General features: G+C 38.3%; 2 protein-coding genes, 2 long non-coding RNA genes and 4 pseudogenes across 9 annotated transcripts; 5 read left to right on the forward strand and 3 right to left on the reverse strand.

Annotated features, from left to right (window-relative positions):
• Positions 1 to 3171: 3171 nt before the first annotated feature.
• Positions 3172 to 3669, reverse strand: LOC108959937. Its single transcript, XR_005547596.1, has 2 exons — positions 3463 to 3669; positions 3172 to 3340 (listed from the first exon to the last, which is right to left on the reverse strand). It is a non-coding gene; the product is annotated as an uncharacterized LOC108959937 (long non-coding RNA).
• A 3412-nt stretch (positions 3670 to 7081) lies between these two features.
• Positions 7082 to 10761, forward strand: LOC104428386 (receptor homology region, transmembrane domain- and RING domain-containing protein 2-like). Its single transcript, XM_039305252.1, has 2 exons — positions 7082 to 7573; positions 10196 to 10761. The coding sequence occupies exons 1-2, from the start codon at positions 7495 to 7497 to the stop codon at positions 10759 to 10761; spliced, it is 645 nt and encodes a 214-aa protein (XP_039161186.1). The 5' UTR covers positions 7082 to 7494.
• A 1194-nt stretch (positions 10762 to 11955) lies between these two features.
• On the reverse strand, positions 11956 to 25689 carry LOC104425724 (tRNA nucleotidyltransferase cca2). Of its 4 annotated transcripts, XM_039304864.1 has the most exons (21): positions 25457 to 25689; positions 24593 to 24681; positions 24443 to 24513; positions 24138 to 24266; positions 23559 to 23614; positions 22016 to 22100; positions 21703 to 21920; positions 20285 to 20415; positions 18985 to 19105; positions 18214 to 18266; positions 17451 to 17500; positions 17248 to 17346; positions 16493 to 16602; positions 16179 to 16306; positions 15110 to 15176; positions 14082 to 14165; positions 13831 to 13893; positions 13588 to 13732; positions 12680 to 12847; positions 12328 to 12425; positions 11956 to 12257 (listed from the first exon to the last, which is right to left on the reverse strand). In XM_039304864.1, exons 7-21 carry the CDS (start codon positions 21898 to 21900, stop codon positions 12153 to 12155), a joined length of 1620 nt encoding a protein of 539 aa, XP_039160798.1. In that variant the 5' UTR covers positions 21901 to 21920; positions 22016 to 22100; positions 23559 to 23614; positions 24138 to 24266; positions 24443 to 24513; positions 24593 to 24681; positions 25457 to 25689; the 3' UTR covers positions 11956 to 12152. The 4 variants fall into 4 exon arrangements, with proteins under 4 accessions (XP_039160798.1, XP_039160797.1, XP_039160795.1 ...); XM_039304863.1 differs by having other exon boundaries at positions 21703 to 22100; positions 24149 to 24266; XM_039304861.1 differs by having other exon boundaries at positions 21703 to 22100.
• Positions 25690 to 27196: 1507 nt separating this feature from the next.
• Positions 27197 to 30301, forward strand: LOC104431386 (annotated as a pseudogene).
• A 1447-nt stretch (positions 30302 to 31748) lies between these two features.
• On the forward strand, positions 31749 to 35848 carry LOC120289636 (annotated as a pseudogene).
• A 94-nt stretch (positions 35849 to 35942) lies between these two features.
• Positions 35943 to 37491, forward strand: LOC120289633 (annotated as a pseudogene).
• A 13727-nt stretch (positions 37492 to 51218) lies between these two features.
• Positions 51219 to 54437, forward strand: LOC120289870 (annotated as a pseudogene).
• Positions 54438 to 54488: 51 nt separating this feature from the next.
• On the reverse strand, positions 54489 to 60364 carry LOC120289637. Of its 3 annotated transcripts, XR_005547742.1 has the most exons (4): positions 59749 to 60364; positions 56582 to 56691; positions 55171 to 55237; positions 54489 to 54774 (listed from the first exon to the last, which is right to left on the reverse strand). It is a non-coding gene; the product is annotated as an uncharacterized LOC120289637 (long non-coding RNA). The 3 variants fall into 3 exon arrangements; XR_005547743.1 differs by lacking the exon at positions 54489 to 54774 and having other exon boundaries at positions 55038 to 55237; positions 59825 to 60364; XR_005547741.1 differs by lacking the exon at positions 54489 to 54774 and having other exon boundaries at positions 55038 to 55237.
• Between the last annotated feature and the right edge of the window lie 3670 nt (positions 60365 to 64034).

Here is a 64034-nt window from a genome sequence, read left to right on the forward strand (position 1 = left end):
TCTTTTAACTATTGCCTTCCACGTGTTTGATAAAATGATAGCTTCCTTGGCCATTAAACACGTTTTTTTTTTTTTTTTTTGCCTTTCTGGAATTTTTGAATCATCAATCGACATTACCGAGGTTGTTTTGCTCGTGAGTGTTGGTGGCCATTGTACTTAATGTTTGTTCTTGGTGGCGTCGGTTCGGAGAAGATCAGAAGGTGATTAGGTTAGGAGGAGTAATTAGGTTTGATTAGTGTGGGCTTAAGTCGGTTTAGTGTGTTTAGGCTTATCTCCCATTTTCGTGGGCTTAGACGAGTGTAGTAGTTTTGAGCTCAAGTAAGATTTAGAAGTTTGGGCTTGTTTCTATTCATCACTTGAATGGTAATTTTTGGGCTTGGTTCGGCTCTGATGGAGGTGTTTTGGTTAGTCATAGCTTCAGAACACTTGGGCCTAAATTGCTTTGCAGTGGGCTTAGTGCATTTAATTTCAACAAAATGGGCTTGATTGGATTTCTTTTGAAATAGGCTAGTTTTAAAGAAGCCCAATGGTGTCCTTGGTGCCCAAGCTTGAGAGTCCAAGTTCAGCCCATGTTCAGACAGGACCCCAGGGCCCGGCCCGAGTCGCCGTTTTCTGAAATAATTTTTATTAAAAAATTCGCAACTATTAAAAAAATTCTAAAATTTGGAACAAGTTCATGATTTAGTTTTTGACTAGTTTCATTAGATTTTTAGTGTTAATTCTAGTTTAGAACTAATTTAGCATTAAAAAATGTGAAATTCTTTTGACAAAAAATTGAATCCAAAATTGAAGTCTTTAGGGCTTTACAATATGGCTTTTAAATGCTTTCTTTTTTATAAAGACAATGCCAGGTCGCTATTTGTACACTTTCATTTCGATTTTACTAGATTGCATTTTTTTCAGTACATTGATTGTCAATTTTCATGTTTAGCATGATTAGATTGAATCATTAGTACCATAATAAACAATCATCGCTTGGACACTTAATGGACAAGAATCTTAAGCCTCATAATTTGTACAAAAGCATACCCGGTCATTATAGTCAACAAACAATCAAGTTTAGGTACCGAAGAGCATTAATTAGACAATTAGTATAATTAAGTCCCTGACCCTTAAACCTCATTTTTCGTAAGAAGTGAGATATACTTCTATGGTTCACTTAATTTGTAGCCAACTCAAATAGATTAGTGGTGACTCCTCATTTGAAAACCCTCGTAGTGTCAATTGATGTTAAAATCAAATATCTTAACATCGTGTGAGATATGGGTTTAGGAAAGCCCGCACCTAATTGAAGGCTCGTCTCTTAAGCAATACTCCTAAACTTACTGTATTTTCTCCTTTGAACAAAGAAAGTAGGTCGCAACAAATTGCCATAGCTCGAACATAATTTATTGATGCTTTAAATTGTGTAAATTATTTATTCAAATTTTAATTTCGACAATTGTATTTATTTTGTTAAATGAGGAATTTTTTTTTTCACAACTACAAGTGTGAAAAATGTTGTATAATGCAGAAGTAGTTAATAGATTTCCTTCATTTGTTTGTATAGTAATAAAGATATTTAAATTGTCAATGTAAAAGATATTTTACATTAATAATAAGTAACTATCTTTTCTAACTTCTTTTTTCTTTCATTTGATTTATGTTATTTTAATTTAAGGGGTCCTACCTGGTGGTCCCCCAAGTGGGATTCCAGGAAACTGGATGATTTCCCAACAAAAGAGTAACGGTGCTGTTATTCTATCATTTTACTATCTGAGTCACTTGTCTCATATACATTTTTTTCACAACAAGAGTCAATAGGTAACTCACTTGGAAATTCTTACTACAACGTAGTTGACAGTCTGAAGTAAAAAAGCAATTAAATTGCATTCCATTAGAAGAAACTGTTCATGGTTGGACCACCATACATTCACCTCAGAATATTTCCTTAAAACTTCACAAAAGGAAAAATTAAATGAATGTACAACAAAATCCTTAGTGACGGTGCCAAAGCGAAATTACCAATCACAATTCAAAGACGTCAGTCAGAGAAAGCTGAATCAAAGTCTGCTTTACTTGTTGAGCCATCAATATTCCAACAATACCGCCACTTTTAGAAAGAAGGAATAACAAAACAATGCTAATAACATAAATCGAAACCTGCATACAAAAACTTATTCGAGAAGAGTTAACATATTTAAAAGTCGAAAATATATTCAGTGGTTTGTTAGTTCCATGTCACTAGCTAACATGGCGTGCATTAATATGAGTTGGTACAATTAAAAAATGACATGCATCTTGATTTGAAAAAGAATGAAAATACAGATATTCTCTCTCCTCATTTCCACCACAGCCACCGTCTCTTTGGCCACTTAAGAGTCCATCGCCCAATTTTGGCCATGCCCACCGCTCAAGGTGCTGAAACCTCCATCTTCAACGTCCAACTCCCCACCATGGCTGCCGCAGCAAGTCCTTTCCTCCACCTTGAACGGTCATGGAGTCTCTCTTTGGTGTGCCCTTCCATCGTCCTCCCTTCGAGTTCCTCCAGCGAGCTCCCTTCCGCAAATTGCAGCCGCGACAGACGTGGAGCCATGTTTACTTGAGCTATACCCTGGCCACGAGCTTGAAGGTCAAGAAGCCATGGACGCATCTAGATTGGAGCCTTGGTCGCGACAGATTTGGAGCAATGACGACGATAGAACTTCTAGATTTGGCAAAGACCCTTAACGGAGGTGAGCATGAAGACTGCGAACTTCCAAATGGGAGCTAGTCCATGGCCGTGAGCCTTGAAGGAGAAGTCCATGGCGACTTTGCCGTTAGCGACGGTGAAAGGAGCCAGATCTGGACGAGCAATATTAGAGTTGACCGCGAGCAGTGACAGAGGTGAAGCTTGAGCCAACCGCAAGCTACGCCGAAAGTGGTGGAGATGGTGGTTGGAAGGGTGGTGCTCTGTGATGGAAGAGGATGGACTGCAAGCAACGCCGGAAAGGATGGAGATTAGGGGTGAGCGGTTCCCAGTTCCGGTTCGGTTCCGTCTGAAACCTGGAACCTACCCTCGGGTACAGGTTCCTCAATTTTTGGAACCTGGAACCTACCCGTCAAAACCAAGAACCTGGAACCTACCCCCGTCACAGTTCCGGGGTTGGTTCCGGGTTCCAACAGGTTTTTTTTTTTTTTTTCAAGGCATCAAAATCAATAATCCATACTTGCAATTCAGAACTTCTCCAAAGCTGGAACAGCCCAGGTTGCTTAATACAACTATACATCCACCATCAAGCCTCTCACGAATACGAGAAACATCCACTTTCTTTACTTCACCCGTTGCCCCAAAATCAACACCTTCAATAACTCCTCTTCGCTACAAATAAAATAATCAACATTACTATAGCTGCCAAAGCAGAACGATGACAGGAGAAATGTGAATTGTTCGTTAAACTAATTCAAGATATTGACCAAGAGAGTAAGCATGTAAACCGTTACCTTGGCTGCAAGAAAGTTACCACTTGCGACACTTAAACCAACTTCATGCAAACGGCTACTATGCCCATGACAGCGCATACTGGATATTGGGGGTCCAGGAGATAGTTTAGCCTCTATCATTAAACAAGTACCTCCAGCTGCTTCCATAGCTGCTTCCAGAGCTTTAGTGTCTGTTATTCTGTATCTTCCAACATAGTTAGGCTCATGTCCTACGAAGACATGCTTAGTATCAGCAATTAAAGGTCTATTGTTGAAAATTGATTTTATAGAAACAAAAGCAGGCCACGCAAACAAGACCTAGCCACTTCTAAAATTGAGATCCAATCCATGCAACAGACATAAAAACAAATGCTCAGTTGCACCTCATGCAAACATTAGCAGAACATATACTTTCTTTGCCCATTGTTTGGATAAATAAAAGTAAGTCAGCTACAAGGCATGAAGAACACGAATTTAATCACTTGGAGCATTCCACAACAGAATGGGTCCGCGCTTTTGTTCTTCCTGAATCCTCACAGCATTAACATGCAGCCAAACCACAAATCAGAAACGAAACAGAAGAAGCGAGGAAAAACCGACGCGTGCCTTGAGAACCGGATCCAAGTGCCGACTAGCGACGATTTCGCCGAAGACGACGACGACGAAAGTGCCGCCCCTGTGAGCTCTGAAATATGGCCACGCCTCGTGAAACCAGCGCACAAACTGCTCGTTCTTCTCCGAGCCGCCGCCGCCGCCGCCGCTCCCCTCGTCGCCCCCGCTGTCCTCTGGATCGCCAAAGGCGTGGCTCCTGAACCCGAGCCCCCCCGCCGCCTTAACCCCGAGCGCTCTGTCCTCCGCCGCCGCCAGAGGCGAGGGGCTCGAGAGCCGTGCCCTCGCTCACGGCGGCAAGGGGCGGCACGATAGCTCCTCGGGCTCAACGGTGAGACGGCTCGTTGGACGAGCGGTGGGTGGTGCTGGTTCAGTGGCCATGAGATGGTGGTGAGTAGGGCGTGGGGCGGCAGTGTGGTGGTGGGTGAAGCGGCGAGGGGTTGCGAAGAAGAAGAAGAAGAAGAGAAGAAGGGGTGGGGTTTCGGCCGAGAGAAGGGGAAAGAAGAGAGAGAAGAAAAGAAAAAGGTTGGGGGCAGGAAGTGACGTGTGAGGGGGAAAAATGGGAGAAAAGAAAGAGCGAGAAAAAGGAAGGGAAAGGCGGGAAGAAACGTAGAGGAAATCACGTGGGGGAAGCGACTAGGGTTTTTTTTTTTTTTAATTTTGACAGGTTCCGGTTCCGATTCCTACGGGAACCGGAACCGGAACCGGAACCGGGAACGCCGGTTCCTAGGAAAATGGAACCGAGAACCGGAACCGGTCTCTTAAGAACCGGGAACCGTGCTCACCCCTAATGGAGATGGTGTCCGAAGAGGTAGTGCTCAAGGATTGAGGAAGAAGAAAATAAAAATGATTTTTTTTATTACAACTCAGCAAACACGTGTCAACTTATTACTGGACATGAGTGAAAAATGCGCAATACATCAACAATTGACGTGGTGCTTTGCAACCACTAAATATTTCCTCTTGGAAGTCACGGGAACATGATATAAGTAGTTTTCGGTTCCAAATATTTTTAGGGACTTGCCATGGAATATGTAGAGTCAGCAAAATTCAATGCTCCAAAATTGAATAGAAATCCATTTATAAATGTTTACCAATGGACTTGCGTCAACTGAAGGACCTGACCAAGATGAAAAGACTCCTTGAATAACTCGTTAACAGAATTTTTGAGCAATTCGCAAAACTCTTGTTCCAGTATTGGAGGCCTAGGTTCCCTTGAGGTAACCTACTCATGTTCTTGTTGCTGCTTTGTTTTCTCTCCAAGATAGGGAAGCATAAATATTACTCTGCCAAAAAGGGATCCAAGCTCTCTTCACAGATCAATCACTCGAATCTTTATCACATGCACGTCATAGAACCGTTTCGCCGGAATTGGAGCAAGTCAATTCAAATGAAAAGTATCAAAAAGCCATAAACATATTGCATTAGTATTAATTTAATCATAAATATTTCAATGGACCAATTTAGTCCTAAATCTTTTTACATTAGCACCAATTGAGTCCATCCGATCAATTTGGATTGAAAAGTGTAAACATGGACACTGACCATCTTATATGGGACAACTAGCGTTGACGTGGACATTTAAAAAAAATAATTTTCCGAATTTGTTATTAATTTTTTTCTTTTCTTTTTATCCTTTTTCTTTTCCATTGTGGCTGGCAAGGCTTGCCAGAGCCTTGTTGACCATTGGGTGAGGCGCAAGGCCTTGCTAGTCGTGGGCGAAGGCGGCCATGGCCTTGCCCGCAACCACTTGTGCCTCGCCCACATTTGGGCGAGGCCGAACAAGGGCTTTGCAGCCCTTGCCTAGTGCCGGGCCGCTTGCCTATAAAGATAAGAAGGAAAAGAGAAAAAAAAAATAAAAATTCATAAAAAAATCAAAAAAATAGTTAAAGAATGATAAAAGTTGTCCATGTCAGCGCCACTTATATCATGTAGGACGCGCGGTATCCACATCAGCAATTTCCAACCTAAATTGATCGAGTGGACTCAATTGGTACCAATGTGAAAATATTTAGAACTAAGTTAGTCCAATTAAAAGATTTAAGACTAAATTGATATCAATACAATAGTAATATGCAACTTTTCACGAATATATTTAAATGTAGCTTTCTCTAGGGGATTGGTGAAAATATCTGCTAATTGATTCTTTGAATGAACAAACTGAATATTAATTCATCATTTTGTAGGAGTTCCTTAATCAAGAATGTGGGCAAATACGTTGTTACTAGTCAGTCCTAAGTCCTCAAAGTCTAATTATTCTGGTGTGTCCACGCTTGTAAATCATCGTTTGTAAATCTAGCAAACTATGGGAGACTAAGTCTGTCGGAATTATAGAATAGAGACCAAAATTGAATCGGTATAATGGCACCGTCAATGAATTTCAAGTGAAATTACAAAAGTTGTTCCTTAGTCAAGAATGCGGTCAATTCATTATTATCGAGCGGTGTACAAGATAGCTATCAAGTACCAATTTCCTATTCCTCGACTTGATCTTCTCGACCAACTCGGCATACTATCTTTTCTAAGATTAGTCTTGGAAGTGGATATCATCAAATTGGAATGATGGCTGGAGATGAATGGAAAAGCACCTTCAAAACTAGAGACGGCCTCTATGAATGGATGGTCATGCCTTTCGACCTCTCTAATGCTCCTTTATATTGGCCAGGCAAGTGTCGATAGAAGAGGGAGAAGCCAAAGCTCGTGAGTTGAATGTGATGTTCATTGAAACTAGTGCAAAAGCTGGGTTCAATATAAAGGTAATCACCAAACGAGTTGAACCTACTTGTTCCTGGCATTAAACAGCAAGCATGCTTTTTCTCTTTATTGTTGTGCCAAAGGAGTATTTATGAGTGTTTGACAATCAATGAATCTATATTTACCTATTGCTTGCTGCGTCAGTTAGGATTCCCAAAAAGTAGAAGCTCAAAGTAGGTGGCCCTTTGTAATGACAAAAATAATTCAATATTAATAAGAAATAAGATAATAATTAAGAGCTTTTTTTTGTTTGTGTTTATGTGCTATTTTAGCGAAAGTATTCCTTGAAGCTGTTAATCGAGTCTCTCCTTGAATCAAATTCTAGCTTTTCAGGTTCGCTAGTCGTCTTCGAGGTCTTCTCGACCTTGATAGAAGAATCATCCGTTACTTTATCTCCTCTAAAGTTTTCGGAGGCCTTACCCGAAACAGGAGATGAACTAATCGGGTAGCCATTTGTCAGTGGATCTTGTGATTTTTGTGTAGGAGTTTCAATTTCCAAACCTGGTCTCTGTTTAGAATCAAATTCATCTTTTATCTTTTCGAGAGCAGCAAATAGCTTTTCAAACTTTTCGTGGTCCTTCCTCCAAATCATCCAATTTGCTGCTTCAGGCCCCACCCCTTCTTCCCATAATTGGCCTTTCCTCCGATCTAACTGCGGTTCCATTGGGTAGTGAGTTATCCTCATCGAAGATGATGAATTTGACTTGGTCGACCCAGAGCGGGCTCTGCTTCTTTCCCAGAAGCGATTTGGGACATCCCCTAAGGAAAGGTTGGTATGTCCTCTGCATTGCATTATCAAGCGCATTTCAATTGTTCGTCCATTGATTTCTATGTCATGCTAGGAAATGAGGTCCAGATTGTAGTGATCTTATAATGGCAATAGAAGAACATGATAAACGTAGGGCCGGGATAGAGAATAAGATAGCCTTTCCACTAGGCTAATGTGGTAAGTGATTTACCGGGAGTTGTCCACGCAAGTATGGTTTAGGAGTAACAGAAATTCCTTTTACTGAAGTAGAGACAACTCCTGGCCCAAAAAAACTTAAGATGACTTTATCTTAATCTAAGGGTTCCTGCTAGTTGATGTGGCTAGTCACATGCTTGGAGAGAAGTTGTCTTACGCTGATTTGTAGGCAGTGTTGGTGCTTAAGGCTTGTAGTTTAGTTGGAAACTAATTGGACAAAAGAGATTGGCTGAGGTGTTGTTGAGTTCTGTTTATTATACTTTCGGTACGGCTGATTTGGGATATTTAGTTTTCCAAAGCAAACTGGAATGATGCCAGACATTTAAAGCAACTTGAGTAGGGTTGAAATCGTGTGGAATTGGTTCTGGACTTGCTTAGAACGAGTGCAATAAGATTGATCCTAGCCAAAGGTTCCATAAGGACTAAGTCTAAACCCAACAGGGTCCTGGGATTAAAAAAAAAAAAGAACTGTTGAAAATTGAGAAGAGGAAGTAGGATTTCATGCCCCTTCATTTTGTCTTCACTTGTAGAGCCATGGGTCAGCTTGATTGAGAGGGATGGATAACTAGTGATAATGGTATAATAATCATGTAAGTGAGAAATATACCTGATCACAATCTTCGGAATTTGCCCAAATAGAGTTTGTTTGGTTTAGCTCGATATTCATAGATTTATATTACTCCTTCAGGAAACTGATAATTGTAGATATCACAATTTTCTACCATTAAAAAACTTAAGTTGAGACATCACTCAAGATGCGACTTTTTAACTTCCTGTTACTTGCTAATGTTGGTGCATCGTATACTTGGAGGAAAGCCGTCTCGCACATTTTTTCTTTTTTTCTTTTTGGGTTCTTTGACGGGTGCTAGGGGATGTTATTAGAGTAAGAAATATGAGTACATCAGATATGCACAAGGAAAGAAAGAAGGAAAGAAAAGGCAAAAAATAAAGGAAAACATCGAAAGATTATGAGAAGTCAAAGCAAGATGTCCAAAGCCGTATAAAAGAGTACATGAGAGATGCAACCAAAGATTAACCCTCAAGCAACTCTTTTAGGTTTTTAGGTTGTGTTGGTGAATATGGCGTGTTGTTTCTATGCTAGGGCACCTAGCAATGTTCACCTATCCTGGTTGGAAAATATTTGGATAAAAATGATTGGTTGATGTGTTGGGTTATTCGGTTTGTTATCCTTTCAATAGAGCTGATTTGGGGGATTTAGTACTTCCATGAGAACCATGCCTAGCATCAACAGCAACCTCAGTCGAGGTCTGAAGTCATGTGGATAATTTATTTGGATAATAAAAATGTTGTTAAGTCATGACAATTAATTTCATGCTGTTTGCACCTTTGCCAGAGTGATTCTTGTTTGTGTTGTATGCCTTGTGCTCTGTTTTCTCCAAAGTTTGTTGTGATGTCATCAAATATTCACGTTCCTTTGTTTTTTCTAGTGTTGAATATGATTCACTATTGAGGTACGTTCTAATGTAGGGTGGCCTGCTACATGCAGTGGCTGGAAATTCAGCTGGGATAAAAATCTATGCTGTGTTTGTTTCTAAAGTTTCGGGGGAATTACTTCAAAACTATGCTGGTTCAACTAATGTGGAGCTGTGGATAATTCCAAGCTTTGAAGGCTCAGCTTGGTTGATCATGGCTATTTCTTTTATTTCCCTGCTTGCCATGTCAGCAGTTCTTGCCACATGCTTCTTTGTCCGTAGGCATCGCATAAGACGAGAAAGGCCTCGAGCTCCTCGTCTTAGGGAGTTCCATGGAATGAGCAGTCGTTTGGTTAAAGCAATGCCAAGTCTCATATTTACTGCTGTTTTAGAGGATAACTCCACATCAAGGACATGTGCCATATGCCTCGAAGACTACAATGTTGGGGAAAACTTTCAATTTCAAGCTCGACATAGTAAATCTTTGGGCATCAGTCGCATGATTTTTACCAGAAATATTTTCGCCGTGTAATGCTTAGTCATCAGTAATGGATGTGCAGAAAAAGACATAGCCTGTCTCTTCCTCCAATGTGCTAGTCATGGCAAAGGACCCTAAAAGGTGGTCAACTTGGTTAATCATTTAGCAAAGAGAGAATGTGGATGAGGTGTCTTTTCATTGGGCTACGGTGTAGGCTCCATTTCTAGTGTGCTTGGGAGTCCGATTGCGTATGTTTCAACAGCAATTTGTTTAAATCACACGAGTGGCACGCGAAACTTTTCTTTGTACGATTCTCATTCTCAGTTTCCCGTCTCCACACGGTACTCATAGAACTTAGGGAATCTCTATTTGGTAGTATTCTTATTGTCTGCAGATGCTGCATTGCTGCTCAATAACTTTATATCAATTTAAGCTGTCTTTTTCTGGCCTATCTTTGTTTAGATTGAGCTGCTATTCACTCACACAATCTTATATGGTATCTTCAACTGTGGACAGAGTTTCATGCATTATGTGTCGACTCATGGCTTACATCGTGGAGAACTTTCTGCTCAGTTTGCAAGCGTGATGCAAGAACTTGCACAGGTGAACCCCCAGCATCTGAGAGTACACCATTGCTTTCATCGAGCCCTGTGTCTGTGGCTTCCTCCTCTGCTTTGTCTTCTGCTAGATCATCGGTGGCATCATCATCAGCCATCCAAATAGCCAGAGCGTCACATCCTCCATCCGCATCTCGTACTCCATCTTTCTCGAGCACTTATATGCAGCAGTCTTTTAGGTCCTATAGACAATCTCCTCCTCTGAGCATTAGCCGTAGATCAGCTGACCTCCGGAATGCATTGTCTGACCGGTCTCAAGGATTGTACTCGGTTTCTCCCCACTCGATGGGTTATCCCTCTATATCACCTGTCAATTCAAGATACATCTCACGTTACATTCCAAGCCCGAGCAACGCCTCCGTGAGTTTTATCAGTTCTAGTCACCAGCATCACCCGTTACACCACAGTGAATCAGCTGCAAGTCTCTCACCTTTTGTGTCCGCTCAGTACCTTCAAGGGTGTTGATTGATACTTGGTTCATGACAGATTGCCTTTGCTGCTTGCAATCCAATCCAGTCTCCAAGTCTCAAGCAATAATGCAACGGTATTGCTAAATTATACTGGATTCAGTTCATACATCAGTACATGTCTTGATTAGGTTTGAACCTGAATGTCACCAGCTTCCCTCCCATTGTAAATTGTACCATGAGTTTTGAGTTTTTGTTATCTGTTGGAAGTGACCGACATGGTCCATGCACATTGAGGCTCGTTGAATTTTGATACAAAGTGAGCGCGCTCGTGATGGCTGTGCAGATTTAGTTTTCTAGTCTGTTTCTGTATAGAATAACTGCCAATTTCACAGATCTTATAACCTACTCGAGTCTTCTACTCAGAAAGATGCACTTAATATTTAATCAGCACTGAGCTCTCCCCATCTCCTCCACCCCCCCCGGGGGGGATAACCTGTTTTGCTTTGTTCATGAATCTCACTCCCTGTTTTGTTGTTTTTCTTTTTCTCTGTCTTCTGTTGATGTTTCTTTTCCCCTGATTTTGTCTTGTGAAGCAATACTCACAAATCTAGGAAATTACCCATCTGGTGCTTCTCTGCTTCTTCTTTCTTCTTCTATATTTTTTGGTGGCAATACCCGCACTGTGAAAGTCAGGAGAGTGATGTTTGGTACCGTTCAAGGCGTGCTCAGCCCCAAAAAACACCGACTTCTTGATACTATAGAAGCAAGTTTAGTACGTCTGGCAGATTTGAGTATGATAGCAAATGTTTCATAGCAAGTTAAAAACGTTCGCAATACGGTAGCTGTACTACTTCCTGTACAACATACGACAATTACCTTTCCTGTACTACATACGACAATTACCTATGAAAACCAACGATGGTAAATGTCTAGTATATTTTGTAAATTATCGAATGTGCAGTAAATTCAGTATATTGTTAAATGCATCAATTGTTAGCGGCGAACATTTTCTACGACAGTTCGTTTGAGGACACAAAGCTATAATTGGTAAATGTTAACGCGGATTGGTTGCCGCTTGTTTCCCGGCAATGATAAATCCTCTTTCCGGTCAATTGGGTTGACTTTGGTCAATAGATCACAACAAATCCAGTGGCCAAACCCAAACCACCCCGCCTTAAAAAGTGCCCAAAACCAGCTGCAAGTGTCCACACGAGTAATGGTGGCAATTTCTCGTACTGACACAAAAACATAATTCAAACACGTACAAAAAGTTAATCAATTAACCAGTTAGTGTTAATTACACATCGCGTTTGGGACAACCCACGAGATACGAAATTAATTTTATATAATCAATTTACCAGTTAGTGTTGTCATGACCTATACGTGGTCAGATTAAACACGATTAATCATGTTTGAACTACAAAAAAATGCCACCTTTCCCTCAATTCACTCCATTTTTATTCGCTTCAAATGAGTTTGCCTCATCCATTTGAGGCACTCATCTGCAGTTCCGGTTGGGTTTGCCAGCTGCCATGCAAGTAGCTTTTGTTGCTGAAAAAGAAATAAAAAGTCAGCTTCAATTTCATAGTTCCGTAGATTGGTGTGGAAAAGTATCGCTTACCCATTCTTTAACCGATGGACCTCCACATTTGAGCTGGAGAATATTCATAATGTCCTTTCCAGTGACTAAAGGCTTCACTTCCCATATTTTTTCTAGGCCTACATATCATGCAAATGGAGTATATCAGAATGATGCTAAAACAAAATCCCAAGACTACACTTCCAAGAGATTCCACAGAAACTCTTTAAAGTTGAATTCATGCAGAAAGTACACATGCAAACTCAAATTCTCTGTGTGTCTTTTCTCATAAATACCAATGGTACAGGGAGGGGTCAGAGCATAAATCCTTGAGCAATCCAAAACACATGGATGAACTTTTGTAAGAAAGGAAGCAAAGGACCACTAGACATACCTAATTTGAGAATAGCATTCTCAACTGCCTGGAACACCTCTTTTCTCTTGTCTAATTCGTTGTGCTTTGACATGGCATCTTCAGAGCAGCCAATAGGAAAGGGATAAGCCAGCACAGAAATCAATAATGCTACTCGCCAGAAATCCTTTACTTCACGCAGGAGAAATCCTGCATAGATGAGAAACAATACTGCATAAGTATTCCATAAAATGATGCTAAAAAATAACACACAGATTGACAAAATGTGACAAACCAAAAAGAAGGTGAACCAAGTAGATACGGTCCTCTTCAACTACTTCAACACCAAAAGTAACATGCTTGACCTTTTCTGTGGACAATCCATGTGGTTTACTCATACTAGGAGGTAATAGTCTAGTAACAATCTCAAGGTTAAAAAGGCAAAGCAAAAAAAAACGAAAACGTAAGGAAGCCTAGGTCCAATTTGATGTCATAAGCACAATGGGTTCACAATAGATACAGCGTAAATATTGGTAGAACAGTATAAGGATATTGATATACAAAATACCGTTTCAGTTTCGATGTGAATGCGATGATCTCAGCCAAGATTTTACATACAGATGAGGATTCCAATTCCCAAATAGTGTTGCACTTCTCATTTCCAAGGAAATATCCATGATTCCCTATTACCCTCAACTGGAACTTTCCCCCTTTTGTTACAGAATTTCATATAATAAATGAGGAAACACCGTGCATATCATCATTTAGATTGGTGATGCCTAGGAAGTACTGTATGAGTCAATTAATAACTGCCCTGCATCTCTCGTGCTTTCACTTAAAGAAATTTCAGCTCTAGAATCCTGATGGCTTAGTTCATTACTCTCGTTCTTTCATTGAGACCAAAAAAATTTCAAAGTAACCAGAGAAATACTGCTCTTACATATTCTTACCTGTTAATACCCGCAGCTTTGACGAAGCAGGGATATCAACAAGTTCACTGCACATACCATCATCATTCAGCTCTCCATCAACATTTGATTCAAGAAAAGGAATCAAGCTAAGCAGTCTCGCCACAGCAGAGTGTACACCGACGACCTTAAAAGGAGAAAGAATTTAACTATTATTAATTCACAGTTGTGTAAAAGATAAACAGCTCATCAAGCACAAAATTCGTCAGGTGTATATGAACTAACTGTGTCAGCATCACTGGCCTTTCGCTTGAGAGAGTTTCGAAAAACATATTTGACAATTGGAATCTGCAGAAAGACATTAAATAACTGTGATTGCAATAGAAAGGGAACAATATCTGAAAACTGGGATAACTTTATGTTCCCAATTTAAGTCCAATCCAAAAGCTGAAGCTCTTACGTAAAAGGAGAAGACCCCTTAATCCAATTAAAAGGGATGTGCACATGCAAATTGAAGAAAGGAAAGACGAAGGTACCTTCTTTCCTTTGTTATCTTTGTATGTGATGGTTCTGAAAGGGAAAAACAGAGCTGCATACAAGGACAATCTTCTTTGTTCATCCTGGAATAGGTATACATATTGAGTGATCAAAAGCATATTACTCCAAGGAAAGTTCAAGAACAATATGCAACAATAGGTAGCATAAGCAATGACTACAGAAAGAACACGGTTTCCTTAAGCATAAGACAAGAACTTAACTATATCAACTAGACCATGAAAAAAAGAACAAATCTAGTAAACCAATCATGATGAGAAAGCCCGTCGCTGGTAAGAAGTAACGAAATCTAAACAAGAGAAACGTGGGCATATATAATAGAATAATCGTATTATAATACAGGATGGAATTTATAAGATTCAAGCGGCTAGGGCATGCAGAAGGTGATCAGCATGCCTAAAATAACTCTTTGCATGTTTCTACAATTTTCTTTCTCAAAGAAACATTGATCGCAGTAAACCCGCAACATAAGACAATAGTCAATCAAGCTCAGGTTCAGAAATAAATAAATGAGAACTACAAGGAAGCAAAATAAATGAGCAAATAATAAATTCTGAAAAATTTAATTTAGTTCAGACAAGATGAATGGAGCTAATTAAAATTAGTAAAAACTAATCTCCTGCAAACAAATATAGCCAATTTCGAATCACCACTCCGTAAGTTGCCTATTTTTGCTAAAGTAAAAGATCATTATGATAATCAAGCAACCAAATGTTTCAAATAGATCCTTATCAAGTCAAAACTTCTAAAGCCATATTATGACATCTTCCATCCAAAATATAATGAAAGTCACACAACTCTTCTAAAGATTAAGCATAGAGTGTTTCATGAATAGCTTATTTCATCTGTCACTGGAAACCAAAAGCAAGCATCGCATCATGAGTCTATAAGCCAAAGAGTAGTTTAAATACCATAAAGCCACTTAACTGCATATAAACTTTTTGGATGAAAAACAAAAATCAAGCATGTACCGACATCAAATAGCATAAATTCAAGGATTATCACGCACAATAAGAGATGACAATCCGATTAGCTGCAGAAGGCTCCATGCAGCATCCATATGAGTCAAGCAGAGCCTAGAAACATACCAACAAATGCAATCTGTAAGCAACAATGCACTGACACAACTATGAATAAGATAAACTACAAATTTCTACAGTCAAAGACTAAAAGCAGTAGAAGCTCAGGGAAATTTGTGCAGAAATGAAATTGCTAACTTGACTTAGAAAAGGGACAGAACAACCTTAATTGAAATTATCATAGAAAGAAACATGAGAAAAGTGGAGACTCTACAATGCCTCCAAACAACTTGAAAGATATTGTCCACTAAACCAAGAAGAGTTCTAGGAGGTGAATAGCACTTTGAACATTAGCCTTTCTTGATCCTTTTCATATGACCCTTTTGAATTTAATGCATATCTTTTTAGCTTGCTTCCTTATCTCAACGTCATCAATTTGCCTTTCCTTTTAACAGTATATTTAGTTTGCTTTAGTAGCGTGCCTTCTTCTCTTAATAATGTTTCTATACTTACTCAAAAGAAACATTAGCACACTTGAATTGTTCGTCCTATAGGAAATAGCAAGGCTCTAGCCTCTAGACCCAGTTGGGTAAATTTTAGGACATAGAAGCTTTTGAAGACGCCATCATAAAAAATAGGAATTGTATACACTCACCAGTCTCTTGGGGCCAAAAGAAGGATGAAGATAAAACAAAGTCATCTTTCGCATGGAAAAGCATCAGAATTTCTTATGCCCATTAAATGGTCCCTCTATAAGTTGCAGTAATACTTATTATTTTTTCTTGTCACAGAAAGTTTTCACTATGTCGCCTTCTTCCCAAACCAGTTTTGTCAAAATTGTAACATATTCAAATACATTCACAAGCACAAATCTCATTTTCTTCTTCCTAATAACTAAAGACTAGATATAATTCACATAAGTGGAATAAATTAGATTGCCACAGCTGATAGCCTAGGCTGATGTTGATGAATGCTCAATTATTATTAATAGTGCGTCAAATATGTAGATATCTATCATGTCTAGCTAGATGATCATAAGAAACAATCCACAAAACCAACCTACTGCACTCTTGTGGCAATGTCAGTTCATGTTCATGAGGTAGACTGAAGACAACCCAAAATATTTGCAACTCATAGATGTAAGCGATAGCTCTAACTGGTTCATTGCCCGATACCATCAGATCAACCTGCCAAATCGAAGGAAGGGAAAAATATTGATCCCATCTCATCAATGATAAGTAACAACAAAAGGGAGATACAAATCATACAGAGAAGTTAAGAGAAAAGATAAAAGAACACATGTACAAGAACTCCCACCAAAAAAACATTTATTGATATAAAGCAGCCAATAGAGGAATGTTCTAAACACATACTTCAGTTCCAATGCGCTCTCTACTGATTTTAGCTTCAAGTGCATCTTTGACATCATTGGATGCAGTAGCTCTCTTCAGCTCTTCATCCAATGTAAAACTGAACCTTGCACCTGAAAAGAACACAAGATGATGAACATGAAGGCACAAAAGATGACTAGACCATTGATAAAGTAGCAGAAAGCTCCATTTTAATCTTGCAAAACTCTTGCACAAAATCAAAGAAATTGAGCATATGCATTACATGGTAACAAAACGAAAAAATAAAGCTTCAAAAAAGCAAGATTTACGAAGCTCATCTAAGAATAAAAGAATAAGGCATTAAGCTCTCTCAATTCAGGGATTTTGGGGATACAAGAGAATCCAAGAGACTTCGAAAGAAAAGAATCATAAATAAAGCACCAACGGTAGGCTCATGGTTCTAGCACACTCTATTGTAGATAAGCATTTTATGCAGTCATTACTTTCTTGATTAAAACCTTTTACCTACTTATGCAGTCACATGTTTACACACATAATACATCCATTTATATATTAAAAAAAAAAAAATGATGTGAATAGGAGAAAGACAGCATTAGGCGCATGCATGTGTACTCAGACAGTGACATGTAGCAGTTAATTTCACGCAACTACTCCTAAGGCAACAAGCTATGGAATTGACGAAGGTAATAAATAGTCTCAGGCACACTAAATAAGAATATCCAAAATTAAATAAATGCAAGAAACAAAAGCTTAACAAAATTTCAATAAAACAGCACCAAAGCGAATAGCACGAAGAACTCGCAGAGGATCATCCATTAACGTTTCCTTTGAGGCAAGAGGTGTCACAATTTTTCCTGATCTAAGATCGTCAAATCCTGTACAGTGAACAAAAATTCAAAAATCAGAAGAATTTAACGTAGTTTAATTCCCCAAAAAGTTCTCATTGAAAAGAAAACCAAGTCAAAAAATCTATTCTAACCTCTCCCAGTTAAATCTTCAATTGAGCTGGTGTTGATATTGTAAAACATGCTGTCAGATAAAAATTTAGGTCATCAAACAACTGGATCAATATAAAGCGGAATGGTATGAATAAGAAAAGCCAAGCTGTTTGAAGTACAGAACCAAAATAAAGTAAACAAACTTCGTTTCTTAAACATATAAAGAAGCAACAGCCATCTGGATCTCCAGTCATGTCTAAAACACAGAGAGGATTATATAGTCTTCAGAATCCAATTTAATTAACATACAAATTTCCCAATTTAATGAACGAGAAGTGGTGCTAAACCACATTATAAGCTATAAAAAAAGGAGAAATCTGAATAAAGATGTGAAAGACTACACATTCCATGACTCTTGCCAGCTGACTAGAAAACCAAAATGACCAGCCATTCCTCTTTAACTGTCATCTAGTTAATTGGCATCAAAAGATAAATGGGTAATAAATTTGGAACTACATATACTTTACCAAAGAGCAGACCATGTCCACTATTTACTACAATTGACAACCATTCAATCACCTCAATAACCGGAAATAAGGTTGGATAGAGTAATAGAATGATATGTTATGTGCCAATTATAGAGTAATAGAATGACGATACGTTCAAAATGGATTTGACCAACAGGTGTTAGATCAAATACCATCTAAAACTAAGCAACAAAATTGTTTTGCAATAAATAGAATCTGATGCAATTAACATTTTGATCCAAGAGCAATTTATCAGTTACGTAAAAAAGAAAGACACCTGTTTATAGTTAAATCCCTTCTATAAGCATCCTCTTCCGCAGTGCCAAAATCCTGTAAGAGAAGTCAAATTGAATGACCACTCACAAAAGTAACAATGGAGCAACTAGCATAATTTTTAGGTCATAAATAATTGAACAAAAGCGCAATCACATTGGAAGCACCAATGCATGGAGAAAGAGAGAGAGAGCGATAAATGAACAAAAATTTACTCCAAGCATTGACAATCCAAGAGAAAACACTAAGCTAATGTAAAAAATGATTGGCCATCGACACAACGTATAAGAGGCCTCGAGCTTATTTCTTTTAGCTATCATGACGATTCTTGGGCCCTCTTATCTTATGATGATATACTCGACACTTATATGAAAGAATTGTCTATTCAACAAATCTCTCAAGTGAATTAGCAAAAGAAAGAAAAATAATTTGGAAAAAAGTTCATCGATCAAGACTGTTCAAGAATAGACGTATGATTGTTAGAATTCAAGTCATTTTACTATTGTTATGAGCTACGCACTAGTCATTTGTAAGCTTGCACTCCTTAAGTACAAGTACCATAGTGGAGTGAGCAAGCCCTTGCCCTATTGATAATACCTCCCTAGTTTGCTTGTCTTTCTTTCCTTAAAAGAGGGAGTTCATGAAAGCACTAAAAGCTATTTTTCTTATATACTGGAAATGATACCATCTAGTTAGCCATGACTAAACAAAATAATAAAATACAGGTGGTAAGAAAATATACAACGGATGAGTTAATAGTTGTACTACTGCATACCATCTGGTTGGGAATTCGGCTATTCTCACTGTACTTTTCAGACCTTAAGTTCACAAAATCTATCCATATATCATAGAGGCGCATCCTTGCTGTTTCTAGGTGTTTCGACTGGTCTGGATTGCTGCAAAACTAAATTTATGTAAAAATATCTTCAAATACCCAATCGGAATAGAGACGGCATCTGCCACAATAATATACCACAACCTAATTCAATCAAAAGATACAAGAAAATATTCAGTTTAAACACTATGATCACCGTCAAAGACAGGATTCTCCAAATTCAACTATGCCAACGAAACCATATTTCATGACTAACATATAAAAACAAATTAAGAGATTATAGGAGACGAAAAAGAGAATCCCTTCTACAGAGCTCCTAATACCATAGACCTTACTAGATAATGAGACCAAAATATAAAAATCAAGGGGCCAAAAATGTAGCAGAAAAGGGGTATTATGAAAAGATGTCTTCATCCGGCAAACTCTCCTTAATCCACTTTGGAGTAAACCATTTGTTCTAAACTTAACCATATTTCAATATTTAAGAGGGTCAATTAATATCGATTTGTAAGCGTAGATTCCCTCCATGAGTGACTTTATCTCTTGGCAAACTGCTTTACAAATCATGAGGTGATCAACTTCTAACGACGGTCTTTCTTTGGAGGAATATAGAATTTGTGAGATGTGCACGAGATTAGCAATTGGGACTCTTCTTTGACTTATTTGATTTAATAGTTTTTGGATTGTGCTTTGAGGTTAGTGAAAAGCAATGTAACCACACAGAAATGGATTGTTTCCAGCGTAAATTGATGAAAACCACAAGGGTCTTGCACAACCTAAACCACCTGCATACCAAGCCTAACATATCGATCACATTCAAGATATAGTCCACTGTCTATAAAATGTCTAGCACTTCAAATTTCATGAAGTAAAAGAAACAGTTTTATCATGAAGAATCAAGTCTTTTATCTTCAAAACAGCAATCTCTAAGCCTTCAAAACACTATTTTAATTCTCTTCCTTTGCACTTTCAGCTGGCATTACACTAAGTATTGTGGACCTATTTCTCTTTAATTTATACTCTAGTGAACACAACATTTCTTTCATCTTTAGCGATGAAGAAATCACTATGTAAGATAGAGTGCACAATAAACAAATAAACACTGTTCACATTACAAACTTCTGGTGCAGAATAAACAATGACCAACACTCACACATAAAATTCATGTCAAATCACACATACATCAAAATATGAAAAACTAATATTTGAAGGCAAAAGGCAAGCACAGAGCTCAATGTACCTTGGGATAACAGCCACACCTTGTGCCTCTTCCCCTGTTAACGCCAAATATTGGATAACCTTATCAACGAATGTGCTACCAAACATGTCATCAAGAGCAATATCGATATCGTAACACTCTTTCCCTAAAAGCTGTAAAAGATGAGAAATTGTGAGTTTATTCATCATTTTCTTCAAAGAATAGGTTTAACACAATAAATCCATCAATTTCACAATGTCATTCACATTGATTTGAGTGCAATAATTGTTCCCATTCTCTACAAATCAATTCCAGTTTTAACATAATAAATGATTTTGAGCAAAAAATTTGCAATAAATGACAAACAGTAAATCATTTATAACAGTTTGAAAGCATATTGAGAGCTTTCTAGAAACATATGATCATTCTCTACTCAAATAATTACCCTAACACCTCGTCAAAAGTTGTAGCAAAGGGGCATCACCGCCCAATAACATGTTATAATGATGGTATAGGGATGCAAATTTAATAATCAATAGCATATATAATGTGAATGTGTGCATATACACGAGAGTAAGCATATATAATGTGAATGTGTGCATATACACGAGAGTAACTCATAATTGTGGTGCCAAGAGAATCCTGACTCTTCATAGGAGTAATTCACATGTCTAAATGTCAGTAACTAATATTACATGACATGTAAGGGCCCCCAATTGGCTCAAGATGGCAGCAGCTGAGAATAATAAACCATGAAAAGTAGCGAGTAATCATGGAAAATAAACTATTATAGACTTGTTAAAAGAGTACATCTTGTTTTTGTTTTGTATTTAGGTATATTTCACGTAGATTAGGACAACATCTTACTTCACTGGCTAATGGTGTTGACTGCGGAGGCAATTGTAGGAAAAACTAGCAGATGCCTATTTTTCCCCCAAAACAACCTTTGAAATTATGAAGTTCACAACATTGTTGTAACTTGTAACACTAAATCTATTCAAAAAGACTGTCAAATCAACCATTAGCATTCTAAAACTAAAGATTTGTTACTTGCATCACCATAGATTAAACCCAACCCCTAGGAACAATAACGCCCAATGACTAAATAATCAAAAGAATGCAGTCTCAATCCCAGTACCCTAACAAACAATGGAACCAATATGATAAGGACCTCGATTAGTTGATGTTCCTACTGATTGTAGAAATGTAACTTCATAAGTAATAACAAAAGCACATTATTTTCTACAATTTGCACTCCAAAGAAAAGAGAACCCCCAATCAAACAGAAAAAATCGAGTTTTATGGGACGGGAAAAGTAAGAACTTGAACTGGATATAACTAAACATGTAATTGGATAAAATATCTTAGAAGAAACACAAAACAACATGCTTTTGCACGATTGGTAATGCAAAAGAACTTAAAGGCACATCAAAGCAAACAACACTACCAAATACACCAACCTTATCGCGGACCCAACCACCAGCGACCCGCAGCTGGGTAGATTGGTCAAAATGGCGAACGGTGGCGAGAAGCCTATCAAAGATCTTCTCCTCCTTCCCCGTCAAATCGATCTTTTGCTTCACTCGCACCACCGGTGAATTTGTCGACATCGAATTGCAACTTAAAAACCATGCTGTTTTAGTTGGGTTTTGCGCCATAAGAGGACTCCAAACGCTTCCTAAAGCAAGAGAATTGGAACTTCGGTTGATGCTTCTAAGAATAAGACCTGAACAGTTGCCGTTCAAGAAGGACACTCTCATTTTCCCCACTTACTTATGCTGAAAACGTCCTCGCTTCAATTCACTTAGTTTTTCCTTTATGTTGCTAGGAGAATTCGGCAATCAAAAGGGGCTTGCTTCTGCAGGGTTAAAAACCAAATTCATTTTCCCTTCACATTCAAGTATCACAAAGCATAATACCCGAAGCAATAATTCGAGTCAGGTCGGGTTTCGGGTTTACGTTTTTCCTCCTCTCCCCCCTTTTACTCTCTTCACCTCTTCTTTATCGCCCAATGAATTTCCTCTTGGGTTTCTTGGCTAGTTTTAACAGATTAACTCAAACCAAATTTTGAAGTATCACAGTACATTATCTTTACTAAGTTCAATAAAAGTGAAATTTTCAAGCATCATAGTACAATGTATGCTTAGTCTTGTTTTAGTGTTTAAGTGCACATCTGGCTCAGCTTTTCTTGAGGTTACAAAGCGATTGCCTTGATGCCTAACTAGTAAGTCTTTGATTGCTGCAATCTCTACCAAGACCTTTACAACAATTACAATATTGGGAACTGAGATTTTATCCAATTCATGCATTACAAGGTAGCAAAAGTCACACATCCTCTTCCTGGTGGTGGACACAGATTTTCATAACTTGTAAGATTTGGTAACAGCCGAATCTATCAAGTAGTGCCTATAGCCACAAGTAAGACAGGAGAGATGATGCCATTCGAAAAGAGGATGTATAACATAATAATTTCAGTTGCACTTTAGTCAATTAGAAGATATCACAAAAGGATGTATGCATATATGACATATACAACCATGATATGCAACATGGGAAAAGCTGAACCCAATCTAGGCAACGCGACAACACGACGCCCCCAACAACATGCCCATTTTACCCAACTTCCCTTGTAAACACCCAGGAAAAAAAAAATCAATTACATAAACAGGCACAAAGTAACAAAAATCTAATCATTATTTTATCATTCAATTACCATGGTAAATAGACATTGCATTAAGTCTGGCTTACACTTCTTAGATTGTGTCTGATTGTCTTCTTAGATATAGATTATTTATCATCAATCAAGCAAGTCAGACCACTCAAATTTCCATTAAGGTGCTGCCTTTTTAAGTATAATGAGAGACATCTATAGGCTGATAACGCATGGTCATAGGCATGATTTATAAGTTAACAAATTCACACGTCTTGGAACTGGATATTTCTCTCAAAACGTCTGGGGAAATATAATCGGGAAAGAGTCATCCAGGCAGTGATCTATGAAGCTGCCTATAAGCAAACAGAAATGTATCCTTGACAGAGCCCAGGCTATGAGGAATTTAGGATAAGTAGAAAATCTGAAGGAGCAAAGCAAAAAGACAGTCGAGCACTTTGGTCACAGAACAAGACACTCCACGTTAATAAATACTATTTATCAGTGAAGTGGTGTATTTATTCAGCATATCCAGATAAAACGAAGACACTGGCAACCGTGACTACATAAACTTGTGATGCATAACATTACTGATGAGACAGCTAAAATTATCTCACAACAGCTCACTTAAAATGCACATATGCGGACCCCACGGATAAAATTTACCTAACATTGGATTGCCCTTCTGGATGCTGTTCAGAACAATCAAGAAGTTCCTGATCCTGCAAACAACAACCCCGTATCAGCTGACTTGACAGGAAAAAAAGAGAGAAGAAACCAAAAACTGAAATTGAAGCAGCATACTTGAAAGGCCTCCTTCATAGCCATTATAGTAGTGCAATCTATGTGTTTAATAACCTATCATCTCCCACTATTAAACCCTACAACTGACCATCCACTATCCAGCATCAAACATGAAATCAATTGGAATGGCAGTGCCGCATGGATTTGACATACATTGGCTGGCATCAATGCACTGATTGCACATTAAAAAGAGCAAGAAAATGCAGTGTTCTCATCTACAAAGTCTAGAACTAATAACAAAAGCAGACAAATTGACTTTTTTTCTTCAAAATTTAAGAAGCTCTCTTTTCTTTCGAGCCATCTTCCATGCAACAGTAGTGCGGTAGATGTGGACTTAGAGAATGTGTGAAAGTAAACAAAGCCCAATGTAGAGAAACTACATGAGAATGTTAAAGTGATAATGAAATGAAGGAAAAAGTGATAATGAAATGAAAAACTGACCAAAGATGTACCCGAGAACAAATTCCGAGAATGTTAACAGCTAGATAATCTCTTCAATAGAAAGCTTCTCTTCAACCAACGAGTTTAGCAACAAGTCTTGATCAGATGATCAACTCCTTCAAAGTATCACTGAATGAATTTTCAAACATTAGTTTTTTGAGATCCAAATTTTGTGCATAACACTCTAGGAATCAATATTATTTAACCACCGTGTACATAAAGCAAAAGATGAATATTACAAGCAAGGCACTTTGCTAAAATGATTTACAAGAGTGCCAAAGCAATGCAAAATCAATAATGCTTACCAGCAAGAGTTTCTTCTGCTTTTTGCGCTCAGGAAGAATTCCAAGAGCATCCAGCATTGACTCATCCAGTTCTGTAACAGCAAATGTTGATAATAAATGGCAGTATATACCGAATAAGGAATTGTAACTGGAAAGATACAACAGCCCAACCTTTTGTTTGTAACAGCGTAGCCAACACACTCAACAAACCCAAAACTTGAACATTGTTCCCATCTCTGATGTACGTAAGTAATGTCTCCCTGCAAAGTTATAAATGTTAGAGAAAGAAAAAATGGAGTAAACATTGGCAACAAACTTCTGCTAATTTAGCATCTCCTCAGATATAACAACATATAACCAATTAGAAAACTCTAAAAGGGACCTCACTCAGCATGAGAACATGATAAAACACTAAGTGGCACATTTATTCCATTCTTTGGGTCTTTGTAACAAAATCGAAACATAAGACTCAAAATATCACAAGTTAACTGTATCTTTGCCATATTCAATGGTTTTTCATGTTGTTTCCACCTAAGCTTAAGTTATAATGGTTACCAAAGAAATTGAAATGATTGATTTGCTTCAGCTATTCAGAGGTTACATAACCTTTCTGGGAGTTGAGTACTGACTACAGGTCATACAACAATGAATCAATGATATATGTAGCAGTGACTTAAATAAAGAGCAGCCCAGAACAAGGAGTTCTTAAATGAGGCGTCCTTATACAAGTCCATGACATATTGAGAAGTGCATCATTGAAAGAACTTCACAAAAATACTTTCAACATAATCTCATGTTTCTTCATGAACATCCAAAGATCTATCTTGGCTCTCAAAGCAAGTCTTAGCCGTAGACAACAAGTACAAGAGAGCATGCATCTCTCCAGCTTGGATATTTCACGTCAGAGAAACCTCAGCAATTAATCAGCTAATCCTCCTCTCTACTTCAGGTAATAAAAGGACACTGGAATACTTAATAAAAGAAAAAAAAATTGCTTTCAATTCCAAAAGGCAAGATGCACATCATAAAGCTCACCAAAGTTCACCGCCGACAATCGGAAGGATCCCAAACAAGGTTTTTCTCCGAATCGACCAAGGAGAGGGGTCGCCTCCTCTCCTCCTACTGCTGCTGCTGCAGAGCAAGTCCCTTGGTCTGCGAAACCCTAGAATGCAAGGAGTAAAGAAGAAGGCGGCGGCGGAGTCGACGAGCGGAGAAGGCGCAGTCGTCCGGAGAAGGCGCAGTCGTCGGGAGGATCAATTTTGCCTGGGTGAAAAGGGTTTGGGTTTGGGTGAACGCGATTGTTTTCTTATTTTATAACCATTACGTCGGTTCGTGTTTGGGTTATGTTCGAATTGGGCCAAAACATATTTATTTACTTGTTTTATATTTGTTACCCGAAAAATATCAAGCCCTGAAACATGTATCATATTTGTTTCGTGTTCGGGTCGTGTGTGAGTAGGGTTGGGTCGGGTCGGATTTTTTGAACACCCCTAACTATATGTTGTCGTGAACTAGGCCGTCAAATAGATGAGTTGGGTTGAAATTCAATTGGATCAAAAAATGTTGCAACCCTAATTGGTCTTTCATATGTAACACAAATTTAGTAATCCATCCTAATCCAAAACTGATAGAACTCATTTATTTAAATATTTCCATATTGAGTTCACCTTCTGAAAATTTGTAAAAATCTAACTAGGCCACATTAAGCTCATATGTTATTTGGATAGAATTGTTATTTCAACTATAGAATGCTATTGGCTTTGAGCATTTTGTATTGAGTCATAATGAAAAATAAATAAAAGATAGTACTACTTGATAATAAATTTATAAAATCACAGTTACAAAATAACGTGGACACATCAAAATTTTATTCAATGGAATGCAAGATCTTGAAAAGGATTATTAATGTTGTCATAAATCGTAATGATGAGAACTGAGATTAAAATATCACATGAAAAATAATAATGCCACGAAGAAATATTTACTTCATTGAGAAACTTACAAAATTCATAACAACAAAAAAGTAATGGGGAAAAAAGAAATCATCATGATATTTTTATAAGGGTGAAGTCTTGTGCCTACCAAGAATTCTCCAAACGTGGAGCGGTCTATAAAATCCATTATTTTCTCATAAAGGGTAAAGAGAAAGTAAAAAATATGTGTTGGGTTTGGATAAATTGTGCATCCATTTAATACCCACATATATATATATATATATATTACAATTTATAACCAATTTATTCAGCTTATCAAATATGGGTTAAGAAATGGATTTTTGATCTATTTTGATAGGTCTAGCATTGACCTAATCCAAGCTCATCCTTTTTATGTGAAGTGTTAGAAAATCTTAGGTGTGTTCATGTTTCCAAGAATTCAAACAAAACAAAAATGAACTTGAGTTGTGACGGATTCCGCAATTGGCTCTCTCCCCCTCTCTCCAGGGATTGGGTATGCCAAACCTCATATTTTGCTAGAAGAACCTCTATGCCCATTAAATGAATTTCCTACGGTTTCTCACATCTCAAAACTTCTTCTCTCATGTCCAATTGGGGAGGGTCTAACACCTAAATCAAAGAGCTCGGACCCATCATTGATCATTGTAGATATTTATACTTATTTCAATTTCGAAACTCATCATGAAATTTTATATTTACTATATACCGACCTACGATAAATCTAAGAAAAGTAATTTTGATAATCTCACTAACATCTCATTAAAGTTAAAATAATGTTGTCAAAATATCAATAACAAGTTAAAAGGGAATGAAGACATATCTTATGATGAATAATCACTGTACTAATTAAGAATCCCACCCCCCCAAAGAGCAACGAAGAGACACCATCGGATAAAATCTCTCCAATGTCCCTGGACTCAAGCGTCATCCGGTTATCTTCCCCATTCAAGATCGCGCAGTCCTCTCTGCGCGAGGCGAATCGAACCACCCGCCGCAACCCGCTCTCCCTCTCGTTCTCGCCGTCGCCGTCGACGTCTTCCGCCTCTCGGAATAATTCCAACAAGAAGCCGCCGAAGCTGGGAGTCGGCGCCGGGGCCAGGAGGGGAGCTGCCTTCGACGGAGCCGCCTACGAGGCCGAGCGGCTCCGCCTCGACGCCGAGGCCCGGGAGTCGAAGGCGGAGGCGTCGGAGGGCGAAGGATCCGGGGACCCGAAGGCGTGGAAATGGGGGATCCGGAAGAGGGTGTGGGATTCCATGGAGGCGCGCAACGTGGCTCAGAACCCCCGGCCCGTCCACCACCGCATCCCCAACTTCGTCGGCGCTTCAGCTGCTACTGGCAAGGTGAAAAAAATGCATACTTTATCTCATCACTTTTTGCTTTCGTTTTTTTCAATTTCTTTTTCATTTTTTTGATCGGGTGGAAGATTATCGGTTTTGTTCTTCTAGTGATCTTGGGGAAACCGAGAATGGTTAATGGGATTGGTTTATGATGTCATGTATGTAGGCATTCGAACAAGCGAAACATATTCAACAATGAATAAGAGCCTATAACGTCATTGGCCAATCTTAGCACCATTCGATTCGTAAGAGCATTTGCATTGTTCATCAACCAGTGTGATCATGCACTCTTAGGTAGTAGTAATTGAATTTCAGGCAGAATTAGTGATTTTCTTGTCTGATTCTGTGCTTAAAGAAAAAAAAAATGAATAGAAGAGTGTGTTTTTTTCCCTCAACGTATGACTTGGGCCTTGGGGCAGTTAAGCGAGTTGAAAATTTTTCAAGTTGCAGAGTGTGTGAAGGTTAATCCCGATTCACCCCAGAAGCAAGTCAGGTTCCTCACTCTCTCTGGTCAATTCTTTCCAGCTAAGATGTTCACTTAAGTTAATTTGGTTTATTTTCAACCATGGAAGGAACATGTGTAGCAATGTGGAGCTAACTTTCTTAAAAAGGGTAAGGGATTGTACTCCTCTATGTGCAGATGAGAAGAAGTTGTTAACGCCTCAACCCCGTTTGAGGACAGGTTCCTTCTCTGTTCTTCAGTCCTCTATGTTGGCCCCTCATTCTGTCAATGAGGCTTGTACCTCTGCAGGGGTTGCCAAGTATGGAAGGCCGATTGGATTGGATGAGAAGATAAAGGTGGATCTGATTGTGATTGGCTCCATTGCAGTTGACCCTAATACTGGTGCTCGGCTTGGGAAGGGTGAGGTAATTATAGACATGCTGTCTCTTGCGAAAATTTATGTGTTCTTTTCCTGTGGGGATTGCAGGGACAAGTATGGTTGCTTCAAAAGGTTCTGAATCAGTTTCAGTTAAATGTGTATTGACTAAAATTGCGGGTTGCAAAGATCTAGAGCCATCTAAGGCGGTTTTTTCTAATTTACAGAAATTAGTTGTTAGTTGTTGCCATTACTACATATTTGCGACTCATAGATCCATTTTTGAAAGTATCTTTTGCTTGTGCATTCCTGATACTGGTAAAGCAAAATGTCTGGCTGCAATCAAGATCTTAGATATGATGTCTGGCTATTCACAGAATCTTGAAAAGCTATTGGAGTTCCCAAATCATTCGCTAAAATTTTGATGCAGGGGTTTGCAGAACTCGAGTATGGCGTGCTACGATACATGGGAGCTATTGATGACTCGACACCAGTCGTCACCTCTGGTGAGTTGTTTCATAAATACTGTCCATATTTCACCTAGTTCAAGTAACCGACGGTTATTCCACCGAAATTGGTATGCTGGACTCACCAATATTTCCACAATCGCAGGCACGTTATTGATCTACGGGTGATGTGGAAAGATCCTCCATGTCTGTGTAAACCTTTGACTATCCAATAGAGAATTATCCTCTCAAATCTCACCCTGATGACTGCATCATTACATGATTTAAGTATCAGCTAGTTCAGAAGATTCAATGGTATGCATCCTATTGTCAGTTACTGTCATCATGAGTGAAATCCAGGATTCTTGTTAGGAAGCAAGAACAGTTTTTTTTTTTTTTAAAATATATATATATTTGGTATGGGTTTCTGCTTTATCATTTGAAGAGAAATTGGAGCCGATCTCGCTTAGCTAACAATGTGTCATGAGTTTTGACATTTTGAGGGGGCATCTGCTTAGTGAAGGATGTCTCAAGCCTTTGTGTTTTTAGTGCTAGTGCAGCATACATCAACATAAGCATGCTCTCTAACCATTCATTATCAATTTCCATAGCAGTATTTATTAGCTGACCACACCAGAAAATTGGTGAATGTGCTCTTGCAGTGCATGGCTGTCAATTGGCGGATGACATTCCAGTGGAGAAATTGTTAATCCGTGATGTGCCCATGGATGTGATATGCACTCCCACACAGGTCATTTTCACTGATACTTCCATTCCTAAGCCCTAAGGTTAGTGAAGCAGCACTATATCTCCTTCAGATCCGTCATCTCTCTCTGTGGCATAACCGTGTACTTGATCTTTTATAGGAATCTATTGGGATAAACTCTCTCCTGAGAAGTTGGGTCAAATCTGAGGGAGCTCAAGCGCAAAATTGAGCAGGAAACTGGACGGCAGCTTCCTTGTGGTCCATCAGAGAAATTACCCCCAACAGCTCAACGGAGCCACTCTATTTCTCCAGTTAAATAGGACCAATCAGCAATGAAGAAGAGTAGGATTTGTTAAATTTGTGCGCAGATGGTTGTCACATCAACTCGCTAACATTACATTATACTTTGCCTTGCCTTTTTATCGGTGTCGGCATCTCTCTTCTCTCTCTCAAATGATTATTAGCTCTGTGCACCCCCGTGAATGGAAAGGGAAGCAATTAGGTTTCATTTGAAGATCTGAGAGGCAGATTGTCATTGAGCTATGTTTCGATGTTTTGACTACTTACAGCTATCAGAAGTGATGATGCATGAAGTTTCTGCTAAGGGCAATTCTTGCACATGCCTTGGCCATTTAGGCTTGTGATTGACTTGTCCGCTAAGCGAATTTGAAGGGCTCATTTCACTGGGTCACTGAAAATGACTGAAAATGTGCCCAGCCACCACCGACGTGGGGGTGCCGGATCTGCTCCCTCCCCTCTCTTCTGCATGTGTTGCTGGAGTCAAGACCGCCGCCGCGATGGCCACCGTGCAGACTGAGATCGAGATCGAAACCTGGGTGGTTGCTGCCGAGTGGGCAGGACCATCGTGGCGGCAGCCAACCTGTCCCTGCCCACTTTTTTTGTGACCTTTTACTGAATTTTTATTTTTTGTTGTGACCACATGAATAGAAAATACAACAACAAGAGCACGATATGCATTCTTAGATTGCCACCTTATCTTTCTGGCTACCAACCCCATGCTCCGACGGTCAAGGTTGCGCATGGTAGCACTCCAATTTCGTTGTTCTTTCGTTGTTTTGTTTCTCCGAACGAAAAAAGAATAAAAATTTGTTTGGTAATGTCAACTAATTTTTTTTATTTTCCGAAATATAAAAGTAGTCATAGGATAAATTTAAAATAGAAACAAGAAGTAGAAAAAAAAATAATTTCTTGATCCCGAGAACAATTTCTAAAAATAAGTCATTTTCTTTCTTTTCTTCTTCTTCCTCGCCGCCGCCGCTCCTTGCTGTCCATTGCCCCCTGTTGTTGTTCGTCGGCGTTGGCTGCCGCCACCGACTACCGACTACCGACTAGAGGAGGAGCAAGAAGAAGAAGAGTGGAAAAAAAGAAAAATCTAAAAAAAAAAATAAAAAATGTAAAATAAATACTACCTTATAAAAGAAAATTATGGATCGTATCGCCACATTCTTTTTTTATTTTCTATTTTGAGAATAAAAATTTTATATGGCTACCAAACGTGTTCATTTACTCAAAAATTGTTATTGAGAATAGAAATTGAAAAAATTTAACTTTGAAAAGAAATTATTCTTCAAAATAGAGTATTACCAAAAATTCCTAAAAATTGATGGACTAACCGAGACACTTTTTAAAAATACCGAGTGTCATTTTGAACCAAAAGTAATACATATAAAAAGAGTTTGGGTTTCGAATCGAGCAAAAAAAGAGATACCACCGGTGCCATTTCACTTAAAATTTTAATGAATATTAAAGTTCCTAATCATGCATAAGTGTCATTAGTCAAATGACTGAGTAAACTGGTCACAAAGAATTCTTTAATGGCATGGCAAGATTATAAATCGAATCTATATTTTATGTTAATAAAAATAGGTGTATATTTTGTCAGATAACCGAGTGCGGCAACAAGTCATTTTATTAAATCAATTAATTTTTCTTTATCGAGTATTACTTATTACAAAAAGAAGTTACTGACGAATGTCGAGAAGAAAAAATATTATGGGCGGGTCCAACGAATTTTCTTGCTCATGAACCCAAGTCCGACCTAATGAATACATGCGCAATTAAAATTCTCGAGAAATATTACATTTGTGTATTATTAAGACCGTTGACGACACTCGATCTCTATATTACGGATAGTAAATTCTCGTACGTGGAAATTGGTTATCCCATGAAAGTTATAAATCGAATTGAAAAAATAAAATTACGTCGTTTCTGCTGCTTCGGCACCGCCGTCTGTCCCTCCACCTCCTCTTCGTCATCCGCTCCCACCGCCAAGAAGAAGCCCCTCGTCTTCCTCGGCTCTCCTCAGGTCGTCTCTCTCGCTGCAGGCGTGTATCTACTCGTACCAGTTCGTTCCTGTGAGAATCCGCATGATGTGTAGCCTTTAAAGTTCCTTCATTTACTCAAGTGGGCAGGTCTCGGCCACTGTTCTTGACGCCCTCTTCAACGCCTCGAGCTCCCCGGACTCCCCGTTTGAGGTACCGCCTCCAACCTCGTTGCGTTGTGGTCTCTTTCATCGATCCGCTGAGCTCTGCCTGCTGTTCCCGTCCATTGCTTTACCCGGTTTCGCGGCGTCGCTCGGTTTACTGGGTGTATTTTATTTGCGAGATATATGTACGCGTTTAATGCATAGGAGACTGGAGATGGGTGCTTTTTGAAATTCCATGTTGAGCTGAAGATAGATGTGATCGCTGTGTTGGCAATGTTGGGTTGTTTGGAGAGGTTATGGTCAGCCCGCGACGGTAAGGGGGCGAATGGTTGGATTCGTTGATTAGTATGGCCTGATTTTCGACATCCAGTGGTGGTGACTCGCGTCCCTAATACGGTGCGATTTAGGTTGCAGCAATAGTTACCCAACCGCCGGCTAGAAGAAACAGGGGGAAAAGGATCATGCCGTCTCCGGTGGCACAATATGCGCTCGACAGGGGATTCTCCCCCGAACTTATTCTCATGCCAGAACCAGCAGGAGAGGTAATGTAGATCTAGTGCCTTTTTCTCTATCTCTATTGTTTTTCTTTTTATGGTCTCAGTGATTTTGAATTTATTCGCTGCATTCAGCTGAAGTATTCTAGTTCGTTGAGCTAGAATGGAGCTTGGACTTCTCATTTATCTTTTCTCCGTACAAGTTGAACTGCTTGTTTTGATTACAGCTATCTGTATAGCTACTTCACTAGTCTAAGCGGTTCCTTCTCATCCTCCTGGTTTCGACATGCCCGTTACTCTTCTTATTTACGTACAAGTATCAGAACTGTTGGAGAGGTTATCTGATGGTTCTCCCTTGCATGTTAATGCAGACGAACTGTACATATCTTCTCGTCTTTTCGGTCGCTCAGTACTTAGCTCACTGGAAATATTACTTACTGATAAGTCGTTGACGATGCATTTGATTTATCAACCGCTTAACTTATTTTTCTTCAAATTCCTCCAGTTCTTCTGTATTGCTTGGGTGGCGCTACTCTAGAAAGTTTGACATTGTAAAGATGGCGCGAAACTTTCAATAAGGCTAAGATTTTGCTTTTCTTTCAGGACTCCTTCCGTATAATTTAAGAGCATTGAATCCCGATATTTGCATCGCTGCAGCATATGGAAATATTCTACCGAGCAAGTTTCTTAAAATTCCTCCATTGGGTTAGTCAAATGCAATGCCGGCTTCTTATTATAATCTGCATGATTATCTTCCAGATCATGTGATTTACCAATGATTGATCTTCTTGTTTTCGTTAAATGTAATCAATCAATGAACATTTTTAAAGTCACGAGGCTGCATGAATAACATTTGATCGGTTTACTTATCTGCAATTAGGGACTGTTAATATACACCCAAGCCTACTACCATTATACCGTGGCACTTCTCCAGTTCAAAGAGCAATTCAGGTAGGCTTAAGTTAACATATGCTTACAGAACTTGTGATTAAATAAGGAGGATATTCTCATTTGTGGAGTTATGTATGAGGATGGTTTCTAGGAAACCGGAGTATCATTAGCATTCACTGTCCGTGCTTTGGATGCAGGACCCGTGATTGCCACTCAGCGATGGGAAGTTGATGATCGAAAGTAAGGTAGTGAGAGTTCTTGGTAGAGAATATGCAGATTTGGATTGTTTTCTCAAATGATTTTCCAAAATTTGTTCCATCGGTGTTACCAGAGCAGATGGTTAGGTTTTTTCCTTCATCTGCTCTTTCATAGCAAGCATATCAGCTAGTTGGTACAGAATATGTTGGGCTGGACTCGGGTGTAATCGAGCTGACTCTGGTGAATCAGAATGGCGGTTTCATGTTTATTTTGGTACTGGCAATACTTTGCTATGGACTTGGAGGATCCAATTAATTAGGAGGAAAGATAATATCTGAACTCAGCATCATTCCAGTGTATTTATCTTGTTCACATGTAAAGTTGTGTTCTCCATTCAGTGTTGTATCTAAATTCTTCATTTGGACAGTGACATCCACTTGTTATATGCACATTTTACCTCCTGAAGAAAATATTCTCTATTGCAGGATCTAAACTTTTGATCCGTGAACTTCCATCTTTACTTGATGGCTCTGCTCAAGCAGAAGCCAAGCCACAAGATGAGACTAAAGCCACCTTAGCTCCGAAGGTACTACTCTCCGTACATAATAAGTGCCAGAACAGGATATGATAGATTGAGTCAATTTCTTAATTTCAGTAACCACTTGAAACTGAGGTTAGTGTCTTTGATAGCTTCTCCTGCTTCTCACAGATAACCCCTGAGGAGTCATGGCCATGCGTCAATGAGGAGGCTGTGGCCCTTCATAATAAAGTGAGCGGTCCTTTCTTCCCTGTGTTGGACCGTGTGGAATGACATACAACCATTTTAGGTTCGTGCATTTGCAGGTTGGCCAGGAACGCGAGCCAATTTTGCCATGATGGACAAAGAGAATGGTCAGCAGAATGTCATAGAGCTTAAAATCATCACTACGAGGGTATGCGGTGAGATCAGAAGTGAAGGTGGTGAAGTGGATGGCATAAGTTTTGCCAAGGGTGCTTTATTAGTTCCTTGTGGAGGTGGCACGGTACTGGAGGTATGCTTTGTTCCTTCCAATCAAAATTTATTATGGAATTTGGTCATTTGGGTTATCCTCAGAGCCCACTGCTTTTATCATGCTTGGAGTTTTGGAAAAAGTAATGAGTTCTCTTTTCTGGGGACATTGGTATTTTGTCTTCTAGATGTTTTTGGAGAAATGTTGCAAAAGGATGATTTGTTATTTGTCTTACATGACCAGGTATTGGAAGTTCAACTTCCAGGTAAGAAAGTGGTCAATGCTGCTGCATTTTGGAATGGTTTGCAAGGGCAAACTCTGAAGAAGTTGTGACGCTAGAGGATTTTTCTGCTTCGCGATGGATAAAGAACAGAGTTTCATTGTATCGAGCCAATTTGCTGGGTTGATTTCCTTTGGTTATCATTCCAATCATTATCAATTCCTTTTAACATTTAATTCTCCGATGGAAAGAGACTTTTCTTTACAAATTGCTTTTATACATTTAATCTGACGCAGGAGCTTTCCATATTTGATCGTCTTTGGAGTCTGAGTGTAGAGGACGTTACATCTCTGGATAGGTGGGGCTATGTGAGCAGCTCTGGTACAGACCAAATCCTGCCACCTATGTTAAGCTAATTGTCATGCTTGGGAAATGTAAGCAACCTGAAAAGGCTCATGAGCTCTTTCAAGCTATGATAGATGAAGGAAGTGTTGCCAATCATGAGTCATATACAGCACTTTTATCTGCTTATAGTAGGAGTGGTCTCTTTGACAAGGCATTTTTGATCCTTGAGCAGATGAAGAGCACCAGTGGCTGTCAGCCGGATGTCCGTACTTATTCTATCCTCATAAAATCATGCAAGTTTTTGCATCTGATAAAGTGCAGGATTTGCTTTCTGATATGGAAGCTGAAGGCATTAAACCCAACACGATCGCTTACAATACCCTAATTGATTCTTATGGGAAAGCAAAAATGTACGTGTTAATTACTCTTTTAGTTTTTGGACCCTCCATCTCGACTCTCAGATCATAGATTATGTTGAAAGGTCGTTTTGGTTTTGGATAATCTGTCACACCTTTAACTTTCTTCCGCATTTAGATTTTTCGGAAAGTGGGAATAATTTGGAGAAGGTTAAACATGTGCATGCACGGACACACACGTGTATTAAATGGGGGGGGGGGAAGAGAGAGGCTGTTTCTGCTGCAACTAACACCAGTACGATCATAGCAATGGAGATCAAATTCTTTGAATTCACTTGTATACTTATTCCACTTCTCCTCGAGCTTGCACAAACGTGTCCTGCTCCTTGACATTTTTCTTTGTTTGGCCTGCTATCTTCTCCCCATATATCCTGAATGAAGTAACCTTTTAGCATGATTTAAAGGTTTGCGGAGATGGAATCAAGAATAGCAGAAATGCTACATCAACCAGATTGCGAGCCTGATGTTTGGACATGAACTCTACAGTTAGAGCCTTTGGTAGCAGTGGACAAATAGGAACCATGGGGAAGTGTTATGAGAAATTTCATAGTGCAGGAATACAGCCCAATATTAGAACATTCAATATTCTTCTGGATTCATATGCAAAAGCTGGAAATTATGAGAAAATGAGTGCGGTGATGGAATACGTGCAGAAGTACCAATACTCCTGGACGAGTGTGACATACAATGTTCTGATAGACACATTTAGGAGGGCTGGGGATTTAAGACAGATGGAACATTTGTTTAGGCTAAGAGAGGATTAAGCCAAACTGCGTCACGCTCTGTTCACTTGTAAGAGCATATGGACAAGCTGGGAAAGCTGATAAAATTAAAGGTGTTTTGCGGTTTATAGATAATTCGGATGTAATGCTAGATACAGTGTTTTTTAATTGCTTAGTGGATGTTTTTGGGAGGATGGAATGCTTTGCAGAGATGAAGGATGGGCTTGAGATGATGAAGCAAAAAGGATGTAAACCAGACAAAATTACATATAGAACCATGGTTAAAGCCTATTCAAACTGTGGAATGACAAGCCATGTGAAGAAACTACAAGATATTTTTGAATCTGGGTGGAAAAGTTCAACAGAAGATGGAGAAGTCTAGCTTACAGTGAGAAATTTTCAGGTCAGTGCATCCTGCTCTGATAGGGATTTTTGTTGTTTTAGATTCAATGCATTAAGCAAAGGATAAGTTTCTCGTTTTCTTGGCACCCGATTGTGAATGCTTATTATTTGATATGAGGAGATAGGTGACGAGGTGAGTGTGAATAGTTAATGATCCTTAACATGCGGAATGCAGTCCAAACAGTTGTTCCTATTGACATACCAAATGCACGTGTTCAAGAGCTGACAGAATCATTGGAGTGAATGTTTGTCTCAGATATCATTTCATGCACCATTAGATTTGTCTACTCTATCATCACGAGTTTAGAATTGTCTATGGGAAGCTTATGCCTAGGGAGACCGTTAGGGAGACCGCTCTATTTGGCCTCAGTGAATGAATTTACTTCCGCCTTAAGTTTTCATGTGGATGCGTCTTTACCTCAGAATCTAAATGCCTAATATCGTCATGCAGAGTTTCACTAAAGCATAAAACCGCATCATGAAAGCAAAGTCGATCTTGGAGTAGCAGCTGTGTTGTGCTTCTCCAGTTTCTGCACAATTTGAAGGTGAAATTATGACTCATCTGCAAATGAGGAGATATGCACCATGATAGATTCTGTGGCTTTTCCATTGACCTTTTAAGCTGAAGCACTTTGTTTTTTATCCTTGCAAACAGGCATTGCTAATAAGAATATGAGAGTAAAATATTGCCCACACAAAAAAAAGAAAAAAAAGAAAAACGACTGTTTGTACTTCTTGCTTCTTTCTTCTTAATTCTAATTATTCTGTTTGAAACACAATTTCCTAGACACATCAAGCTTCCGCAATTGATCTGCTTCTTGGATTGCTCTTGATGACGACTTAATTTATTTCTCACAAGACCTTTTGTGTAAGAGAGTGTTCAAATCTATTATTGGATTTGGGTCCTTATCAAAATACAGAGAAGTGCAGTCAATTTTGCTCAAGAGACGGAGCGGAACAAGTGGAGACACTCTAAAATAGCCTTGAGATAGCTATGGAGAGCGCTGATCAGGCGACACTATATGGAAGCCATGGTAACTCATTCGTTGTAGCTATATAGGCAGTTATAGCATACCCTTTGAGGCATTTTAGGCTTAAAAATAAATCGACAATAAATTTAGATTTTTTAAAAAAAAATTGTATAAATTGTCCGCATCGGTGCCGATCATTCCGTACAAGTGTAGTGTACATAGTAGTGATTTCCACTTAATATTGAGAAATCATCAAAAAAATTAGAACTAAATTAGTACAATTGAAATGTTTAAAACTGAATTGATCGTCATTCAATAGATTAGATAAGATTTAGAACGAGCACCGAGAATCCTCGTTCATAGTCGTTGAGACCGAGAATCCTCGTTCATAGTCGTTGAGCCCAAAGTGCTTGGAAAAGGGGTGGCTACTTTTTCTCATAATTGCTCTCCTCCCAAGATATATATGTAAAAACTAGAATTAATCCATAAAAGTGCCTTATGAAGTAGTAACATCGCTTAACTTCAAAACTCTAAAATTAAGCCTATTCATATGAGAGCACTATGAGGATGGATGACTACTTGAGAAAATTAATCATTTTTCACTTTAATCAACCCTTTGTTATATACATAGTGAGTTTCCAATTTTGTCATTGAGGCCCATTTGCTTTTTATTTAATTTGTGTTTATCCCTTTGGTTAAAATAGCTTGCTTAGTCAAATGAAAGTGGCTATATTCATCAAATTTTGTTAAATATTATTATTGGTATTTATTATTTTACCTAATTTAGCTTTCTTCGATTTGCTATAGTTTCTCATATTCTTACAACAATTAAGGGTAAAAAGATAAATTTCCTTTAAAGATGAAAATGGAAATATACTTTTAACATTGGGTTTATACCATGATAAAACCCAAAACTATACCTACTATAGTACAAATGCCCTGAACTTTTTTTTTTAATCACCAAAAGCCCTAAGTTTGCCTGTTGTGACACAAGAATATGTTCCAAACTTTTTTTTTTTTGGTTCGTGTCACAACAAACCTCGAACTTATACTAATACATCTTCGATAGAACTGAAATAAATGGTATATATGTTGTATATATAAGTTTGAATTTTTTTGTGACAAAAAAAGTTAGAGGTATCTGAGTTATAATAGGCAAGTTTAGAGTTTTTGGTAACACAAAAAAGTTTGAAATAATTGTGTCAGAACATACATAATTAGAGATTTTGTTTTTGTGGTATTTATCCTTTAACCTTTAAAAGTCATGTATATTAATGGAAAAAAAAATAGCAGAGGGCTAACCGTAGGAAGAAAATGAAAAGTCCATGGGAGTACTGTGAAACGGTACAAAAGTTATATGATATCTATCACAAAAAGAAAATAATAATAATAAATCACAAAAAAAGGCATGGCGATTTTAACGAGAAGCCCACTTTATAAGGTGGGCCACTTTCCACGGGCCGCCCTTTCTTTATCGATCGTATTCTTCACCGTCCAAAATCATCATGACCCGGCCCAACTCCCCTCTCGAACAGACCTGCGCCCCGCTCGTGTGGGCTCCCCCGGTTCGAACTCAAACGCAGAGATCAAAACCAGAGAGAATCACCAAAATCCATAACGAAGCTCAAGCCCCGCAGAAGCGATGGACGCGTGGTGGATCACATCCTCCACGCACACAGAAGAGAATCGCCTCCCGCGCAGCCTCTCGGACCGCCGTCGCAGGCGCGCATTCCGCACGCGGGCGCCGACGATAGTAGCTAGGTCAGGCTGCTGCTGCTGCTGCCTCCTCGCCGGTCACAAAGCGCACCGTGCCTTGGTTTCGATACGGTTCTCCCGCATTTGATCGTCGCGATTCAGGTGATTCCTATTGCCTCCTTTGCTCGCGCTCATTTCGTTTCACGACCGCCTTGGGGGGGTGTTTCGTGGGATGAAGGTGCGTTGGAGTTCGGTTCGTCGGAGGAATGAGCATGGTGTTCTTAGGGTTTGGGGGTTTTGGGCTTTAATGCTTGCGAGGACGCGGTTCTAGTCGATTTGAGTATGGATCGTGTTTGGTCAAGCTAAAGACCCACATGGATGGTCAATCAGAATAACAAGAAGCTAAAAGCCATCATGCAATCATTTTGTTATGCCATTTTCAATTTCACCACTGCTCATACGATGTGGTTATTCATGCATAATTTTTCATGGTAAAAAAAATCAGTGCTCGTGCAGAAAGAGATGGTGTGCTCTTTGGTATTAACGGGAGATGATCTATCCAACCATAACAAACGTATCATCTTTCTCCTGTAAAATAGGATACTGATAGTCAAAACTTCAATGTAGACAATTCCACCAAGAGCCTTTGAATTTACATCTTAAACCGGCCAGTCAACTAGTCTTCTTAGTTCCTGACCTTGCGAAACATGTTTGAACTACAAAAAAAAATGCCATAGCTTGCACAGACCTTTCCCTCAATTCACCCCATTTTTATTCGCTTCAAATTAGTTTGCCTCATCCATTTGAGGCACTCATTTGTAGTTCCGGCCGGGTTTGCCAGTTGTCACGCAAGTAGCTTTTGTTGCTAAAAAAGAAACAACAAGTCAGCTTCAATTTCATAGTTTAGTAAATTGGTGTGGAAAAGTATCGCTTACCCTTTCTTTAACCAATAGACCTCCACATTTGAGCTGCGTAACATTCATAATGTCCTTTCCAGTGACTAGAGGCTTCACTTCCCATATTTTTTCTAGGCCTGCATATCATGCAAATGGAGTGTATATCGGAACAATACTTGAAACAAATCCCAAGACTACTCTTCCAAAAGATTCCATGCAACTCCAATAAAAATTGAATCTATGCAAAAAGTACACATGCAAACTCAATTTCTTTGGGTGTCTTTTCTCATAAATACCAATGGCACAAGGAGGGGTCAGAGCATGAATCCTCTATGAGCAATCCACAACGCATGGATGAACTTTTGTAAGACAAAGAAAGCAAATCACCTCTAGACATACCTAATTTGAGAATAGCATTCTCAATTGCTTGGAACACCTTTATTCTCTTGTCTAATTCGGTGTGCATTAACATGGCATCTTCAGAGCAGTCAATTGGAGAGGACTAAGCCAGTAGATCTATCAATAATGCAACTTGCCAGAAATCCTTTACTTCTCGCAAGAGAAATCCTGCATAGACGAGAAACAATATGGCATAAGTATCTCATAAAATGATGCTAAAAAATAACAGGAAGATTGACAAAGTGTGACAAACCAAAAGGAAGGTGAACGGAGTAGATACGGTCCTCTTAAATTACTTCAATACTTTATGCGGACAATCCATGCGGTTGACTCATACTAGGAAGTAACAGTCTAGTAACAATCTCAAGATTAAAAAGGCAAAGGAAAAAGAAAAGGTAAGGAAACCTAGGTCCAATTTGATGGCCATAAGCACATTGGGTTCACAATATATACGGCATAAGTATTGCTAGAACAGTATAAAGATATTCATATACAAAATAACATTTCGGTTTCGACGTGAATGCGGTGATCCTAGCCAAGATCATACATATGCCATAGTCCTATACAGATGAGGATTCCAATTCCAAAATACTATTGCACTTCTCAATTCCAAGGAAATATCCATGATTCCCTACCACCCTCAACTGGATTTTTTCCCCGTTTTGTTACAAAATTTCAAATAATACGTTGATGAAACACCGTGCATATCATCATTAGATTGGTGATGCCTAGGAAATACTGGATAAGTCAATTAATAACTGCCTCGCATCTCTTGTGCTTTCACTTATAGAAATTTCAACTCTACAATCCTGATGGCTTAGTTCATTACTCCAAATATTTTTTCATTGAGTGACAAGATAGCAGATGAAAACAATTTCAGAGTAACGAGAGAAAAATTGCCCTATTCTTACCTGTTAATACCCGCAGCTTTGACGAAGCAGGGATATCAACAAGATCACTGCCCATATCATCTTCATTGAGCTCTCCGTCAACATTTGATTCAAGAAAGGGAATTAAGCTAAGCAATCTTGCCACAACATAGTGTACACTAACAACCTTAAAAGGAAAAAAGAGATTTAACTACTATTAATTCTCAGCTGCATAAAAGATAAACAGCTCATCAAGTACAGAATTTTCCAGGTGTATATGAACTAACTGTCTTAGCATCACTAGCCTTTCGCTTGAGAGAGTTTCGAAAAATGTAGTTGACAATTGGAATCTACAGAAGACATTAACTAATTGTGATTGCAATAGAAAGGGAACAATATGTAAAAACTGGGATAACTTTATGTTCCCAATTTAAGTCCAATCCAAAAGCTGAAGCTCTTAGGTAAAAGGAGAAGACCGATTAATCCAATTAGAAGACGTGCACATGCAAATTGAAGAAAGGAAAGACGAAGGTACCTTCTTGCCTCTGTTATCTTCATATGTGACGATTCTGAATGGGAAAAACAGAGCTGCATATAAGGACAACCTTCTTTGTTCATCCTGAAATAGGTATACATACTGAGTAATCAAAAGCATATTAATCCAAGGAAAGTTCAAGAAGAATATGCCACAAAAAGTAGCATAAGCTACGATCAAAGAAAGTACATGGTTTCCTTGAGCACTAGACAATAACTTAATTGTATCAACTAGACCATGCACAAAAAGAACAAATCTAGTAAAACAATCACAATGAGAATGCCGTCGCTGGTAAGAAGTAACGGAATCTAAACAAGAGAAACTTGGGCATATATAGTAGAGTCATTGTATTACAATGCAAGATTGAACTTACAAGATTCAAGTGACTAGTGCCTGCAGAAGGAGATCAGTATGCCCACAATAATTCTTTCATGTTTCTACAATTTTCTTTTCTCAAAAAAACATTGATCACATAAACCTGCAACATAACGCAATTGTCAATCAAGTGCAGGTTCAGAAAGAAATATAGGAAAACTACAAGGAAGCAAAATAAATGAGCAAATAATAAATTTTGAAAAATTTCATTTGGTTTAGACGAGATGAATGGAGCTACCTAAAATTGATAACTTATCTCCCGCTAACAAGTATAGCTAATTTCGCATCACCACTCCGTAAGTTGCCTATTTTTGCGAAAATGTAAGATCATCATGATAATAAAGCAACCAAGTGCTTCAAATTAATCCTTATCAAGTCAAAACTTCTAAAGCCATATTATGACATCTTCCATCCAAAATATAATGGAAATCACACAACTCTGCGAAAGATTAAGCATATAGTGTGTCATGAATCGCTTATTTCATCTATCACTGGGAAACCAAAAGCAAGCGTCCCATCATGAGTCTATAAGCCAAAGAGTAGTTTGAATACCATAAAGCCACCTAACTGCATATAAATTTTTGGATGAAAAACACAAAAATCAAGCATGAACCAACATGAAATAGTATACATTCAAGGATTATTATGCACAGTAAGAGACAACGACCCTAGTAGCTGTAGAAGGCTCCATGCAGCGTCCATATAAGCAAAGAAGAACCTAGAAACATACCAACAGATGCAATGTGTAAACAACTATGCACTGACACAACAGTGAGAATAAGAGAAACTACAAATTTCTACGGTCAAATTCTAAAAGCAGTAGAAGCTTTGGGAAATTTGTGTAGAAATGAAATTACTAACTCGATTTAGAAAAGGGACATAACAACCTTAATTAAAATCATCATGGAAAGAAACATGAGAACGGGCAGAGCTCTATAATGCCTCCCAACAACTTGAAAGATGTTGTCTGCTAAACCAAGAAGAGCACTAGGAAGTGCATAGCACTTTGAACAGTAGCCTTTCTCGATGCTTTTCACATGACCCTTTTGGATTTAATTCAATATTGTTTAGCTTGCTTCCTTCTCTCAATGTCATCAACTTGTCTTTCCTTTTAACAGTATACTTAGATTGCTTTAGTAGCGTGCCTTCTTCTCTTAATAATGCTTTGTATACTTACATAAAAAGAAATATTAGTACTCTTCATTTGTTCATCCGGTAGGAAATATCAAGGCTCCAGCCTCTAGACCCAGTTGGGTAGATTTTTGGACATAGAAGCTTTTGAAGACACCACCATAAATTAGATCCCCCGCCCCCAAACCCAAACCCTACCTCAAAAAAGAAAAAGAAAAGGGAATTGTATACACTAACCGGTCTCTTGGGGGCAAAAAGAAGGATGGAGATAAAAATGTGTTATATTTCACATGGAAAAGCATTATAAATTCTCTATAAGTTGTAGTAATATTTATAATTTTTTCTCTTTTGTCACTAAAGATTTCCACTACGTTTCCTTCTTCCCAAACCAGTTTTGTCAAAATTGTAACATATTCCCTAATTCGTTCATAAGCCCAAGTCTCATTTTATTCTTCCTAATAACTAACAACTAGATACAATTCACATAAGTGGAATAAATTAGATTGTCACAACCGATATATCCTAGCCCGATGCTGCTGAATGCTCAGTCATTATTAACAGAGCATCAAATATGTAGCTATCAATCATGTCTAGCTAGACAATCATAAGAACCAATCCACAAAACCAACCTATCGCATTCTTTTGACAATGCCAGTTCATGTTCATGAGGTAGATTCAAGACAACCCAAAATAATTGCAACTCATAGATGTAAGCAATAACTTTAACTAGTTCATTGTCCGACACCATCAGATCAACTTGTCATACCGAAGAAAGGGGAAAACATTGATCCCCTCTCATCGTTGATAAGTAACAACAAAAAGGAGATACAAATCATATAGAGAAGTTGAGAGAAAAGATAAAGAACACGCGTACAAGAAGAACTCCCACGAAAGAATATTTATTTGATAAAGCAGCCGATAAGAGCAATTTCCTAGACACATACTTCTGTTCCAATGCGCTCTCTGCTAATTTTAGCTACGAGTACATCTTTGACATGATTGGATGCAGCAGCTCTCTTAAGCTCTTCATCCAATGTAAAATTGAACCTTGCGCCTGAAATGAACACAAGATGATGAGCATGCAGGCACAAAAAAGACTATACCATAGATAAAGAAGCAAAAAGTTCATTTTTGATCTCGCAAAACTCGTGTACAAATCAAAGAAAATGAGCGTCCACATTGCATGGTAGAAGAATGAAAAGAAAGTAAGCTTCTTTGTAAGATGAGCTGGAAAAATGCAAGGTTTACAAAGCTCATCTAAGAATAATGCATTAAGCTCTCTCAATTCAGGGATTATGGGGATGCAAGAGGATCCAAGAGTCTTTGAAAGAAAATAATCATTCGTAAAGTACAAACGGTAGGCTAATGGTTCCAGCACACTCTATTGTAGATATGTATTTCATGCAGTCATTACTTTCTTGATTCAAACCTTTACCTACTTGTGTAGTCACATATTTACACACATAATACATCCACTTGTACATAAAAAATGATGTGAATAGAAGAAAGACTGCATTAGGTGCGTACAGGTGTACTCAGACAGTGACATGCAGTTGTTAACACAATTCCATGCAACTACTCCAAAGGCAACAAACTATGGAACTCATGAAGGTTGCAAAATAAATTGTCTCAAGCACACTAAATAAGAATATCCAAAACTAAATAAATTAAGAAACAAAATGTTAACAAAATTTAAATAAAACAACACCGAAGCGAATGGCACGAAGAACTCACAGAGGATCATCCAGAAACATTTCCTTTGGAGCTAGTGGTGTCACAATTTTTCCTGATCTAAGATCGTCGAGTCCTGTACAGTGAACAAAAATTAGAAAAGTAGAAGAATTTAATATAGTCTAATTCCCCAAAAACTTCTCATTGAGAAGAAAACCAAGTCAAAAATTTATTCTGACATCTCTCAGTTAAATCTTCAATCGAGCTTGTGTTGATATTGTAAAATATGCTGTCAGACAAAAATATAGGTCATCAAACAACCGGATCGATATATAGCGGAATGGTATGAATAAGAGAAGCCAAGCTGTTTGAAGTACAGAAGCAAATTATGGTAAATGAACTTCATTTCTTGAACATATAAGGAGGCAACTGCTATCTAGATGTCCGATCATGTCTAAAATAGAGAAATGATTATAGCATTTAGAATCCAATTTCATTAACATACACATTTCCCAAGTTAATGAGTGGCATGTGGTGCTAAACCACATTATAAGCTATAAAAAATGAGTTATCCGAATAAAGATATGAAAGACTGTACATTCCATGATTTCTTGCCATCGGACCAAAAAACCAAAATGACCAGTAATTTCTCTTTAATTGTCATCTAGTTAATTGGCATTAAATGATCAACCCGTAGAAAATTTGGAGCTACATATACTTCACGGAAGAGCAAATCATGTCCACTATCTGCTACAACTAGCAACCATTCATTCACCTCCATAATCGGAAATAAGGTTGGATAGAGTAATAGAATGATTTGTTATGTGCCAATTATAGAGCGATAGAATGATTTAATGCATTCAAAATAGATTTAACTAACAGGTGTTAGATCAAATACCACCTAAAACTAAGCAATAAATTGTTTTGAGATAAACATAATCCGATGCAATTAACATTTTAATTCAAGAGCAATTTATCAGTTACATAAGCAGAAGAGACACTTATTTATAGTTAAATCCCTTCTTTAAACATCCTCTTCAGCAGTGCCAAAATCTTGTAAGAGAAGTCAAATTGAACAACTATTCACAAAAGTAACAACCGGGAAACTAGCATGATTTTCAGGTCATAAATAGTTGAACAAAAGCGCAATCACATTGGAAGCACCAGTGCTTCTTTTTTTTGACTGGTTTGGATTGTTGCAAAACTAAATTTATGTAAAAACGTCTTCAAATACCCAATCAGAATGGAGACAGCATCTGCCACAACAATATACCATAACCTAATTCAATAAGATAATAGGAGAAAATATTCATGTAATAATAAGTTCCAAATGCAACTATGCCAACAAAACCATATTTCATGACTAACATACAAAAACAAGTTAAGAGATTATAGGAGACAAAAAAGAGAATCTCTTCTATAGAGTTTAAGATAGTAGACCTTGCTAGAAAATGAGACTAAAATATAAAAATCAAGGGGCAAAAAAAGTGGCAGGAAAGGAGTATTCTCAAAATATATATTCATCCTGCAAACACTCCTTATTCTAACTAAAGTGAACCATTTGTTCTACACTTAACCATATTTCAAAGCCAAGGAGAAATATTTAAGAGGGCCAATTAATCTTGATTTCTTTGTGTAGATTCCCTCCGAGAGTAGTTTTATCTTTAGGGAGACTACTTTATAAATCATGAGGTGATCAACTTCTGATGATAGTCTTTCTTTGGAGGGATATAGAGTTTGTAAGATGTGCACGAGATTAGCAATTTGAACACTTCTTTAAGTTATTTGATTTACTTAATAGTTTTTGGGTTGTACTTTGAGGTCGGTGCAAAGCAGTGTGACCACACAGATGGATTGTTTTCAGTGAAAATTGATAAAAGCTACAAGGGTCTTGCACAACCTAAACCACATGCGTGCCAACCCTAACATATAGATCCCATTCAATAAATAAAACCCATCGTCTATAAAATGTCTAGCACTTCAAATTTCATGAATTAAAAGAAACAGTTTTATCATGAAGAATCAAGAGTCTTTTATCTTCAAAATAGCAATATCAAAGCCTTCAAAACACCCCTATAATCCTCTTCCTTCACACTTTCAGTTGGCATTGCTTGATCTCAAGGTTTTAGTTATTTGACTAGGTATTGTGGATCTATTCCTCTCTAATCTATACTCTAGTGAACACTCATTTCGAGTCTTTCATTTTCAGCGATGAATAATCACTATATAAGACATGGAGTGCACAACAAACAAATAACCATTGCTCACATTACAGACTTTTGGTGTTGAATAAATATTGACGAACACTCAACAAATAAACTTCATGTCAAATCATACATTCATACATTAAAATATGAAAAACTAATATTTGAAGGCAAAAGGCAATCATGGAGCTCAGTGTACATTGGGATAACAGCTAGACCTTGTGCCTCTTCCCCCGTTGATGCAAAATATTAGGTAACCTTATCAACGAATGTGCCATCCATCATGTCATCAAGAGCAATATCGATATTATAACACTCTTTCCTTAGAAGCTGTAAAGATGAGAAAACATGAGTTTGTTCATCTTATTTAAAGAATATGTTTAACATAATAAATCCACCAATTTCACAATGTCATTCACATCGATTCAAGCGCAATAATTGTACCATTTCTCTACAAATCAATTCTAGCTTAAACATGATAAATGATCATGAGCAAAAAATTTGCTATAAATGATAGATAATAAATCATTTATAACAATTTGAAAGCATCTTGAGGGTTTTCTAGGAATATATAATCATTCTCTACTCAAATAATTACCCTGGCACCCTGTCGAAGATTGGGAAATGTCATATCTATTGAGGTTCATAGCAAAGGGACATCCTCGCCCAATAACAATTATAATGATGTTATTGGAATGCAAAGTTAATAATCAGAAGCATATATACTGTGAATGTGTTCATATACATAAGAGAGTAACTCATAAATGTGGTCCTAGGGGAATCATAACTCTTCATTGAAGTAAATTAATGTCTGTCACTAATATTACATGACACCTCAAGGCACCCAACTAAGTTCAATAAAAGTGAAATTTTGAAGCATCAAGTACGATGTATGCTTAGTCTTGTTTTATTTCAATTGTAGAATGCTATTGGCTTTCAACATTTTGTATTGAGTCATAATGAAAAATAAATGAAAGATATTACTACTTGATAATGAATTTATAAAATCACAGTTACAAAATAACGTGGACAAATCAAAATTTTTTCAATGGAGTGCAAGATCTTGAAAAGGATTATTCATGCCGTCATAAATCGTAATGATGAGAACTGAGATTAGAATATCACGTGAAAAATAATAATGCCATGTGCAACGAAGAAAGATTTACTTTATTGAGAAACTTACAAAATTCATAACAATAAAAAAGTAATGGGGAAAAAAGAAATCATCATGATATTTTTATAAGGGTGAAGTCTTGTGCCTACCAAGAATTCTCCAAACGTGGAACAGTCTATAAAATCTATTATTTTCTCATAAAAGGGTAAAGAGAAAGTAAAAAATATGTGTTGGGTTTGGATAAATTGTGCATCCATTTAATAACCACGTAATTTTTTTTTTTGATTTTACAATTTATAACCAATTTATTCAGCTCATCAAAGAAATGGATTTTTGATCTATTTTGAGAGTTCTAGCATTGACGTAATCCAAGCCCATCCTTTTTATGTGAAGTGTTAGAAAATTTTAGGTGTGTTCATGTTTCCCAAGAATTCGGACAAAACAAAAATGAACTTGAGTTGCGACGGATTCCGTGGCTGGCTCTCTCTCCCTCTCTCCGGGATCGGGGATGCCAAACCTCATATTTTGCTAGAAGAACCTCTATGCCCATTGAATGAATTTCCTACGGCTTCCCACGTCTCAAAACTTCTACTCTCATGTCCAATTGGGGGGTCTAACACCTAAATCAAAGAGCCCGGACCCATTATCGATCATTGTAGGATATTTATACTTATTTCAATTTCGAAACTCATCATGAAATTTTATATCTACTATATACCGACCTACGATAAACCTAAGAAAAGTACTTTTGATAATCTCACTAACATCTCATTAAAGTTAAAATAATGTCGTCAAAATATCAATAACAAGTTAAAAGGGAATGAAGACATATCTTATGATGAGTAATCACTGTACTAATTAAGAATCCCACCCTCCCAAAGAGCAACGAAGAGACACCATCGGATAAAATCTCTCCAATGTCCATGGACTCAAGCGTCATCCGGTTATCTTCCCCATTCAAGATCGCGCAGTCCTCTCTGCGCGCGGCGAATCGAACCACCCGCCGCAACCCGCTCTCCCTCTCGTTCTCGTCATCGCCGTCGCCGACGCCGTCGCCGTCTTCCACCTCTCAGAATAATTCCAACAAGAAGCTGCTGAAGCTGGAAGTTGGCGCCGGGGCCAGGAGGGGAGCTGCCTTCGACGGAGCCGCCTAGGAGGCCGAGCGGCTCCGCCTCGACGCCGAGGCCTGGGAGTCGAAGGCGGAAGCATCGGAGGGCGAAGGATCCGGGGACCCGAAGGCGTGGAAATGGGCGATCCGGAAGAGGGTGTGGGATTCCATGGAGGCGCGCAACGTGGCTCAGAACCCCCGGCCCGTCCACCACCGCATCCCCAACTTCGTCGGCGCTTCAGCTGCTACTGACAAGGTGAAAAAAATGCGTACTTTATCTCATCACTTTTTGCTTTCGTTTTTTCAATTTCTTTTTCATTTTTTTGATCGGGTGGAAGATTATCGGTTTTGTTCTTCTAGTGATCTTGGGGAAACCGAGAATGGTTAGTGGGATTGGTTTATGATGTCATGTATGTAGGCATTCGAACAAGCGAAACATATTCGACAACGAATAAGAGCCTATAACGTCATTGGCCAATCTTAGCATCATTCGATTCGTAAGAGCATTTGCATTGTTCATCAACCAGTGTGATCATGCACTCTTAGGTAGTAGTAATTGAATTTCAGGCAGAATTAGTGATTTTCTTGTCTGATTCTGTGCTTAAAGAAAAAAAAAATGAATAGAAGAGTGTGTTTTTTTCCCTTGACGTATGACTTGGGCCTTGTGGCAGTTAAGCGAGCTGAAAATTTTTCAAGTTGCAGAGTGTGTGAAGGTTAACCCGGATTCACCCCAGAAGCAAGTCAGGTTCCTCACTCTCTCTGGTCAGTTTCTTTCCAGCTAAGATGTTCACTTAAGTTAATTTGGTTTATTTTCAACCATGGAAGGAACACATTACTGTTCATTTTCTATTCCGAGAATAGAAATTTTATATGGCTATCAAACGTGTTCATTTACTCAGAAATTGTTCTTGAGAATAGAAATAGAAAAAATTTAATTTTGAAAAGAAATTATTCTTCAAAATAGAGTATTACCAAACACTTCTTAAAAAAATCAATGGACTAACCGCGACACTTTTAAAAAAATACGGAGTGTCATTTTGAACCAAAAGTAAAACATATAAAAGGAGTTTGGGTTTCGAATCGGGCAAAAAAAGAGATACCACCGGTGTCATTTCACTTAAAATTTTAATGAATATTAAAGTTCCTAATCATGCATAAGTGTCATTAGTCAAATGAGTAAGTAAACTTGTCACAAATAATTCTTTAATGGCATGGCGAGATTATAAATCGAATCTATATTTTATGTTAATAAAAATAGGTGTATATTTTGTCAATATAAAATATAACCGAGTGCGGCAACAAGTCATTTTATTAAATCAATTAATTTTTCTTTATCGAGTATTACTTATTACAAAAAGAAGTTACTGACGAATGTCGAGAAGAAAAAATATTATGGGCGGGTCCAACGAATTTTCTTGCTCATGAACCCAAGTCCGACCTAATGAATACATGCGCAATTAAAATTCTCGAGAAATATTACATTTGTGTATTATTAAGACCGTTGACGACACTCGATCTCTATATTACGGATAGTAAATTCTCGTACGTGGAAATTGGTTATCCCATGAAAGTTATAAATCGAATTGAAAAAATAAAATTACGTCGTTTCTGCTGCTTCGGCACCGCCGTCTGTCCCTCCACCTCCTCTTCGTCATCCGCTCCCACCGCCAAGAAGAAGCCCTCGTCTTCCTCGGCTCTCCTCAGGTCGTCTCTCTCGCTGCAGGCGTGTATCTACTCGTACCAGTTCGTTCCTGTGAGAATCCGCATGATGTGTAGCCTTTAAAGTTCCTTCATTTACTCAAGTGGGCAGGTCTCGGCCACTGTTCTTGACGCCCTCTTCAACGCCTCGAGCTCCCCGGACTCCCCGTTTGAGGTACCGCCTCCAACCTCGTTGCGTTGTGGTCTCTTTCATCGATCCGCTGAGCTCTGCCTGCTGTTCCCGTCCATTGCTTTACCCGGTTTCGCGGCGTCGCTCGGTTTACTGGGTGTATTTTATTTGCGAGATATATGTACGCGTTTAATGCATAGGAGACTGGAGATGGGTGCTTTTTGAAATTCCATGTTGAGCTGAAGATAGATGTGATCGCTGTGTTGGCAATGTTGGGTTGTTTGGAGAGGTTATGGTCAGCCCGCGACGGTAAGGGGGCGAATGGTTGGATTCGTTGATTAGTATGGCCTGATTTTCGACATCCAGTGGTGGTGACTCGCGTCCCTAATACGGTGCGATTTAGGTTGCAGCAATAGTTACCCAACCGCCGGCTAGAAGAAACAGGGGGAAAAGGATCATGCCGTCTCCGGTGGCACAATATGCGCTCGACAGGGGATTCTCCCCCGAACTTATTCTCATGCCAGAACCAGCAGGAGAGGTAATGTAGATCTAGTGCCTTTTTCTCTATCTCTACTGTTTTTCTTTTTTATGGTCTCAGTGATTTTGAATTTATTCGCTGCATTCAGCTGAAGTATTCTAGTTCGTTGAGCTAGAATGGAGCTTGGACTTCTCATTTATCTTTTCTCCGTACAAGTTGAACTGCTTGTTTTGATTACAGCTACTTTACTAGTCTAAGCGGTTCCTTCTCGTCCTCCTGGTTTTGACATGCCCGTTACTCTTCTTATTTACGTACAAGTATCAGAACTGTTGGAGAGGTTATCTGATGGTTCTCCCTTGCATGTTAATGCAGACGAACTGGACATATCTTCTCGCCTTTTCGGTCGCTCAGTACTTAGCTCTCTGGAAATATTAGTTACTGATAAGTCGTTGACGATGCATTTGATTTATCAACCACTTAACTTCTTTTTCTTCAAATTCCTCCATTTCTTCTGTATTGCTTGGATGGCGCTACTCTAGAAAGTTCGACATTGTAAAGATGGCGCGAAACTTTCAATAAGGCTAAGATTTTGCTTTTCTTTCAGGACTCCTTCCGTATACTTTAAGAGCATTGAATCCCGATATTTGCATCGCTGCAGCATATGGAAATATTCTACCGAGCAAGTTTCTTAAAATTCCTCCATTGGGTTAGTCAAATGCAAAGCCGGCTTCTTATTATAATCTGCATGATTATCTTCCAGATCATGTGATTTACCAATGATTGATCTTCTTGTTTTCGTTAAATGTAATCAATCAATGAACATTTTTAAAGTCACGAGGCTGCATGAATAACATTTGATCTGTTTACTTATCTGCAATTAGGGACTGTTAATATACACCCAAGCCTACTACCATTATACCGTGGCACTGCTCCAGTTCAAAGAGCAATTCAGGTAGGCTTAAGTTAACATATGCTTACACAACATGTGATCTGTTTACTTATCTGCAATTAGGGACTGTTAATATACACCCAAGCCTACTACCATTATACCGTGGCACTGCTCCAGTTCAAAGAGCAATTCAGGTAGGCTTAAGTTAACATATGCTTACACAACATGTGATTAAATAAGGAGGATATTCTCATTTGTGGAGTTATGTATGAGGATGGTTTCTAGGAAATCGGAGTATCATTAGAATTCACTGTCCGTGCTTTGGATGCAGGACCTGTGATTGCCACGCAGCGATGGGAAGTTGATGATCGAAAGTAAGGTAGTGAGAGTTCTTGGTAGAGAATATGCAGATTTGGATTGTTTTCTCAAATGATTTTCCAAAATTTGTTCCATCGGTGTTACTAGAGCAGATGGTTAGGTTTTTCCTTCATCTGCTCTTTCGAGCAAGCATATCAGCTAGTGGGTACAGAATATGTTGGGCTGGACTCGGGTGTAATCGAGCTGACTCTGGTGAATCAGAATGGCGGTTTCATGTTTATTTTGGTACTGGCAATACTTTGCTATGGACTTGGAGGATCCAATTAATTAGGAGGAAAGATAATATCTGAACTCAGCATCATTCCAGTGTGTTATCTTGTTCACATGTGAAGTTGTGTTCTCCATTCAGTGTTGTATCTAAATTCTTCATTTGGACAGTGACATCCACTTGTTATATGCACGTTTACCTCCTGAAGACAATATTCTCTACTGCAGGATCTAAGCTTTTGATCCGTGAACTTCCATCTTTACTTGATGGCTCTGCTCAAGCAGAAGCCAAGCCACAAGATGAGACTAAAGCCACCTTAGCTCCGAAGGTACTATTCTCCGTACATCATAAGTGCCAGAACAGGATATGATAGATTGAGTCAAATTCTTAATTTCAGTAACCACTTGAAACTGAGGTTAGTGTCTTTGATAGCTTCTCCTGCTTCTCACAGATAACCCCTGAGGAGTCATGGCCATGCTTCAATGAGGAGGCTGTGGCCCTTCATAATAAAGTGAGCGGTCCTTTCTTCCCTGTGTTGGACCGTGTGGAATGACATACAACCATTTTAGGTTCGTGCATTTGCAGGTTGGCCAGAACGCAAGCCAATTTTGCCGTGATGGACAAAGAGAATGGTCAGCAGAATGTCATAGAGCTTAAAATCATCACTACGAGGGTATGCGGTGAGATCGAAGTGAAGGTGGTGAAGTGGATGGCATAAGTTTTGCCAAGGGTGCTTTATTAGTTCCTTGTGGAGGTGGCACGGTACTGGAGGTATGCTTTGTTCCTTCCAATCAAAATTTATTATGGAATTTGGTCATTTGGGTTATCCTCAGAGCCCACTACTTTATCACGTTGATGAAACACCGTGCATATCATCATTAGATTGGTGATGCCTAGGAAATACCGGATAAGTCAATTAATAACTGCCTCGCATCTCTTGTGCTTTCACTTATAGAAATTTCAGCTCTACAATCCTGATGGCTTAGTTCATTACTCAAATATTTTTTCATTGAGTGAAAAGATAGCAGATGAAAAAAAATTCAGAGTAACCAGAGAAAAACTGCCCTATTCTTACCTGTTAATACCCACAGCTTTGACGAAGCACGGATATCAACAAGTTCACTGCCCATACATCTTCATTGAGCTCTCCATCAACATTTGATTCAAGAAAGGGAATTAAGCTAAGGAGTCTCGCCACGACAAAGTGTACACTGACGACCTTAAAAGGAAAAAAGAGATTAACTACTATTAATTGTCCGTAAGTTGCCTATTTTTGCTAAAATATAAGATTATCATGATAATAAAGCAACCAAGTGCTTCAAATTGATCCTTATCAAGTCAAAACTTCTAAAGCCATATTATGACATCTTCCATCCAAAATATAATGAAAATCACACAATTCTGTGAAAGATTAAGCATATAGTATTTCATGAATCGCTTATTTCATCTCGTCCTTTGGGAAACCAAAAGCAAGCATCCCATCATGAGTCTATAAGCCAAAGAGTAGTTTGAATACCATAAAGCCACTTAACTGCATATAAATTTTTGGATGAAAAACACAAAAATCAAGCATGAACCAACATGAAATAGTATAAATTCAAGGATTATCACGCACAGTAAGAGACAACGACCCAAGTAGCTGCAGAAGGCTCCATGCAGCGTCCATATAAGCCAAGAAGAGCCTAGAAACATACCAACAGATGCAATGTGTAAGCAACTATGCACTGACACAACAGTGAGAATAAGAGAAACTACAAATTTCTACAGTCAAATTCTAAAAGCAGTAGAAGCTTTGGGAAATTTGTGTAGAAATGAAATTACTAACTCGATTTAGAAAAGGGACATAACAACCTTAATTAAAATCATCATGGAAAGAAACATGAGAACGGCAGAGACTCTATAATGCCTCCCAACAACTTGAAAGATGTTGTCTGCTAAACCAAGAAGAGCACTAGGAAGTGCATAGCACTTTGAACAGTAGCCTTTCTCGATGCTTTTCACATGACCCTTTTGGATTGAATTCAATATTGTTTTAGCTTGCTTCCTTCTCTCAATGTCATCAACTTGTCTTTCCTTTTAATAGTATACTTAGATTGCTTTAATAGCGTGCCTTCTTCTCTTAATAATGTTTCCATACTCACATCAAAAGAAACGTTAGTACTCTTCATTTGTTCATCCTGTAGGAAATAGCAAGGCTCCATCCTCTAGACCCAATTGGGTAGATTTTAGGACATAGAAGCTTTTGAAGACACCGCCATAAATTAGGTCCCCCGCCCCCAAACCCAAACCCCACCCCCAAAAAAAAGGAATTGTATACACTCACCAGTCTCTTGGGGCCAAAAGAAGGATGGAGATAAAACTGTGTCATATTTCACACAGATAAGCATTATAAATTCTCTATAAGTTGCAGTAATATTTATTATTTTTTCTCGTCACTAAAGATTTCCACTGCATTTCCTTCTTCCCAAACCAGTTTTGTCAAAATAATAACATATTCCCTGATACATTCATAAGCACAAGTCTCATTTTATTCTTTCTAATAACTAACAACTAGATACAATTCACATAAGTGGAATAAATTAGATTGCCACAACTGATATATCCTAGCTCGATGTTGCTGAATACTCAGTCATTATTAACAGTGCATCAAATATGTAGCTATCAATCATGTCTAGCTAGACAATCATAAGAACCGATCCACAAAACCAACCTATCGCATTCTTCTGACAATGCCAGTTCATGTTCATGAGGTAGATTCAAGACAACTAAAAATAATTGCAACTCATAGATGTAAGCAATAGCTTTAACTGGTTCATTAACCGATACCATCAAATCAACTTGTCATACCGAAGAAAGGGGAAAACATTGATCCCCTCTCATCGTTGATAAGTAACAACAAAAAGGAGATACAAATCATATAGAGAAGTTGAGAGATAAGATAAAGAACATGCGTACAAGAAGAACTTCCACAAAAAAATATTTATTTAGATAAAGCAGCTGATAAGAGGAATTTTCTAGACACATACTTCTGTTCTAATGCGCTCTTTGCTAATTTTAGCTACGAGTGCATCTTTGACATGATTGGATGCAGCAGCTCTCTTCAGCTCTTCATCCAATGTAAAACTGAACCTTACACCTGAAATGAACACAAGATGATGAGCATGGAGGCACAAAAATGACTATACCATAGATAAAGAAGCAAAAAGCTCTTTTTTGATCTCGCAAAACTCGTGTACAAATAAAAGAAAATGAGCGTCCACATTGCATGGCAGAAGAATGAAAAGAAAGTAAGTTTCTTTGTAAGATGAGTAGCTGTCGCGACCCGATCTTGCCGCCCAAGGAGGGGAAAGGTCGGGTTTAGGGGTACTTGATCACGAGAGTTTCCTTACGAGATCACGAGCTCTCCCAAGCACGTACCCCGCGCGACAGCGGATTTATTTATACGATCTAAGTATTTAACAACTTAAAAAATATACAGGAGTCGCCAATAACCTCATCTTGGGGGTCGGCTAGAAACCCAATCGAGGGTCGGGAGTGTTCCCTCGATTCCTACATAACAAGATATCTAGGTTCGGAGACTTGGGTTACGCTAATATTGCTATTAGCGCCCTTTCGGTACCTAACCAGTATGTTGTGTTTTTTTTTTTCTAACATGTCCATGCATTTCTTTTTATATTTTCAGGATCGTCAATTCTATACTAAATGATCATGTGTGGTGGATTATTTTCATTCTATTTTATTTCTAAAAAAAAGAGGAAAACAATCAATAAAATTGAAAGTGCAAGACATTAAGTAGACAATCAAGGAAAGCAGTTAAACCTAATCATGTAATTCTAAAAAAAGAAAAAAAAAGAGAGAAAACAATTGGAAAGAAAGAAAACCCGCAACTCGTCGGGTTTTATACAATACATAAGACCCGAGACATATGTCGGGAAAACAAATAGTACATGACAACGGTCGGAATGGACATCGACCTCCACCATCTTCGTGCAAAGGTCCATCTTTGGGGCCCTAATCTAAACCTAATTTAAGGCACTAATAACTAGGTGTATACAAATGAAAGAAACAATCATCACGTATCAAAACAATCAAAAGTAAAACATCTTTGTTATTCACAAATGGTGACTAAAGTCACAAAGTCTCTAGATCAAATTCTAGGTGATATCCCAAACAGATCTCATAGGGACACTATCATCATATCAACACATGAATTTCCAAAAAATACTAGAATATGAACTAGTCAATCTACCATAGAGCAGGGCAACATGGAATATTATCATTTCTTATATGTTTCAAGCCTTGAATTGCCCCAATTTGATGAAAAACAAATGTAACATCAATGCAACATTCTCTCTACATATTCACACAATTAGAACACTCCCAAAATGACATTGAAAATCCTCACACTCCCCATGAAAACAAAATGGCCAGCAAACATTCTTATTATATTCAAAGCTGGAAACGATGACAATGTGATGAGCAATCCATATCCATACATGCCCATCTCACCATGCATATTTATGCACCCCAAGAACTACATAACATCAGTCTCAAGTAATTCATATCAGAACTTCTCATGTCCAGCAGCTTATAGGACTAATATTATGTACATCTTCAACATCAGTTAACACATCAAATGCACACATGAACAGCGACCAGCACACTAATGACACAGCTAAACAATTCCACACACCAGGACATATGAACAGCAAGCAAAGAAATATCGATACTAAAGAACAACATAACTTTGGACATCTTTACAAACAAAAACACACAGAGCTTGGATCAGTAGAACACAAATAAGCTACTGGGCAAAGTGATTAGTGTTGGAAATTGGTTTGATGGTGGATATCTAATATCGATTATCAAACAACAGAACTTTGCTAAAAAGAGAACAATAGAGCAAGATCATCCCACACGTGATTTACTTTTTTGGTATTATCAACCTCAAAATCTATGCTCAAAAGATCGTAGGAAAGTGGCAGACAATCAGGCCCACCCAAAAACAGAATATGCATTTCTGACCAAGGCAAATTCCAGATTTCAGAATGGATTAGAAAAAAAATGTTAAACATGGCAAATGATGGTCGATTCAGGCATGCAACATGTAATTTTAAAGCTTGAGATGCCTATTACAATTATCTAGAAGACATTAAGTCCTAATAACATCATCTACCAGCTCGTTCCAACGACTGAAGCATATCAGTCAAAACAGGCATACGAATTTCCACATCAGAGCAGAACACAACAATTTTGCAGAACTTTTAAAGAAAATTTCATGTGGCTAATGATATCGGATCAGGGTGTATTATAGCTCGTTAGAAAGCTAGTCGAACCATCTTCAGTTCTCATGAAGGCATCAAACACAGAAAACCACAACAACCAGCTCGTATCAGGTCATTTGCACAAAAGGTCATCCAAAACAGAGCACAAGTCAGAACGAATTTCCAGAAACTGGTGCTAAATGCCAATACATGCCAAGGAAAACTGACAGCCACATTACAATACAAAAAAGCTAGAAAGGAAGGTTTTCATAAACCCACAAAGAATTCAGTACAAAAAAAATGAACTCAGCAAGAGTTAATTCAACGCTAGTCCATCAACAATTTGTACATTTCATTAATGGAAATGCAATACACAACTCCAGCCACTATTCTTCTGCTAACAACGAATGAATGATTACTCTTATCTTTTGCGGACCATGGGAACTGCAGCAGCCATCAGAAACGGTGGTGAGAACTCATCTAATAGAGCAGAACTACTACGCTAAAATCTTCATCTAGATATATTCCTCATTTCGGACTCTAATGAGATTCTGGGAATCATCTCAACGACAATGTGTTTGAGCCTAATTATCAAATCAAAGATGCCGTAGCATGGAATATGCATGACTGCCACTCCGAGGTACCAAAGAGGAGCATATGATGATGACAAGTCCAGAAACGGATATGGCTACCAAATTGAAAACACGAGCATGGAAGATCTATTGGAAAATGACATATAGGCCCGTCCATAGAACGAAATATGCAAAACGAAACATAAGGAACAACAAACAATTCAAAATGGTCACCAAGGAGGAAGAAAGCATTGATCGAGTGCAAACAAACAATCAGAAGATTTAGCCTATAATCTGCTAAGGTCAGAAAGGGATAGAGAATAAGCCAAAATACATCATCAGTAAACATCACCGCACCTATACTCCTCCGTCAACTCTGTCGCCGCTGCTACTGACTACACGGATATGAGCCTCGCAGCTGCAGGAGAGTTACCTGAGAAACAGAACGAAGAAAAGATCGGAAGCCGTTGCTGTTGATTCTCGGAAACCGAATCCCTGTCGAGCTCCTCGTCCGGCCATTCCGTCTTTGATTGAGCGAGCGAGAACAATCCGCCGAACTAGAACAGAGAGAGGTACATATCGGGAGTGGCTGTCACCACTGGTCGTCGTCACCGCCGCTTTCGATCGATCGAAATCCCCCGAAAACCCTAGACGTCGAGCCACCGATCGGAGAGCCCAACCCGATCGAGAGCCAGATCTCTCCGAGCCCTCTATTAGCACCGCTGTCGTTGTCGTCGTTGTCGTCGCTGCCGACGATGGTTCCGATCGACTCGAATCGCACGCGAGGCAGGGGAAGGGAGCGATGGCGATTGATCGATTTTCCTCTCCTCGATTCCCCTTTTTCCTCGTGAGCTCTCAGCCGAGCAAGAGATGAAGACAGTCCGTTTTTCTCCCCTCCCCCCCTCGAGAGAGAGCGTGAGAGAGCGAGAGAAAACCGTTTAGAGAGAGAGAGAGAGAGAGAATCCAAAAACGATCGCGAATGGCCCCCCCTTCTTTACTTCACGAGCGCCCCTTTTATATTTTTCTTTTTTTTTTTTTTGTTTTCTTTACATTGTTTTCTTTTCAATTTTTTTTATGCTTTCATTCATCATTCATCAAATTTTTTTTTAAATCTTTTTGGCTATTTATTTTTTTATTTTTGTAAAAATGATGTAAAAAATGTCAACGAAAATTTCGGATGTCAACAGTAGCAAAAATGCAAGGTTTACAAAGCTTATCTAAGAATAATGAATTAAGCTCTCTCAATTCAGGGATTGTGGGGATGCAAGAGGATCCAAGAGTCTTCAAAAGGAAAGAATCATACATAAAGTACAAACGGTAAGCTAATGGTTCCAGCACACTCTATTGTAGATATGTATTTCATGCAGTCATTATTTCCTTGATTCAAACCTTTACCTACTTGTGCAATCACATGTTTACACACATAATACATCCATTTGTACATAAAAAATGATGTGAATAGAAGGAAGACTGCATTAAGTGCATACAGGTGTACGTAGACAGTGACATGCAGCTGTTAACACAATTTGATGCAACTACTCCAAAGGTAAAAAAACTATGGAATTCATGAAGGTTGCATAATAAATGGTCTCAGGCACACTAAAAAAGAATACCCAAAACTAAATAAATAAAGAAACAAAAAGTTAACAAAATTTAAATAATACAATACCAAAGCGAATGGCTGGAAGAACTCACAGAGGATCATCTAGAAACGTTTCCTTTGGAGTTGAAGAGAGCTGCTGCATCCAATCATGTCAAAGATGCACTCGTAGCTAAAATTAGCAAAGAGCGCATTTGAACAGAAGTATGTGTCTAGAAAATTCCTCTTATCGGCTGCTTTATCTAAATAAATATTCTTTTTTTTTGTGGAAGTTCTTCTTGTACGCGTGTTCTTTATCTTATCTCTCAACTTCTCTATATGATTTGTATCTCATTTTTGTTGTTACTTATCAATGATGAGAGGGGATCAATGTTTTCCCCTTTCTTTTGTATGACAAGTTGATCTGATGGTGTCGGGCAATGAACCAGTTAAAGCTATTGCTTACATCAATGAGTTGCAATTATTTTGGGTTGTCTTGAATCTACCTCATGAACATGAACCGGTATTGTCAGAAGAATGTGAGAGGTCGTTTTTGTGGATTGGTTCTTATGATTGTATAACTAGACATGATTGATAGCTACATATTTGATGCATTGTTAATAATGACTGAGCATTCAGCAAATGAATGTATCAGGGAATATGTTACAATTTTGACAAAACTGGTTTGGGAAGAAGGAAATGCAGTGGAAATCTTTAGTGACAAGAGAAAAAGTAATAAGTATTACTGCAACTTATAGAGAATTTATAATGCTTTTCCGTGTGAAATATGACACAGTTTTATCTCCATCCTTCTTTTGGCCCCAAGAGATTGGTGAGTGTATACAATTCCTTTTTTTGGGTGGGGTTTGGGTTTGGGGGCGGGGGACCTAATTTATGGCGGTGTCTTCAAAAGTTTCTATGTCCTAAAATCTACCCAACTGGATCTAGAGGGTGGAGCCTTGCTATTTCCTACAGGATGAACAAATGAAGAGTACTAATGTTTCTTTTGATGTGAGTATAGAAACATTATTAAGAGAAGAAGGCACGATACTAAAGCAATCTAAGTATACTATTAAAAGGAAAGACAAGTTGATGACATTGAGAGAAGGAAGCAAGCTAAAACAATATTGAATTCAATCCAAAAGGGTCATGTGAAAAGCATCAAGAAAGGCTACTGTTTAAAGTGCTATGCACTTCCTAGAGCTCTTCTTGGTTTAGCAGACAACATCTTTCAAGTTGTTGGGAGGCATTATAGAGTCACTGCCGTTCTCATGTTTCTGTCCATGATAATTTTAATTAAGGTTGTTATGTCCCTTTTCTAAATCGAGCTAGTAATTTCATTTCTGCACAAATTTCCCAAAGCGTCTACCACTTTTAGAATTTGACTGTAGAAATTTGTAGTTTCTCTTATTCTCATTGTTGTGTCAGTGCATAGTTGCTTACACATTGCATCTGTTGGTATGTTTCTAGGCTCTTCCTGGCTTATATGGACGCTACATGGAGCCTTCTGCAGCTAATTGGGTCGTTGTCTCTTACTGTGCGTGATAATCCTTGAATTTATACTATTTCATGTTGGTTCATGCTTGATTTTTGTGTTTTTCATCCAAAAATTTATATGCAGTTAAGTGGCTTTATGGTATTCAAACTACTCTTTGGCTTATAGACTCATGATGGGATGCTTGCTTTTGGTTTCCCAGTGATAGATGAAATAAGCGATTCATGAAACACTATATACTTAATCTTTCACAGAATTGTGTGATTTCCATTATATTTTGGATGGAAGATGTCATAATATGGCTTTAGAAGTTTTGACTTGATAAGGATCAATTTGAAGCACTTGGTTGCTTTATTATCATGATAATCTTATATATTCGCAAAAATAGGCAACTTACGGAGTGGTGATGCGAAATTAGCTATACTTGTTAGTGGGATATAAGTTATCAATTTTAGTTAGCTCCATTCATCTCGTCGGAACCAAATGAAATTTTTCAGAATTTATTATTTGCTCATTTATTTTGCTTCCTGATAGTTTTCCTTTATTTCTTTCTGAACCTACACTTGATTGACAATTGCGTTATGTCGCGGGTTTATGTGATCAATGTTTGTTTGAGAAAAGAAAATTGTAGAAACATGCAAAGAATTATTGTGGGCATGCTGATCTCCTTCTGCAAGAACTAGCCGCTTGAATCTTGTAAGTTTTGTCTTGCATTGTAATACTATTACTCTATTATGTATGCCCAAGTTTCTCTTGTTTAGATTCCGTTACTTCTTACTAGCGACGGCATTGTCATCGTGATTGGTTTACTAGATTTGTTCTTTTTGTGCATGGTGTAGATGATACAGTTAAGTTATTGTCTAATGCTCAAGGAAACCATGTACTTTCTTTGTTCATTGCTTATGCTACTTATTGTGGCATATTCTTCTTGAACTTTTCTTGGATTAATATGCTTTTGATTACTCAGTATGTATACCTATTTTAGGATGGACAAAGAAGGTTGTTCTTGTATGTAGCTCTATTCTTCTAACCTCTCCCTGTGCCATTGGTATTTATGATAAAAGGCACCTAGTGAAATTGAGTTTGCATGTGTACTTTTTGCATGGATTCAATTTTTATTAGAGTTTGCATGGAATCTTTTGGAAAAGTAGTCTTGGGATTTTTTTCCAGCATTGTTCCAATATACACTCCATTTGCATGATATGCAGGCCTGGAAGAAATATGGGAAGTGAAGCCTCTAGTCACTGGAAAGGACATTATGAATGTTATGTAGCTCAAACGTGGAGGTCCATTGGTTAAAGAAAGGGTGAGCGATACTTTTCCGCACCAATTTACTGAACTATGAAATTGAAGCTGACTTCTTGTTTCTTTTTCAGCAACAAAAGCTACTTGCGTGGCGGCTGGCAAACCCGGCCGAAACTGTAGATGAGTGCCTCGAATGGATGAGGCAAACTAATTTGAAGCGAATAAAAATGGAGTGAATTGAGGGAAAGGTTTGTGCAAGCTATGACATTTTTTTAGTAGTTCAAACAAGTTTCGGAAGGTCTAGAACTAAGAAGACTAGTTTGA

Source organism: Eucalyptus grandis, chromosome 11 (assembly GCF_016545825.1).
Source record: "Eucalyptus grandis isolate ANBG69807.140 chromosome 11, ASM1654582v1, whole genome shotgun sequence".
Classification (NCBI taxonomy): domain Eukaryota; kingdom Viridiplantae; phylum Streptophyta; class Magnoliopsida; order Myrtales; family Myrtaceae; genus Eucalyptus; species Eucalyptus grandis.

Bases quoted from the DNA above. Each gene is read 5' to 3' on its own strand.
- LOC104428386 (XM_039305252.1), top strand. From the start codon at position 7,495: ATGATGAATTTGACTTGGTCGACCCAGAGCGGGCTCTGCTTCTTTCCC. The intron at 7,574-10,195 runs GTTGGTATGTCC...AACTGTGGACAG, and splicing joins GGGACATCCCCTAAGGAAAG to AGTTTCATGCATTATGTGTC.
- LOC104425724 (XM_039304862.1), bottom strand. From the start codon at position 22,002: ATGAGAGTGTCCTTCTTGAACGGCAACTGTTCAGGTCTTATTCTTAGA. The intron at 17,501-18,213 runs GTGTCTTTCTTT...TTTATCTGACAG, and splicing joins AGGGATTTAACTATAAACAG to CATGTTTTACAATATCAACA. The intron at 13,733-13,830 runs GTTAGTTCATAT...TCTCCTTTTAAG, and splicing joins AGGCCAGTGATGCTGACACA to GTCGTCGGTGTACACTCTGC.